General features: G+C 42.4%; 1 protein-coding gene across 1 annotated transcript; it reads left to right on the top strand.

The window, feature by feature from the left end:
• Positions 1-35,582: 35,582 nt before the first annotated feature.
• Positions 35,583-70,746, top strand: MAPK11 (mitogen-activated protein kinase 11). Its single transcript, XM_082013980.1, has 12 exons — positions 35,583-36,487; positions 50,325-50,454; positions 52,037-52,095; positions 53,213-53,324; positions 56,425-56,454; positions 56,581-56,628; positions 59,590-59,704; positions 59,828-59,899; positions 61,516-61,595; positions 64,963-65,041; positions 66,421-66,594; positions 69,874-70,746. Exons 1-12 carry the CDS (start codon positions 36,375-36,377, stop codon positions 69,945-69,947), a joined length of 1,086 nt encoding a protein of 361 aa, XP_081870106.1. The 5' UTR covers positions 35,583-36,374; the 3' UTR covers positions 69,948-70,746.
• Positions 70,747-72,089: the final 1,343 nt, after the last annotated feature.

Genomic DNA, 72,089 nt, shown 5'->3' with positions numbered 1-72,089 from the left:
CCTGACTTTGCCACAGCTCTGCCTGGGCTATCAGTCTTATCCCTGAAGCCCTCTTCTTTCAGTTTCTGAACAACTTTTTGAAACAGATTGGGCGGGAAGGAATACACTTCAAATGTCCAGCACAGCAGAGCTTGGGCTTTTATTAATAATGGAAAAGGATATGGGAAGCACTTGTCATAAGCTCAGCACACTGCCTTTCAGGTGTTTCTGCAGAGCGCTGATTTCAGACCAGCTCGCGCTGCTCACCTATACACCACCATCTAGATCCTTACATTTTGCCCAGGATTTTCTTAGGAGAGGAAAAAAGTAGCATGCACCTTGGAACATTGTTTAGATTCATCTGCCAAGGGAGGGATGATAGAGCAGATGCAGAGAGATTAATCACTATGTCCAGAGGGTATGTGTCAGGGCGACGTGCAAACCTCAGCCAGCTCTGCTTGCACTCCAGATGAACCCGGAGTCATGTACAGGCCAAACGTTGTGTCCCCAAACAACCTGTGACACTGCGTTGGTGGTTGGGCTTGCAGACCAGGTTGCGCTTTTAAATGCAAATCTTTTACTGAAGCAAAAAAGTAACTGCCAACAAGCTATTTTTTTCTCCCATTTTTCATGCTGTGAACACTGATTTGTGTGTGTTTGTTTTTAAAGACCATTGTGAGGACAAGTAGGACTGGAACTGGAAGACCTAGCATCTCCCATGCTGGCTAGTCACCAGAGATCATCCAGGCATGCTAGCAGAGAAACAGCTCCCTGTTAATGAGGTGAACTGCAATCAAACACGTGCATTTTGTGAAAACCTCCAGGCCTGAAAGAGGCCAGAAAGCAGCTGAGCGTTGCTGCTGAATTCTCCCAGGGCAGGAAGAGCCACGTGGAAGAGGTACTGGCCAGAGTGAGAGCTGTCTACCAATACGCATCTAATTAAGCCTAACAGAGGCCAACAACGCTGTCTCTAATTACACATACCTAAAAGGCTTGCACAGTCAAAATAGGCCACATGCCTTTTCTTTTTCTTGGCAATAGGTTAAAAGGTGTTTTTTCTTCTTTGTTTTAGGGGACCTCTGTGGTTCTGTTTCTAAAAGCCCGGAGGGAGGGGGCCCAGAGCAGTGAGAAGGATGGGGAGGGCTTGGCACTGAGGCCAGGTTTATCACAGAACCCTTGTGTTGCTTTGGCCAGAAGGTGCTGGACTCCACATCCAGCAGAAATTATATCTTTAGTTTTCAAGCTGAAGAGAGAGTCCCAAGCTGACAGGCTCTCTGCTGCCTAAGTGTTGTCTAAGAAACATCTGTCCTTTCTTTGATCAGTGAAAGCACCTTTGCTGGTAGGAGTGTGTGGGCAGCTGGGCTGAGCTCCAGCAATGCCTCCTTCTCAACTTCCAAAGAAATTTTTCCGAGTAGTCAAAGCAAGTCCAGTGCCATGACTGTTTTAGCACAGAGATAACGCTGTTCCTAAACAGCCGCTTCTAGCACTGCTCATGAGGATGCAGTACCAGCTCAGTAATTAGCAACTACACCCTCAGCAACTGCAGTTGTTTGATAAAACAGCCCTGAGTCATCAGGATTCTGAACTCTTGTGTCCTGGAGGACACCAACCCAAACTTATTCAAGGAATAAACCGATAGCTACTAAGGGCATTTGGTATTTGCTGTTAACAGCAAAGGCGTGCAGAGAAGAGCATGAGCAAGACACTATCTCCCTAACTGAGTGCTAAAGGCACGTGCCTGGGAAGTGAAATGGTTGGGGTTCAGTCCCTACTCCAGCAGCTAAAACAAGAGAGAATTTGTCCAAATCAGGCTATAGCTCAGGCACTAGTTCAGTTCCCTTCTCAAAGGTAGGCAGAAAGGATCTGAACTCAGATTTTTTTCCTTTCATAGACTTTCGCCATCATGTCATGCCATCATGACAACCGAGATGTGTATATAAGGGACATCGCTACCACTTCTCCTGCTTTGTGACTGAAAGCCTTTGATTTTATCAGACCTGCTCAGAAACAAATCAAAACAAGGTTATAATCTGCTCCCATGTTTTGACAAAAACCTGCCCATGCTGGTTTTTGTGTATGCATGCCTTTGCATGCAGTCTGGTCCTTTCACCTCAGCGAGGCGTGGGGCGGGGGGAGTTGAAAAGCAGAGATGATGAGGATGGTCCAAGGCAGCAAACTGCATAAGAGAATATTGAACAGATGAGTAGTCTTCAGGCTGGAAAAAGACAAATGAGGAAGGCTACAAACAGTAAGTGGTGCCGAAGAGGTGACGAGGTAATGATTACTCATTGTGTCGCATCACACAGAAACTGCAGGGCACCCACTGAAATTATCAGGTTGTCAAATTAGGAGCAGAGAGCAGGTATTTCTTTACATAGTGCACAATTATACTGTCACAGGCTGCTGTGGAGGCCAAAAGCGTAGATAAAGTCAAAAAGTCATTAGAGAAATCCAGGGAGGGCTGGTCCACTGGTAAAAATTAATAACAATTTAAAAAAACAGTAGTCTTAATACAACTTCTGACTCAGGAAAGCAGGGGAGGATAGATCACTGTTCACATACTCTCTCGTGCTTTCCCTGAGTGTTACTGCTGATGTGCCACAGTCACTGTGACAGGCAGGCTACTGGGCTAAGTTCTCTGTACAGTGATGTGAAGGTTCTTAAGTCTACTTTTCATTTTATTTTTTGGCTGCGAAAATCAGGTATTCACACAGCTTGCAGCACAGACACAGGATAGACAGAGACACTGGGGACACAGGAACCACCCCAACTCTCCAATGTCGTTGTTGGGTAAACGCTCTAATTCTGATGTTTTGAATACCCTAAAATTATACCTATAGATGCATGTGTTACATGAAAAATATTAATTAAATTCTATCTCTAAAGGTACCATGATACAAGTATTTATAGTTGAAAAATGAATACACCAAGACAATTACCATATCTCAAACAGAACAATAACACTCTATGCTTTCTCCCAGTAGGCTATATTTAACTTTCTACCATTGCGCTACTTTTTCGATGCCATTTCCTATATCATCCCCGACATGTCCTTGTTTGAGAGTTCAGACTCACAGAAAGGTAAAACAGCTGTTTCTGACACATTAAGGAGCAAATTAAAAAGCTTGTTTATTCAAGGATAAACACCGCCATTTCTTTTCATAACATCCTTGTCTATCTTGGGATGAAATTTGGGCCATCGCCTAGCACTATACAACACCTTACAACCCAGCCTGGGCTTCTGCCAGAAAGCTAATGTTTAAAATCACCTAAGGGAACATCTCAAACTTGTTTGACATTTCTACTAATGGAGAAATCATAAGCTGGGGTAGGTAATGTGGGGACCCAGACTAGTTCTTGTAGAAATTCTTGTTCCTCTTCATGAAAGACCATTCATTAGTTAATGCTCAAAATGGCCCATTTTACCGTCCTGGACATTATACTCTCTCAGGTTGTCTGATATTGAACTCTTTGTTGAATATCTAGGCCTGAATGTAGCAACCTCTGCTCCTCTGAGCCCCCAGTGATGCTGAGGCAGCACTGAAATTTTTACAGAAGGGAGACCCAGTACAGTGACCTATGCCAAAAGAAATCCTTTCCTGTTATAAGGAAGTTTGACATCTGATAGCACAAGTTAGGAGGAAACAATATACACTTCAGTTAACTTTGGAGTTTCTTGTACAGTTCTCCCTGACCTAATGAACTGTGAGAGGTTTTGTGCTCTGTCTAAATTAAGCCCAGGCTTCCTCCTGTGGAAAATGTGCTGAATTTTGCTTCCAAAACAAAGGCTTCTCAAAGGGGCCTGCCTTTTTTTCCTGAGGAATCAGGCATTTGGGCCTCTCAAAATCTGGCCTATTCAGCGTATCTCAATCAGACACCTAAAACAGACATAAAAAGACATGTTAGAAGAATTAAGCCAGCTGGAGTTTTAAAGAAAACCATTTCTGATAGATTAAAAAATCATAATAGACTGGCTGATGTACATCACATCCTTGTGATACCTCTGTCCAGCTATGTTGAGGAAAGAGAAGGAAAGGAATGAAAAACATTACACACACCAGTTTATTGGATTGACTAATTGTCTCAGTTTAAAATAAGCATTAAACATGAGGCAGCATATCCAATTTCCTTTAAAAATTACCGAGAAAAACAGATACTCACTTGTCATCACTGTCTGCTGGAAAAGAAGCTGGGAGAGTCATGGGAAATCTTGTTCACGATGCTCTTGTGAACATTAGATCTCATTAAAGTGCCTGTGGAAAGCTCAGATTTTCTACAGGTTCTTTCATTTTATCAGTTTTTGTTTTCAGTAAGCTGTTCACATGATATCTCTCAGTGGCCTAATATAAAAATGGTCTGAACTATGGGAGAATAAAAAAAAAAAAAGACGAGCGGGAAGCACGCACTCTCTGCAGGGGAAGTGCGGCAGGCGGCAGCGCCCACCTGGCTGCTTCCCCCAGGAGCGGCAGCGATTCCTGGCAGACTCCCTCGCCTGAAGAGCGCGGCGTGATCCACACGAGGAGTGAGGTGGTAACTTGTTGCCGAGTCCAGCTTCAAACTGCAATGCAAATTAAGATCTTGTGAGCATACGTGCCCCAGGGGGTATCAGTTTCCTACCTCCCAGAACTGAGTGGATGACCCTTCTCTGGGTGACCTTTCATCTGGCAGGAAGCTATTTCCCCGCCTGTCCCCAAAACACATCTGCTTATTTGGGGAATGTGACAGCACCTCTGTATTGGATTAATTCAGAGGACAGTACGAATTTATTCCCTTACCAGTCCTGACCAATGCTGGGTTTAAAGTCAGAAAATAAGGTTGGCTGCAACACAGCGTTACATTTCACATCTGGAATGTATGTTGCAGCTGCACTTCAGTTTCAAGACAATTATTTTGATCCCAAACCCGGTTGCCGTAAATAAATTTAATTAATTAGAATGTTTTTCCTTTGCCTTTACAGAAAGAACTCAGTATTTCAGCAGAACCATAACCACCAGAAGTAGGTCCTTGCTGCTGTTCTGCTCAGTTGTCCTAATTTATAAAAAATGCTCTTCAGTTAAACCTCCATCTATTTCCTTCCCACACAAACTCAGTTTTATCTCAGATTTCTGACACTAAATCACTTCTATCAGAAAGACTGAAGCCTTAGCCTAATGCTAAGAAAATTAAAACTACTACATTCTGGAACATTTCTACACTTTTCCTTCATTTTTTCCTTTTTGACCTTGGTCACAAAAGCAAGCTGGTGCTGTTTTCTCTCCTAGTGCATTCTTTCCAACTGCTTTGGGGTTCATTTTGGTTTTGCTGTTTTCTCTAATGAGTAGCACACAGCTTGCAAAAATATTACAAACACTAAAATAAACTGAGCACAATTCCCAAACTCCCTGGCTAGAATTCCCCCCTGGATGAGACAGCAAAAATGCTGCAAGTTGATAAATATTACCAGTGGACATCCTCATAAAACAGTAGACCGAATAGCTTCTTGCATTCCAAGGAAGTTCTTCTCTCTCTCCTGGCAAACTGAAAAATAGACACTACTAAGACTCTACTGCTGAAGTGGAAAAAAAAATCCCAAACTATTTAAAAATTTCTGTTAGTGTAAAACGTCACACAAATAAAATTTGTTTGAAGCAGTTTAAAGAATGCGTTTATAGTATTGCGACTGACCACCTTTTGCATTGTGATTGTATTAAAAAACACCAGTCGGTGCCCGAGACTTCAAGTCAATGGTATGGCGCGGTTTTCTTTCAGCTGCGCAATTACTTAAACACCTCTTGTCAGCGAATGTGGATGCCGGCAACCCCCCGGTGCAACAGGCAACACAGGCAACCAGGGCAGACGCAGGAGGCTGCGTTCGAAGCGGCGGCAGCAGAAACACCTTCCCGCCGCTTGCTCGCCGCCACCGGGGCCCTTCACCGAGGGGCTGAGACGGGAACATGCGCCAACGCCTTCTGCGACCCTCCCTGCCTGCAAACCTCCGGGCACTCACCCGCACTCGCCGACATCCGAAGCACGTGTTTACAAACCCATTACCGGAGACCCCTCGGGCGCGTCCGGCGGGGCGGTGGCGGGGCGCCCCGGCCGCGCTCCCCGCCCGACGCCCTCAGGGCGATGGCGGCGGCGGCGGCTCCCCCTACCGGCGGGCGCCATCTAGCGGCGGGCGGGCGCCGCCGGCAGCCGTCAGCCGGTCGGGGAGGGCTGCGGCTCCCCGAAACCCCCCAGAGAGGCCGTCGGGAAGCACCCAGGCGCCGTTCAGCCAGGCCGCGGCATTAGGTACGTACCTGCAGCGATGCTTCCCGCAGGCCCTCTCTCTGGAACCAGCCCGCCTGCCTCCCCGCACGGCTCTGCCGCCTGCCGGGCCCCAACACCGCCCAGCGAGTAGTGCCAGCCCTGGGATGGTAAAAAACGCTCCTGAAGACATCAATTCCTGTGGTTTTGCACTGTATTAAAATAAATAAATAAATAACCGGGAGATTTGTTCTGCAGTTATTTCATGAAACTGCGCATACAGCATCACCCCTGCTGCCAGTAACCTCCAGTCTGACCATGGCCATGGAGCTGAGGCCACGAGGCCACATTATCTGTTTCTCTGTGTGACAGGTTAATTCTACAATCCATTATTTTCATGGGGAATAAATTTCATGAGGAAGCTCGTTTCTTGGTAACACACTGAAATATTTCTACTCGCTTTCACCTTCACCTCAGTGATACGGCTGTTGTGCATCAAGTGCTGATAAACCCTCGTCCTCACCCAGGGCTGCACCAGGGTTTATACACATTTCTGGCAAAATTTTTGAAACACAATTGCAACCTCATTAATGTGGTGTATTTTTAGAAGGCAAGGCTTCCCGAGAAGCTATTTTACAACTCTGTTAAGAGCTATACTCTGAATAACAGACATAAGTAGCTGTGAAATGGCGTATACAGCACTGTAGGGCTGGGGAGCAATTAGGTTGTATGAACCTAGCGTGGCAAAGAAGTGAAAAAATTGAGATGGCATTAATGTCTTGGCAATCCCACTTTATACAGCAACCCATGTGTTAAGAGCATTTTGTCCATATGATTTTTAAGGTGAGAGCATGTGTCTGGCAAAACCATTTTTTCTTCAACTTATTCAGGTAGAACATCCATCATTTAGAGGTTGATTATGATCTTAAAGTTACTCTGTGTACAGGCATTTGATTCACCTTTTAAATTTCAATAGACTTACAAGACAGTTATTTAAATATTACGAGAGAAAGAAGAATTTACCTAGGTTAAAATTCACCTCGATGTGTTGAACACAAGAGCTGTCAAAACCTTACTTTTGAAGTTGTATCTTTGCCTTGTTTAGTAACCCCTTGCTTCCCAAGTCATTCATTAAAACAGACTGGCTTGGACGCTTTGTTGCTCTGCAGCTATGAGAAAGGTCAACAAACTTTGTATGAATGATGATGTACTAAAGATCTCCAGCCAGGTCTCCTTAACGTTCTTGAATGCAATCTAATGTGGCCAAGTACAGCCTGATGTCCTTTCTGGGGTATTTTTCAAGTGAAGGAAATGCCTATGGTAATCAGCTAAGCCATTTGCCCAAACCAACCAAACAAACAAACAAATAAGGTTCACATAGGGTGATTCAAAGTGATAAGTAGGTAACAGAAATACTAGTGTTGACATAATAACAGTACTGCTAAAACAAATACAATCATTCTGTCTCTTGCAGTATAAACTGAAAATCACAGAGTGGTGCAAACAGCAATCCAGGATGTGAATAACAGGAGGAAAGAGCATTTCTTACAGAAACATGCAAACTGGAGAATGAAGTGATTTGTCTAATTACTTTGTCTACCTCTGTAGTAGTACAGACTGATTCCTTTGTATTCTGCATATTTGATTTCTAATTCTATACCACGCACAGTGCTATTCCACTTCAAAACTGAGCACTTAAAGGGATTAGTGTTTGTTGATTGCTTTCATGAGATAATACAGCCTTGTTCTCCTCTATTCTGTTTCCCATAATCTTTAGTTCCAAGGAGAAAATTCTGATTAGCCTTATGCTTTGAATAGCAGAATTATTTCCTAGAGTGTGACAATTGTGCAATCATTCAAATAAGCCAGTAAACAAGCCAGGACAAATTTATCCCTAGCATAACAATTCTGATTCAATTGAAATAAAACAATCATAAATTCAATCCACAATATCAGAGTAAAATGCCCTTGGGGCTTCAACAAGTGAAACCTCTCAGGCTGGAAATACCTATTCTGGTTTCTTAACCAGATTAATGTATCAGCTTTGCAGAATATGCTGTGCGTTAAAATACAGTGACATGGACAGAGACCAATGAAACCAGTTCCCAAACAAGCTGAAATTGCTTTAGTGAATACAAAGCAGAATTAACATTGTACCCAATACAGGCATCTGGGCTTGGAAGTAAATTATGAAAGGTAGATTCTAATAACTCTTTGTTCAGAAATGAACTGAACCTTTAAGTCTTTTTAATTAAAATGGAAAAGATGCATGTGGCCCTTCAGAGAGACATGGGGAGGCTTGCAGAGCGCTGAAGTCTGAAGAAGCAGTGATGATACTGTTACTCGGTGGTTTATGCAACCACAAAGTCATGGCCAGCGTGGCTTTAATTTATTGCATGGTTAGAAGACCAAGAATGCACAACACGCCCCAGAGCACTCCCAGACCTCCATTGAGAAGAAGATTCTGTGGCATACCTGGAATACTGCCCAGCATTAACTGCTACTTTCTTTGAAGAACTCTGAAAAATATGAAAGGACTTCCAAAAGGACTTAGAAGAATGATTTGAATCATTCTTAGGGAACCTAATAACAGAAGAACCTCTAATTATTTAGTTTGTTGAAGAGAAAGCTCAGAGCCGATTTGATCGAAGTATCTGTTTAGGAGAAGACTTCTAATAGTCAAAGCTGAAGGAAAAGGAAGATTCTTCAGCTGGAACCTAAGCCAAATAAAACTAGAACAGAAATAAGGACCAAATTTTGCACAGTGAGCATAATTAACTCCTGGAATGATCTACTCTGGGAGCAGGTGTTTTCTCCATCATTCTAGGTCTATCTGGGGCAGGTATGAGCTTTGCACATTAATGTTTGGAAAGAGACATACTGAGACCTGCCAAAAAACATTACCGCAGCTTGTCCAAACATTGAAACTGCCAGCTTGCCCAGATGCAGCGAGAAAAGCTTGTGATTCGGTGGTAGCTGCCCACTGCTGCCTACCAACACTCATACCAGTAGGCTGTGTAGAAGCTATTACAAATCTTCCCATGGTTGACACACCATCAGGGAGCTGAAAGGAGGAAGAAGGCAATGTCTCTTAGACCTAATGGTCCCAGTGCTCTGCCACAGGACCAAGCAGGGTCCCAGGTGGTCTAACAGCCATTCTCAGCAGCCCCTTTTGACTCCCCTCCTCCCATTGCAGGGGTTCACCCTCCCAACCAGCACGTGACATGACCCTTCTTCAGGAGCTGCACTTCAGTTGCCTGCATGCTTTACCTGGCCCGGGAGTCAGTCTCTAGCCAGCCCTCTCAGTGTAAGCCTGAAGTGAAAGAAACCCCCTCCATGTTCCGCAGACAAGGAGAGGACACCCTGTGAACACCTGGTGGGACAAAGAGGAGTGGCAAGGATGCTCACCTGAGTGAGCAGCACATGAAACGTTGGCACTGGGGTGCAAAGGCACAAACCTGGAGAGGAAAGACCAGGAGGGCAGAAGACCTTCCGAAGGAACCTCTTGCCAGGTATGAGAGATATGAAAGGCTGCTTTAATATTTCCGCTGAGCTCAAAAAGCATAGATGGTGATTAAAATGCGCTGGCGAGGCTGTGAGTACTTCTTGGCATTACACAGATTCACACAGAGCTGAACAACACTGCAGGACTTGGCCAGACCGGCTCACAGCCCCAGGACGGTTCCAGGAAAAGAGGTGCAGCTCCACGGCAGAGCAAGGCGCAGCTGTAAGAAACAAGTCAGTTGTGTTGTATACAATTTTCTAATTAAAATTTCAGTGCAAAGCATATATTCAACAAGGAAACTTCAACAAAACCGTTAACCTTAATAAATATAATAAAAATATAATAAAAATATGATTAAATGTATGAGATCATATTAATAATAGAGCGTGCTGCTTGTATACTGTACATTAAAAAATCTCATTTATGTGGGGGGAGGGATGACAACTTGAATTGTTCTTAACAAGAGGTTACAGTGGAATCAAGTATTAGTCAGAAGCTTCCAAAAAAGAACACTGTGTTTACAATCATCCTGTGTAAATTCAGTGACTGTTCACCTCCCCTGCCCTGTATTTTTTATCTGATAGATGTAGTCTGTTACACAGCTTATTTCTGAAACTTCAACTTTTAAGATTTTCTTGTCTTTTAGATATTGATAATAATTCACTGTAGCTAAAATCCCAATGCCTGTGATAAAAAATTTTCTTCCATATTTCATAGTGCCAGAAGTGTCTATTAGCAAGCGACCTGAATCATATTGCCCATTTCATTTTCCTGAGGAAAAAAATGTTCTGAGTTCATTTCTTATTATAATTATTATCTTAACTGTTTTCTTAGGAAACTCTTCTTCCTCAGAATACAGACTGGATTAATTCCCCTTTCAGCATTCACAGGATGCACATACCAATGTCCCACAATGTCAAAATAATTATATCAGGCAGTGGTGGACTTTTCTAAAACCAGTCCATCTAATTATTACAGTGACAAGTGGTGTCCCTCAGGGGTCCATATTGGGACCAGCACTCTTTAATATCTTCATCAGTGACATAGACAGTGGGATCGAGTGCACCCTCAGCAAGTCTGCAGATGACACCAAGCTTGAGTGGTGCAGCTGACATGCCTGAGGGACAGGATGCCATCCAGAGGGACCTGGACAAGCTTGAGGCATGGGCCCATGTGAACCTCCTGAGGTTCAACAAGGCCAAGGGCAGGGTCCTGCACCTGGGCCAAGGCAACCTCTGGTATCAATACAGGCTGGGGCATGAAGGGATTGAGAGCAGCCCTGCTGAGAAGGACTTGGGGGTACTGGTAGATTAAAAGCTGGACATGAGCTGGCACTGTGCACTCACAGCCCAGAAGGCCAAACGTCTCCTGGGCTGCATCCAAAGCAGCGTGGCCAGCAGGTGGAGAGAGGTGATTCTGCCCCTCTGCTCTGCCCTGGTGAGACCCAACCTGGAGTCCTGCATCCAGCCCTGGAGCCCTCAGCACAGGAAAGACACAGACCTGTTGAAGCCGGTCCAGAGGAGGGCCACCAAAACGATCACAGGGATGGAACACCTCTCCTCTGAGGACAGACTGAGAGAGCTGGGGTTGTTCATCCTGGAGAAGAGAAGGCTCAGGGAGACCTTATTGCAGCCTTCCAGTACTTAAAGGGGGCTTATAAGAAAGATGGGGAGTGGCTTTTGAGCAGGGCCTGTAGCAATAGGACAAGGCAAAATGGTTTTAAACTGAAAGAGGATAGATTTAGACTAGACATAAGGAAGACATTTTTCACAATGAGGGTGGTGCAACACTGGCACAGGTTGCCCAGAGAGGTGGTAGATGCCCCATCCCTGGAAACATTCCAGGTCATATTGGACGAGGCTCTGCGCAACCTGATCTAGTGGAAGATGTCCCTGCTCATTGCAGGGGGGTTGGACTAGATGACCTTTGAAGGTCCCTTCCAACCCAAACTATTCTATGATTCTATCACTCTATGATATAGCTATTTATCCAACTTCAACAAAGACTTCCATATATTGTATTCTGTGTTCTGAGTCAAGCTTGCTCGGTGCTATCAAATCATTAGGAAGGAGGCTCTTGCCATGCAGAATGAACTGCCTGGTATGGGTGCATGGGAGACAGTCGAGAACAGACTGGGTGATCTTCAGATGGGTGCAGTGTCTGAAAAATAAAACAGCACAGAGTGCACCAGCCTAGAGGAGGTGCCATGGAGGCTGGTTTGACCAGAAGTCAGTCCCCAGCCACTGTGTGAAGTCTACATCCACCTGCAAGGTAAAGCAGCTTAACTATTTGGAAGTGCTCAAGGTCAGGTTGGATGGGGCTTTGAGAAAGCTTATCTAGTGAAAGATGTCCCTTCCCATGGCAGGGGGGTTGGACTAGATGATCTTCCAAGGTCTCTTCCAAACCAAAGCATTCTATGATTCTATGATACCATGGATTATCATGGGAAGAATAAGTTTTACTCAGCCTGTTTTCTGTATATATTGTCCTTTTCTAATTCTATGTGTATGTTTTTTTACATACAATATAATTTTACTTCTTTATGAAGATTCCCACTGTGATTTTAATTTTTAAATTAAAATATATCTTTATTTTATATATGTTCAGCTTGAAATCAAAGGCCTAATATTGCCAAGAGATGCCACTAAAGACGTTCAAAAGGGCTCTACAAATTCCAGTCTGACCAAGGTCAGTGGCAGTGGCCTTGATCTGCACCTGAGTGAGTCCAGCTGCTGACTGTGTGCTTTGAGCTCTGCCTCGGGCACACCGTGCTCTGGACAAGCTGCCTCTCCGTGCCCGTGCCCCCCACAGCCTCCCCGCCCCACGGGACCCTTTGTGATTAGAGCAGCCAGACATCTGTGGGTGGTCACCTGGAGTCCCCGACCGGGAGGGTTGTTAGGAGAGAGGGTCCCAGACAGACCTCTGGAGGGGTTTTGTGCACTTGGGAGGCAGGCTGGAGGCTCACTGCCATCATCTAGCCCAGATGCGCCTTTCCTCGTCCTGACTGAGCCAGCGGTGTGCCCCCCGATGTGAACAAGCAGGGTTTCACACCTCATTACAAAGGGAAGGTCTATTAAACAGCCGTTTTCATGTCTTACAGGATATCTAATAAGCTTGCTCAGACGATTTACTTAGACAATACAAACAAGGCAAAGATTTCCAAATTCAACAGCTAATCTGGCTGAGACAGGGACCAATCGCTAAAATGCTGAGGTCTGCGTAAATCACTTCTGTTTAATACAAACATTTGATATGTTGTCAATTTAAACTTTTAAATCTGCAAGTTATTTCATCCAGGTCATTGTGGAAATAAGTGCAAGTAAATTTCTTTGGAGGGCAGCTGCTTACTCTAATAAGGGAACACTTGCCTGGGTTTTATTTTTCAGAATGTGGAAGATTTCCCAGGCTGGGCAAATTGAGCCGAGAAGAGACAATCCAAGGACAGGCTAAGTCCATTAGGAACACTAGCAGAAAAAGATACTACCAAAATATATTCAGAGAAATCTCTTCTTACTGGAGAATATCAGTATTTCATAATGTGATTTTAGGACAACTTTTTAGTTTCTTGGAAACAAGCCCCATTTCATTCTGCTGAAAAGCACATAAACAAGTAAGTAAATAAATAAAAATTATTAGATAATTAAATCATCCTATCTTTGCAGTGCTGCATTATCCTGCTGTTATGAGATTAAGATTGTTTTTTCTCCTAACTAATCAGATGGAGGGATTAAAACCTGCATACACCAGTGAAACACAAAACAGCCGGAGGGAGAAAAGCCAATTTGATAGGACAGATGGGCTGGGAGACGGTGACATGCAGTGCCTTACCGTGGCAACTTTGTCATGAAAATCGGATCTGCAGAAATATATCAGCAGTGGCACTTTGACAGCCCACGGGATCTGCTCTTCTTGCCTCCAGCTTTCCAGGACACAGGTTTTGCAGGAACTTCTGTATGAGGGCACACACAGGTGACACAGACAATGAACTTCATGATGAACTGTCACAACTTGGAGTAGTTACAACATACTCTGTCTACGAGAGCGCTCCCAAGCATGGCTGTATGCGTTAGTGACTGCTGCACCGACTTAAAGAATGCCTTCCCCAGTTCCTAACAATTTAAAGCATTGCTGTGATAGGCAGCTATTTAGATGCACTTGCTAAAACCGTCGCCGCTATTCAGCTCCCCCAGCTTAGTGGTACCTTTTCTCTTCTGCATGGTTTGTGGTGCTCAGTGAAGTTCTGCGCCCCTGGAAAACCACAGCAGCTGTGCAAGGGTCATATGTATTCAAAGAAGCTGCTACAGGCAGTTTCTGAATCACAGAGGATCAATATTAATTACATTTCATTACTTTGACACTGTACTGGGGGAAAAATCTAACAATAGTGCTATTTCCCCTGTTTATGTTCTTCCTCCTTCTCAGTCTTTTCACTCCATTTCTCTTCTTTAAACTCCAGTTGTATACATGGGACTAGCTGGGAGGCGTCCCACACCACGTTAAAAGAAAAACTGGTTTTATGTGGCTTTCAGAAGTCTTTGATCCTCGACTAATCTGAGCAGGGTTCTGACCTCCCCACATCCCTGGAGGAGGGCAAAGACACCCAGGAACTGCCTCATTACCAGCTATATATCTGAACTGTCATTTTTTTCCATTATGCTCTTCAGTCCCTTTCCCCTCTGACAAGCTTCTTTTTCATGCATTCTCTTTCTTACATTAACTTGCAGAGCTGCTTTTTTTCCCTTTGTCCTTTCAATATTTTTTTTCCTTCTTTACTTCTTCAGTTTGACCTTCTTTCTCTCATTCAAGATGATTTTTATTATACGCACACGGTCATTCACTGCAAATTGCAGAAATCCAATGTTTAGCACTGGAAGTCTTTCACCAATTTCTCTGAGGTTTCTCATGCATTCAGTCTGAAGAACTGCTTCCATAATCATAAAGAAATGCTTTGGATGTTAACTTTTCATTTTTCTCATTTCTTCTGAACTTTTCTTCATACATAGTTCCTTCATTCTGTGCATCTACAATCTAATCTTTAAAAATAGCTTCTTTTTGAGCTCTCAGACTTTTTAATGAGGTGGGATACTTTTTAAGTTAGCACTTTTCACCTTCCAGTTTCCAAATCAGAATTTCACACAGTGATCACTACTTCCTTTCACAGTACAGTATTGTCAGAGGGATAGTCTGGCATTTTCATTACTCTTGTATGAGAAGTCATTTTCTTTAAAACCGTTACTCATACTCTGTTTTCTCAGTCTTCATATCCCTCCTCGCTGATCTGTTCCTTGTTCTTCCTTTGCATTGGCATTTAATCCTCATTTGCACTGTGTCCAGCTACTGGCTTCTTTTCCCCTGGCTATTTAATTTCTGCTGGAGGAAGCTATTTCTGCTGTAGCAATCCCTGAAAGTAGTCCTCCTCCAACGTTAAAAGTAGCAGTCTTAATGGCTTAATTAAACTGGAACATTTCTGCCAACAGCGTTTAAGGTTTCTGCAAGGGGACATCTTGAATCTCATGCAAGTGATAACTCGCTAGAAAAGCTTAATTAAAAGAAGAAAAACAAACCCTCAGATCTGACTGTCCTCCCTACTTCAGCAACGTGAATTTCAGTTGAATTGTTCTCAGTCTGCGTGAGGAAAAGAGAGGAGGCTATGGTCCTTCATATGCCAGTAGGGCCTGTAGATCACTTACACACACACCAGGACCCATTCCTTGAGTACCACAGTGGTAAGTAGTTTGAATTTCAAAAAAACTGAGAAAACTGTACATCCCTGTTCCTCTCCCTCCTCTTTCCTGTTAGCACTCACTAACAAATGCATCCAGTCGAGTGCAGGAGTGGCTGCCCAGCCCTTCCACTAACATGGCGGCTACGCTCAGCCATAAGAAAAGCTTCAGCAATCAGAAGTCACTGTTTGTGTCAGAAATATTTCCTTGATTTTACAGAGCAGTTATTTTGCCTGGGGTAAATTTTGGTCCTTCATCAGTTTTCATGTAATTTTTACATGAAAAAATCTGGAGAAAAATCAGGAAAAAATTAAAAAAAAAAAAATCAAAAAAATCTGGGAAAAATCTGTTGTGATAAAAGGTCACATCCTGGACAGTGCGGTACAGCTTGTCAGAAGCAAACCAGTTTGCAATCAGATTGGGACTGTGTAGCAGCAGGATTTTCCCCTGCTGCAAGCTGACTACGCTAAGTTCAATGATAGTCAGGATTAACTGTTTAACATTGGACGTTGGCTACAGCGTGAGGAAGCAAAGGAAGTCATGGGCTACAGCTCTAGAACCCATTAACAGACTGTCATTCCCCTCTCACCGTGACCTGGCCTGAGTGGCTGCCGCTGCCATCGCTATTTGCCTCCCACATACATGGGAGAGCAGTAGCTCTGATTCTGTGTCTCACAGCAAAATTGGTTTCTGGAACGTTACTTCATGTGCTTATGGTTCTTCACATAAGCATATCAGTATCTGCATGAATGCCATCACAACTTGAGATCCATTAAAGTCTAAAGCATGTACACGATTAAGAACTATAGCACTTGAAAAAACTAAAGATATCTTCTGAATTAGGGACAGAGGTCAGAAATACATTGTTTGTAACAACCTAGTAAGATGTAAGTTGAATGAGTAGATCTTTGGATATCACCCCTCTGAAATTGTATGAAAGTATCAGGCAAGCTGACACCTGAGGTATAGAAATACAAGGCCTTTAAAAATGTGTAGATCAGGGTTTTTTTCCAAATCATTCTACCTCTTCTTTTTCATACTATGTTTTAACTACGTAGTTGCTTATTCAATCTCACTGCTTTCACTATATAAAAACATGGTGTATTTTGAATTTGTATACGGAACAGCAGACATCTACAAGGGCTTTGTAAAATGCAAATCACAGTGTTTGATACCAATAGTTTAAGGAACAAACCTAAACTAAAATTACTTTTAAGGCTGCATCTTTAATTTTACATGTTTCTTAAAAGTGAGTTCATTCTTCTTCACTCTGCTAAAAATAACTGATGACATGGCAAGTCTTCATATTTTGTGATTTGTGTTTCAGAATGTTCTCCAGATAGCAAACTTGGCCTGGCCGTTGGCCAAACCAACCTCTTTGTGTTTCCTTTCTTTCATTCAGCCTTTTAAAAATGCTTTGCTTTTAAGTTTTTAGCCTAGAGCTGTAAAAAGGCAACCTGATACAATACAGATCTCAGAATGTGATGTGATTCATAGGAGATACACTGAACTTGAAAAGCACTGTTCAGTCTGTGCTTTAACAACTTCAATTAAAAACTGTGTTTGAGCCCAAATAAATGGATCATCCTCAAAGATGATTGAGCTTTAATGCTGGAAAAGCAACTTTCTTAAAAGCATATGCCAAGCTATATTTTCTTTCTCAGTTTAGAGGTTAAGAGCAGCTCTGGTAGAAACTCAGTGGGATCTGAGGGATGTTGCCTCATGGAGAGGCAAGATGATACCAATGAACCAATTGGCAGTACCTTACTTCTGAAGGGCAAGGACTGTCTGTGTCCTCTGAATTCAATGGATTCCACTGAATTGGATTCACCTCTATGCCTGGGAAGATCATGGAGCAGATCCTCCTAGAAGCTATGCTAAGGCACATGGAGGACAGGGAGGTGATTTGAGACAGCCAGCATGGCTTCACCAAGGGCAAGTCGTGCCTGACCAACCTAGTGGCCTTCTATGATGGAGTGACTAACTACATCAGCAGACAAGGGAAGAGCTACAGATGTCTGTCTGGACTTCTGTAAGGCCTTTGACATGGTCCCCCACAACATCCTTGTCTCTAAATTGGAGAGATACAGATTTGATGGGTGGACTGTTGGGTAGATGAAGAACTGGTTGGATTGTCTCATCCAGAGGGTAGTGGTCAACAGCTCAATGTGCAGATGGAGATTAGTGATGAGTGGTATCCCTCAGGGGTCCATATTGGGACCAGTACTGTTTAATATCTTCATCAATGACATAGTGGGATCAAGGGCACCCTCAGCAAGTTTGCAGACAGCAGCAAGCTGAGGGTTGTGGTTGACATCCCTGAGGGATGGGATGCCATCCAGAGGGACCTGGACAAGTTCAAGAAATGAGCCTGTGAGAAACTCATGAGGTTCAACAAGGCCAAGGGCAGGGTCCTGCACCTGGGTTGGGGCAACCCCCAGTATCAATACAGGCTGGGGGATGAAGGGATCGAGAGCGGCCCTGACAAGAAGGACCTGGGGGTGCTGGTGGATGAAAAGCTGGACATGAGCTGGCAATGTGCGCTCGTAGCCCAGAAGGCCAAACGTCTCCTGGGCTGCATCCAAAGCAGCGTGGCCAGCAGGTGGAGAGATGTGATTCTGCCCCTCTGCTCCGCTCTGGTGAGACCCCACCTGGAGTCCTGCATCCAGCTCTGGAGCCCTCAGCACAGGAAAGACATGGACCTGTTGGAGCAGGTCCAGAGGAGGGCCACCAAAATGATCCGAGGGATGGAACACCTCTCCTCTGAGGACAGGCTGAGAGAGCTGGGGTTGTTCATCCTGGAGAAGAGAAGGCTCCAGGGAGACCTTATTGCAGCCTTCTAGTACTTAAAGGGGGCTTATAAGAAAGATGGGGACAGAGGTTTTAGCAGGGCCTGTTGCGATAGGACAAGGGGTGATGGTTTTAAACTAAAAGAGAGCAGATTCAGACCAGATCTAAGGAAGAAATTTTTCACAATGAGGGTGGTGCAACACTGGCACAGGTTTCCCAGAGAGGTGGTAGATGCCCCATCCCTGGAAACATTCCAGGTTAGGTTGGACGAGGCTCTGAGCAACCTGATCTAGTTGAAGATGTCCCTTTAAGGTCCCTTCCAACCAAAACTATTCTGATTCTATCATTATATGAATCCAGAATTACTAGAAGAATCTAGGAAATTTTGCCTTCCACAGATGAATTTTCAAACTGCAGAATTTCCCAGCACTATCCCAAACTGCACTATGGGCCATTCAAAATATGCTCCTGTGTCACAAGTTGTTGACCATGGGCCTTTGATATTATCAAAAGTAAGTGAATTTACACTGCTTCAGTAAGAGGAATTTTTGTGTCCATAATAAATAAGAGAAAATTTAACATTAACTCTTCATTTCAAATGCCCAGCTCTGAAACTCAAGAAGAACTTCAGAAGCTGAAAGCATATCTCTTCTTTCAATTATATCAATGGACCTAATATAGGCTAATTCTTCTCTGCACAAACCTCAACTCTTACACCCTTAAAAGCTTCACAGCTGCTGCAGTACTATTGCTTCAGCCCCATGGAGAACAGGGAACATGGACAGAAGAAGCAATGGTGGAGAGATGAGTTACACAGGTGTATGTAACGTCCAAATACAGTGTAATATCAATGGTGAATTGTCTTTGCCTGGGGCTATGGTGATATCTAGCTATGATTGTAAACTGATTACTCCCACTCTTCAAATTCATGGGGTTTCTGTTGGATCACTGCTTTTGTTTCATTGATCTGAACTAGCTCTTAGGGAGGGAAAGAGCCACAGTAATGGAGGCTTTTTTGATTCTGCTGTATGTGCTACATGTCCCTTTCACCCCTAACAGCAGTGAAAACAAAGTCAAGCCAGTGCAGATCCCAATTCACCGCTGGCTGGGCAACAGGCTGAATTCTAGGTCCAGCCTCCCTCCATTCTCCAGCAGTAGGGACTTGTAACAACTGCTGATGAATCTTTACTGGGGAGTGGAGCAAGAAAGGGAAAGCAAGACAAGCTGCTGGAAGGATGCTCATCACCTGCTCTCCAGAGTTTCTTCTTGGGCATGGATTATCCTTTTCACAATGCTTGCACCATGCACTCTTCTCAGAAAGCTATGGCCAAGGTGCATCATAGTTGTGATGAACTTTGACAATGACACAGTGCAGCTGAGAAGGTGTGAGGCCTCAGCATGGGTTTTAGCTACACAAGGACCTGCAAGGTTGAAGTAGAAAATGCCTCCAGGTAAGTGCTGCAAGGGAATTCTCTTTCTTCTGGGATCTTTTACTCTATGTCTGAATAACTGCTCATATTGCCTATGCAAACTTCATAGGTTTCTCATGCTGAGTGAATGTCTGTTTCAAAAGGCAAGATTGCTCTTAAATACTTAATTTTTATGCGCTGCTTGAAGTCCCAAATTGTTATTCAAGGACAGCAAGTATATTGCCAGCAATAAAAATAACTCAGTGGGAAGTTTAACTATTTTATACTTGCCTGCGCTGTCTCACAAATGAGACAAGGTTTGTTCTTTTCAAGACACTGCTCTAATTCAACACACTTGCAATTTTTTTATAGACTGTCTGTCTTTTAAATGCTACACAGATCACAGTGCATCAGGAGTTTATATTGACAGAAGCATTCAAACACAAATCATAATGTGGCACTTTTTAAAGATGCAAAAGAAAGTTATTTTTTAACATCTTGGTAATAAAAGCACAAAGAAATAAATTGGGGCTACAGAAGACATTAGTTAAAATAAACCTTATCTTGGCTAAGATATGGCAGGAATCACTTGAAAGAATGCAGCACAAAGAGCAGAGGCTTGGCTCTCACTTGCAATTAACTGCCTTGTAGTCCTGGTGCATGTTTTTTCTTGAAACTACAGCACCCCAGCTGTACTACCGCTGGTGAACTGCAGTGTGCAGAATGTCACAAGTATCAGTTGTCTGGCAGCCACAACATGAGTGATTATACAAACATGGCAGTGGGCAGATGTTTTTACCAGTCCAGCCACACTAGAAGTTTCCTGCTTGCTTTGATTTTGCACTATCTGTCTTTCTCACAGTTTCATCAAGATGTACGGGTATAACATGTGACATAGTTTAAAGATGATTTATAAGCAAGTTCAACTCATACAATACTTCATCAATGTTTTATATACTTCAGGATGCAGATCTTAAAAAATTAAGAAAATTTAAAGCATCTGAAAAGTCAACATTGGTGACACAGTCTAATGAAAGTCTTGATCCTTACTTATGCTAATCAGGCTTCATACCTCTCCTGGGAAGCTGAACTCATCAGCAGTTATTTCATGGTAGAATTCCTGCGACAGCTGGTTTCTCAGCTGATGACCATGCTCATAGGATCACGCTCACTTCAGCCAGTCCTACACGGGGCATCCTATCAAGAAACACCTACTGACTTGCTACAAAATCCATCTCTTTGTGCAGTTCTGCACCTAAAAGTTGCAGCAGCTAGTTGCCCCGTTCCCCCAAATGGCCACTGCCTACTACAATTTGTCTACTAGATAGTTGTGTTGGGTGAGTGAGGGGAGTCGATTGTCTGGTCTGCTTCAGTGCGTATCAACCTCCCTCTAGATGAGGCTTGTGTGAAAAAGTCCAGTGATGTTCTGCCCCGTCCATGCCAGATCTTTGTTACTGCCTCCCTGTGCTCAGCCATCTCCTCCAGCGGTACCAGGACTGTCACTCCTGGCTCAGGGCTCACTGCTTACCCATGCTTATTCTGCTTCCTCCGGCTCACTCCAAACCTGCTTCCCACAGAACAGGCACTGAAGCCAGGCTAGTGAGCTTACCTGAACCTGGCTAATCCAGTTCAGAGCCTCTCAGTCATTTCAGTGCTCTCTCCCCATGCTCCAAGTACTGAAGGCACGCTGCAAAAACAGTCAAGTAACCCTCAAGCTCTCTGTTGAGGGACTACACTGTCCTTGCCCATCTCCAGTGAGGTCTTCTGTACTTGTTGGGAAGTAGTTTGCAGTTTCAGCAAGACAGTCTGGACATGTCATGTAGATTCAGGTGTCACAATGATGGCGTGAGCTGCTTCTTGCCAGAGAAACAAGGAAAAGAAAGGAGAAAAAAACGTGAACACTCAGCCTTGGAACAAATTAGTTTCCTGACTCAGACATGTAGTTTGACACAATTGCCTTATGCAAAAGCTTGTCAAATGTGAGCACCAAAACATTTTGTTTAATCAAGCATAACATACTGTACCATAATATTAGTCTTGGCTGTGCATGTGTCAGGGGAGTTCCTATCACCATAAATCACTTGTTACATTTGTTTAAAGACTTTTGGTGGGCGGCTTGGAGTGAGAGACGTGTTCTTGTTAACTGAGGAATGTTCTCATTTGGATGATTTAGGCTTCAGAAGAGAAAGTCCCTGAAACTGATACGGAAGTTGGATTCCATTCCTTGATGCACCCCCACCTCCCATGAGATCTTTGCTTGCCTGCAAATTTCCTGTATATCAAAAGTCAGTGTAAAGCTAGATGAATTGTTGCAGTAACAATGACCTACGCCTGGACGGGGGTTTATCTGCTAGCCCATTCATATGACGTATACCAAGGTTACTGAAAAATCAGACATTGCCAATGGAGAGGCATTTCTGTCTACCGATTCCTGTGGGCTCTTCTGCCCTGCAGCTTTCTTTTCTTACAAAAAAAAAAAAAAAAAAAGCAAACAAAACCAAGCGACCAAACCAGCAAGTCAAAGCAGCCAATTAATAAAGGAAAAAATACTCTAAGTCAAGGGAGATGAACTGACCTGCCTCCCCCAACAGACTGTTCAGCTGCCAGAATAACTGCTATCGCAAAGCTTATGCATGACCCAGTCACTTTTTGTTCTGAAAACATTTCCTGCTGCAATAGACTGTTTGGCCCTGGAGCCTCTGTTTTCCTGTGTTTTTCACAGTCAGAAAATGTGTGGATTTGCATTACTTGTATCAACACAGCAGCAGCCAGCAATGTTTTCAATATCATCAAGGTGCAGGGAGTCAATGGCATCCGTTCTGACTGACTAGAAAATTGATTATTTTTGTTAGCATCTTTTGCCAAGTGTATTTACTTGAAAAATATTACCTATTCCTGTACTCATGTCTGCTCAGCACAACTCTGTGTTACCTGTGAATACCTGGGCTTCTTCTAAATAAGCCACAGTAGCATGGATTTCCACATCTGATAGCTAGCCCCACCTTTTCTGTAATGCTGGCTCATCTGCCTTTACTCCATACACAGTGTGCAGCACAGATACACCCCTCAGGGTAAGTTCACACAGTAAACTGAAGGTCTGAGTGTGACATGTGTTGGTAACAACAGCTGTGATGCTTTAAGATCACAGTCTTCAGCACATGCTAACATCCAAAGCAGGCACAACTAGATATACCAAGGCAATAAAAACTTGCTTAGTTTTACACTCTTAATTGTTTGGTCCCTCCCTACAAGCCTATCTTTTTCTCCCCTTCCATGACAGCGAGAACTTGCACCTTCCCAGGCTGTGAGGAACTGAAGCCATCACTCTGCAGGAGCCAGGGAGTGACTCAACATCAGGAGGACATACATGGCACAGGGTGAAGGCTGTACCCCTTTACATAGTGTGAGGTGGGGAAGAATGCCCCCAGGCATGAGCTGATGCAGGAGTGGGGTTCTTTTCTCATCCTTACCTGCTCACATTAGTGGCATGCTTGTCTTACAGTCATATGTTCCCTCCACTGCATATGCAAACTTTAAGATATTCATATAGACCCTTGTTAACATGCAAGCTGACCACTTAGCATTTTTAAGGGGTTTACCCTCATAAAAAGCCTCAGGAAAATGTAAAAACTATTATTGTTGTATGAGAAGAGGAGGAAAAGAAATATGGAGGGTCAGATCCAGCAGGTCAGCGTTTGTGTCCACCTCAGTTTGCAGACAGCAATTAGATACAGAAGTCTAATACCATGAACTTCAAAACTCTGGCTTGTACTCCTAGCGCCTAAGTCCATAGTTATGCAGGTTTTAATAGTGAGGGTCCCTTGCCTACAGTTCTGCTTTTGTGAATAAATGGAACTGCCTCGATCCCTTCAGGCCTAGCAACTCATATCTCTCATACTTGAGCTGACTAGGATCTAAAAATTAGGCTTTCCTGAAGTATGTCCATTGAGCTCCTTCTCTGGAAGACATGCTTCAGGTGGTTATGGTACTTAGGAAATGAGTGGCTGGATTCTGTGCTTCCCTCTGCTTATACAGGATCAAAGTTCTTTCCTCTCTTTGCCCTGTCCTTCCCCCATCCACTAGGACCTGAAGGACTTGGGTTATGCAGACGTAGCAATGCTCTTACTTCATTTGCTTGAAGCAGATCCATTTTGTAAAGAAGAATCAAATATTCACTAAGAAAAAAAAGATAAAATTATTTTAAATTAAAAAAAAATTGTCCTTGATGACTTGATTAAAGCAACAGCTGGAATCCAGGTATGCTACACAACCAAGGAGTAGCTTACTTGCCCTGCAGCTTGTTTGGTCTTTAAATTCCGTCAGTACAAAACACCACACATGCTGTAGGTGGAACAGTTCCTCCTTTCCATCCCATCTTGATCCATTTGTGCTTCCCTTTCTCCTCCCCCATACCTTGGAACCTGGGGACTGGGACAGCCTTAAGCAGCAGGCAGAAATCTATGGTTCAAGACAGTAAGTTTGAAGGGGGAATTGAAATCATACTTCTCACTCCTAGATGAGTTCTCCAAACACTGAAGTCTTGCATAGAAAAGTGTCTGTTTCTCCTAGTGTTAGAAGAAAGGAGTGACTCTTTCTGCAATGCTTGCTAGATGCTTAATCCCTGTGCAACTTTGGTCCTAGCTCTTCATGGTGTATTCTTCTTCAGAGGGTGCGCACGTAAAGGTTTGAGGCATTAGAAAAAAAGTAAATCTTTTTAACTATCTAGACCAGACAAACGAAATGGTTTGTGTAAAATCCCATAGGACGTCTGTGAGAGCACAAGAACTGAGCCCACATTTCTTAAGGTCTGGGCAACTGCCAACGTTAGTGAACACCCTTCCTTTTTCTGGCTGATAATGGATGTGTCTGCTTGCCGTGTGAAATGCCCGGGGCAGTGTGTAGCTTCGGGTAAACAAGAGCAAAAGAGCCGGGATTCAAGTTGTGCTGAAGCCTGTCTGCTTACCTGTAGTCATGGCTGAGGCTGTAATAATTACCTTCTCCTTATGGTTGAGAGTGGGACAGCTGCTGTTGTAACAGATCACCAAGCACGTGCAGCAGTGTGGAGTATTTCACTGCCCGAAGCCACCTGTCCCACACTTGACCCAGTTACCTGCCAAAAAGAGGCTGGGAGGGGAGCAATAACCCATCATTTGGCTTCAGTCACTAGTTACCATTTCTGAGAATCTAGCAGCCCCTGCGAAAGGCTTTAAAATGATGGAAAGCTGTTCCCTGTGTGCCTTTGCGTTACGTCAGGGAATTCACCATAATGACTTCTGATCGTGGCATTTCCCGACTGCGGGATCGCAACTTAGGCCTGCACAAGGGAGTGCAAAAATACGGTGTTTATGGCTGGATTGACCAGGAAAGCTGCACCTGCAGGGAGAGGCGTGGGGCGTGTGATTGCTTTCCGGAACAGTAGAGCTATTAGCTTTGTGGCAAAGGCCTAGAGCTGGAAAGATTGTGTTGATTGTGTTGGGGGAATTGTCTGATTTACTGCTGAAGCTTGCCATATGTGTGAAACATTTGTCTGCTTTCCTCTCTACGATTACAGCTATTTCATTAAGTAAAGAGGGGAAGCTACAACATTTACAGCTTAAGCATCCTCATCTGTTCCCATTTCCTCTCAAAGCATCACCTGTCATATTCCTTACGCTGAAGGGTATCACCTTAACCAAAAGATCTAATGAAACTGATATTTATGTCTAAGCTAGACTGTTATCGGTTTGTACCTCAGAAAGCAAACAGGAACCTTGGTTACGCTCTTGTTATTGCTGTTCTTTTTGTTCGTTTGTCGAACAAATATTGCATAGCTATTATTAGTTCACGTTGAGTTATGCTTACTGCAGAACTCATGAATGGAAAGGAGAAGGTCACGGAGCCCAAACTCGGTAATTTTGTTCCTCTTAACAATGATCCTTCCAGGCTATTCACACATTCATAGTATCCACAGCTTGCACTACAGCAGGGAAATTCCCTGCTAGGCAGATTCCTCCAGCCATATAGACTGGATCTATCAGCAGAATGGTGAAAAGTAGGCATAAGGGAAGAAAGACAGCATGCAGAAACCCGTAGGTCAAACCTCCTCATTCTAGGTAAGCTAATGAGAAAGAATGCATGATCAACACAGCAGTGGGGGCTACTGTTAGCCAACCCAGCTGCCCTCAATTTCTTTTTGTGTTCTTCTCTGCCATGTGGGACTGTGGAAAACATCTTCAGGGCTTGTTTTGGTCTAAGACACATAGGAAAGGAAGGAAACAGTGAAAGAAAAAGTTCACACTACTAGTGTGAATATCAAGGAAAGGAAAGGAAAATCTTGGAATATTTAGGGCAAGTTCTTCTCCCTGTTAAAGCAGAACTGCTGATAACTATGCATGCATAGAAGGGAATAACTGAAAATAGGGTATTCTTGAAGGAGAATCCAGCTTTCTCATCGTACTTTAATATTAAACCAAAAAGATGTTTTCTGGTCTACACAACTTTTTATGTTGTTGTCAAGATCTGAGCTCTGTTGTAATTAAGTTTTGTAGTGCAGTGTGGGTTTGAGGTACAAGTCACTGGACAGTGGGGTTGAGGTAGGGGACTGTGCCTTCCCAGAGGACTACTCCTTGTGCAGTTTCTTATCTATATGTTGTGATTGGCTTTTCCCTCTCTTTGCCATTTGTTCTTTTGCTTGCATGATTTGTAAGGGGAATGTCACAGTATTGGAAAGGAATCTCGTAGGTCAAGTCCAGGCTCCCGTTGTCATCAAATATTGCTACAACGATCACAATTGATGCAAAACTGTGCAATATGAATGCCTTCATGGGGTCCAGTCTTAACAAGTGGCTGTTATTTGCAGAGTGATAGTCCTGCCAATTTGGAATGAGGCTGGAATCCTAAACTGGAAATGAGGAAAAGGGAGAAGCCAGCTGACTGAAACAAAAAAGACATCATCACCTTGCAGCTGTTGCAATGTGAGAAAACCACTTATCTAGGAGACAAAAAAGTTTCAAAAGGCTGGATGCTTGCAAAACAAGTTACTGCTCCACCTGCATGGGGAGTGTGGGAGTTTCTGATAGCTAATGACATAATTTATTGATTTTCTGAGAATAAAGGAGCCACTCTATAGCTAGGAATTTCTGTAAGTCAGCACACAAAATAGTGCTGAGATTGAATGACTTTGCAGGATCACCTGTTCACAAAGCCACAGCAAAGCTCTTCTGCTGCCATAGCAGAGTCAATCAGAAAGTACCATATTTTCCCAGTGTGAGGCTGGATTAAGAGTTTGGTGGAACATTAGGAATTTAGCAATTCATCACACCAAAGCAAGGGGCAGGAAACTGCAGGAGGAGTAACAAAGATGGTACATAGCCTCTTTTGAATGGCATGCAGCAAAAGGCCCTGAGCACCATGGCATATCTTGGGAAACGTATCAACGACATTCACAGGTACTTGGATCTCATTGGGTTCAAAACCCAGCAGTCTCTATTTGTATAAAGGCAAAAACATCACCACGCCACTGATTTCCTGGTAACGTGCTTGTTGTCTAACTTGGAGGAAAAAACACAGTCTAGCCCAGGGCCCTTGAAATGTTGCTAACCCTTGTTTCAGAAAATGTGTTAGTGTAAGATACACAAAGTGAGGCAACTCCAGACATTGATTTGGACCTCAAAAATACACTAATAATTGCTGCATCAGGGGAGAGAGATCTGGTAAAGCTGCTAGGTAGATCACACAGGAAAACAAGGTACAGACCAGGTGGAAGGAGTAAATGGACACTCTTCAAGGGCATCCATTAAGTCCGGAAGACAGTAAACTTGAATTTTACAATACATGACAAAAACCACTTACAGATGAAGCTTGATTCAAGGTTTGCTGTTTCTGTGGAAAAGGAAAAAGTTGTGAAAACCAGTAAAAGAAGAAAACTTAAGAAAACCTAGTGCTTCTAAAACACCTACTGGGGATAGCCTTCTATGGAGCTTTCCAAAAAGAGAATTAGCTAAAACTGGTACAATATTTGCTAATCTTCTGTGTTAAGATATAGAGGGATAAAAACTGGCAGAGATAATTCATTTCAGTGGCCATGCTTCCACAAAATCAATCCAAGATTTTAAAGAAAATATTGGGCTCTATCCCAAAGTGAAAATTGTTGAAACTGCTGGAGAAGGCAGTTGTCTGATGTCTTTCAGGAGAACACTGGAACAGATTGGAACAGATGAAACCACAAATTATAATTGAAGAAGAGGCTGCTTAAAAGAGCATCCACCATTTCACAGTACTGCAAAAGAGAGGCAGACTACCAGATTTATAAAGAAGGCTAACTGTGGTGAGATGGAGCGTGTAACTGTGGCAGTAATAAAAGATGGGCTCACGCCCGTCTCTGTGAAGATTTCAAGAACACCAGTAGCATGGCATAAAAATCACTATCTGTTATCTGCAATTAAGGACGTATTTGCCTTATTAGCTGGTGATAAGAACTCCCTTAAGGTGTACTCAGTCTAATCCTACATAAAGTGGAGATTGAAGATCTTAGGAAGTGGTGTTAAGAAACATTAGCTTACCATGGTATTTTGCCGTGAAATAGGTTGGTGTTTAGAACAAATGTACTGCCTTTGCCAGTAAAGCCATCTTGCATTGGTTCCCCTTAGCGTGACAGGAACGGTAACTTTGCATGCATTGAAAAATAGTATTGAAATGCCTCTTGCCTTTGCTTGCAGGACTCTTACCTCTGCCAAGCTTAATTATGCTCACATTGAGAGAGAAGCCCCCAAATGCACTCTGGGGATGTAAAAGGTTTTGCCACAGGTCACTATCCTGTCATTTAAATGTTCACACAAAGAAGGCAATGGGCATGACCACTACTTCTGAAAGCCCACTGCTATGCCATTCACGTCCAAGAGGCTCAGTCAGTAAGAAAATGCAGTTTGTTTGTTATTTTACCATTAGAAGCAGGAGATAACAGTAAGCAAGCAGCAAAAAGGACACTCTGTGTGTTTTGCTACAGGCTGAGTAAAACGTCAAGGAAATTGGGAATAATTAATTCTGGCTTAAACAATAGACTGTAGTACAAAAAAGAACTACTTCGTAACTCCCCGGTGGCTACTGAGAACTGTCACACAGTATTTTTCATAAAATAATCAACTCCACAGGAGGAGCTCTTACAGTTTTTGCCTGCCCTTCTCCTCAGAATCATACAGGGAAAGGTGAGCCTGTCAACGCAGGAGACATAAAGAGCTCAGCATATTTAATCTGAATGCTACCACAGACATACTTGATGTCTAGAAACACACCGCGGGAAACGGAAACACCAAGGAAAGGACATAGAGCAGCACTGGCACAAGCACATATATATATTGGTAGTTTACAAACTAATATAAATTTTCTGATAAGGCCAACGAGAATTAATTACTGTTAAATTGGCACATAGTAAGTTTGTGATGGTGAATGTAGCACCTGTAACTCAATGACCTATCTGGGAAGTCGCCTCCAGTCATATTCCTTACAGAATTAAATCAGAATTAGAGAGCCTTCCCTTGAAAGCTCTTTCCAACACAGTACTCTTCACCATTTTGTGTGGCTGTGTATGTGCTGTAGTCAGGATCTGTCTCACTTACTTCTTGTAACTGCTGATAACCCCATTCCTTTCCAGGGCCTCTGATCTTACAGTGATTCAGTATTCCCTTTGTTAAGTTCCAGTTTATAAAAGGGAAATTAAAGGGCTTAAATCCTGAGGTTCCGGGCCCTCAATTAATTGTTTCTCAAAAGAGACTTATCTCTGCCATTGCTTTTATTTATGGATTTAACTGTGTACAGTCAGGTACAATAATATAAAACAGGTAAACTGAGGTGCCACCTGGTATTTATTTCTGAAATATTGGTAGACATATATCATATGTCTACACAACTCTATGTACAAAGGTTTATGGCTTGCTTTGTTTTGACAGGGCAATACATATATAAGAAGGTTGCTTAATCTGTGGGTACAGCTTATGCAGCTAGGTTCATAAGAACTCCCATAAGTAATGAGGAGTAATAAATTACTCTTTCACAGCAGGTTCATATAGACTATGTAGGTTCATTAATAAAAATATAATTAGATTTCAGTAGAAACATGGTCTAAATAGCCTGAAAGATCCAACGCGTATCAAACACATCCTGTATTATGACAAAACTCTGAAAAACTGTCCCTCTTTATGGATGGCAGCTCTTGAACAGAATGTGGATCATGCAGATCATAGTTTTTATCCAAATGGCTGTTTGGAATGATTTGAAACACATCACATTATTGTCTTACCATCCTGCCATAATAATAATAACAGAAAGTTTGATCCAGATATTTAGCAAGCAACACAAGTACGTTGTGGGTCCAAATGCGCCCAGTAAATGAACAGCGTGCCAAGCCATGCAACAACTATTCCACCGAGTTTATCAAGCCCCTGTGAAGCCTCAGTAGAGGGCATGCCTCCATCAGGTCCATTATTGTGCACACTGCTCAACACCTGCTGTATAATTTGTCACGTTACAGTCACATTACAACCATCATTTAAAGCCTTGCTGACAGGCTTACTTTGAGGAACCAAAAGTTTGTTCAGCAGAGTCCAAAGACAGGATACTAAGTCAAAACCAAGAAGGTGACATTATAACATCAGTGAGGAGGAAATTGTTATTAAAGTCGAAATTCCACTTTTCACCTTTGTGGAATAGCCCACTGTACACTGGAGTCATGCTGGTGGAAAAAACCTGCAGATAGGTTGGAGAGGTTCATATACAATAGAAGAACTGAATTTGTATCATTTTTCTCAAATAGCCTGAGTTGCATCCTCACAATTTATTGAATAATGATTGAAAAACGCAGTGATGGAGAAGGATGCAGTATTTTCAGTATGATAAGGTTGAGTGTAACTGCTTTATGGGAAATGAAGAGCACCAGATTGAAGCACAAAATTCTGTAGATGAGTAGCAGATGGCAAATGAAGGCATGTGAATACATGCATCCCATACTAAGCCAGGCTGATAATTTACTAGAGACTTGTGTTCTGCTTTTACAATTTTTAGCATTGGTAACTGTTTCCTCTAGGTGTTCATAAAGCGTTAAAGCTGAATGAGAATTCACATCTTGTTCTCCCTTAACTGCAAATATTTGTATATTTTTAAAGCACTCCCTTAGTGCTTACCACGTTTTGAAGCTCACAGGCATCAGCCAGAGCAGCCCTACAGGTGTAGGTGCAAGTTGGTACACATCTACAACCATGGCTGTTTAGAAGCCTGGTAAGTAACACGTTCTCTTCCTATTGACGTAGTGTGTAGAATAAACACAGTTTTAGCCAAATTGACAACTCATTAATATAATTGATCTGATACATAAATATTTTTGGACTGTGATTAGAGGAATTCATGATCAGGAATGCACAGTCATTTTACAGACCCCATGGTGTTTTCTTTGGAGCCAGAAGAGACAACACAATAGTTGATTAAACAGCCTCCTTGGGCGTGATTTCTTATATGCACCAGAAAAGCATAGAGCTTGGTGTACGTCGGCTCTTAACAGCCACATCTGCTTTTATCTTTGGAGTGTCTTCAGAGTCAGCCAGGAGAAATTTACAGCTGGTGTTTTTTCAGGACATAAACCCAAATTAATGCATTTGGAACAATGTGTTCTTGCTCCCCTTCACATAATGAAATTTGCCTTTGACTTGAATGGGAGCAGTGCTGGGCTCTCCGCAGCTACTGATTATACATGTCAATATTAGGCTGTGTTTGAATGATGCTGTATTATGCATAAGAATAAAGCATCGTCGAGTTGTTATGAGACACCAGGCAACATAATTACATGGATTGCAAGAGAAATACAAAGCCAAATATAGTACTATATATTAATAGCCTATCTCAGCCTTCCCTTATTATATCTGGACTTTTGTTTACTTAATTAGGAATTATTTTAAAGTTAAATCTGTATTTATTTTTCTGACGATGGCCTTGTTCTGAATGTACATACACTGAGAAGCCCTTGTTGACATGACCAAGCAGGATATTTTATTTTATTAAATTTACTTTGGAGACTTCTGATGCCAGTTGCTACCATGTTTGCAGTACCAATCACATTGAAAATCTACTATCAACATGAGCTTAGAATAATACCCATAGGCTGTTCCTGGATGAAGAAAACACTGCCACCCTGTACTGGTAGACTACAGGAGGCCAAGATACACTTCACTATAACTTCAGGTAAAGGCAATTGATTTTTTTTTTCAGAACTACATTCATTTAAGCGGATATTTGAAAATATTTCCCGCCTTGTATCCACAGCAGTATGAAAGGAGTATTTGAAAAATCTTGTTATCAATGTCTGCAAACAATAATCTTACTACAAGTGCTATTACTATCTCAGGTAATATCAATCTTACATATTTATCCTTAAAATAGGGAAAAAATTTTAGGCTCAGTTCATAAATGTGGAAAGGTGGCGCAGAGGTACCTAAGTGACCATCTCAATTCCACATAGAAAGAATGGGGGACAGAAGGAAACAAAGCCCCAGCTCTGAACTCAAACCATATTAGAATCTGTCTTCTCAGAAAGAATAAAAACCTATTCTTGCTATGTAATTATTATGATATAAGCCAGGTTTTAAAAGTCCTCAGTCAATAGCAGGATTCCTCGGTGGATTTCATACCTAATCACAGGTATGAAATACCTTGGATTTTTCATGATCAAACTTGAAGTTCAAAATGAGTAGCTAAATTTTAAGAGTTTTCTGCAAAGCGAGATCTTTCATGTTCTCACAACATCAGAAAAAAGTTTCTGCAGTCTAAATATCTAAGCTGTAAGAGGACATAGTAGTCTCAGGCTGGAGCAAGTCATCTGAATCAACTTGTGTCCTGTACAAGGCTTCCAAATAGGTATGCAACAGCAAAGAGTATTAAGAGCAGAAATGTCATACTACCCTGCAGGCATATGCAACAAGTGTCTCATAACTCAGTAACAAAGATACAGAGTCTCTCACAAAGCAATCTCACGGAAACTGATGTATTAAGACTAGCTAATGATTGACTTGCTATTTACAGAAGGCTTCATTAAGCCCTTCCTGCTGCCTGTACTTCATCTTTTCTGTCGTTATAAACAGTGACAGCTTTCCTATGTTATAATTGCATATTCATAGACGTGGTTTCAGAAATTCGCAAGAACCTGCAAATAAAACCAGCTCTATGGCTAATTACCACAATGTTTTATTATTAGTAGTAATGTATATAACATTCCAATATAAATTTTTCTTTTATAACAATGTTATTTATTCCTCATAAGATTTTCAAAAGAAAGTGGCGCAGGAAGCGTCCTCGTGGCATCCTCAGGTTTATTTTGCTGTTGTGAACATGGTGAAATCCATTAACAGGCATTTCCAAGTTCAAAATTAAGCTTATAACAGATCTAGTGACAGAATCAAAGTGGTTCATCCTAAAACCTCACTGATACTTGGTAAATCTTTAGTTAAAGCTACCCTGCATTTACAGCAATTATATTGAGAACAGTCTGCACTCTGATCTGCTGACAGTCTGTCCTATGTTTTCCGAAGCCTGTTTTAAATCGGTGCTGGGTTTACAATAATATGATTTTGTTTCCAACCAGGAAATTATACATTTTCAGGACTAAGGTGGCATTTTCTTTCTTCGAGTTTCCATGTTTATTATTAGTATGAAAGCTGCAATCTTTAAACTGCTTTACATATTAAATTTGTGATTCCTAAACTGAAAATCAAAACACAGGTAGAGAGAATAAACGAGAATCAAAAGGAGCCAGAAGGAGGTTAGCAAAGACTTGTATCTAACAAAAAAGGAAGTAAAAGAGGAATGAGGAGTAACTGGAAATTAGTAACTCACAACTGGCTAAACTAATGAATTCCTTTCTTTGCACTGGCATTTGTTCTAGCGAGAACAACGTAGGATTTGACCCTGCGGTGCAAGAACAGCCACAATGGAAAAGCAGCGCCCTGTTACACCAGCAAGTTTTCTTCCTTCGGCACATGCTGGGACCGCTGTGCCTCGGCGGGGCTGCGCATCGCCTGCCTCCCGGGGCACGGCCTCCTGGCGCCTGCCGCCAGGGCTCACGGCCCGCCCGACACGCTGCTCGCCGGGCGCGCGGCTCCCGCCGCCGGATCCCGCGCCCCGGACGCTGCCTGGCCTCTCAGCCTACCCCGCTGCGCGCCGTGACGCCGTGTCTGAAATGCAGCGAGTCCTGCTGACCTGTCGCCCTCCGGCCACCGGCGCTCGGCGTGGGAGGAACTGTCGGAGAGTTACGCAGCCGTCGGGGCAGGAGGAGAAGGGGTGTCCAGCGCCCACAGCATTATGGCCTCCCATGGCCCATGGGCAGCCCCACCACAGTCTCAGGCATAGTTTAATGCAGCAATATTTCATGTATAGGAAATTAAAGTTCTTAAGAAGGCAACGTTACGCGCAGAGGAAGCCGTGGCCTCATCTCTTTCTTATGCCTTCACACCTCTTTAGAGTGCACTCACTCTCCTCTCTCTTGGTCACGCACAGACCTGGCCGGCCTGTAAAACAGGAACGAAAAGACACGAATGTGGCTAACAAGGGAGCTGCCTCTTCCTCTTCCTCGTGCGCCTCCGCAGAGCCGGCAAAGACGGATGAGCTGCTTCTGCCGTGGGAGGAGCAGCTGTCAGGGCTTGCTTTATGGGAGGCTTCCGGAGACCTGTAACCTACATAGCTCTGAGACAAGTCAAATGCGCTGTCCTCCAACCTCTATGTTTTCTAGTATCCCCCTCATTACATGGAGTAGAACATCACATATGTAGTATGCAATAAAGCAAGGTAATCAAGCACAATCTCAGAATCGTGATTGCAACACAAATACCTGACGGAAGCTCACAGAAGACAGAAAATTGAGAGCAACTGTACGTATAAGCAAGACAGAAAATCAAGTCCTGTGGAAATTGCATGATTAGAAGCTTGGGCAGATATGGATAGACTCAACTTCCAAAAATCATGGCTGCGGTTAGCGAGAAATAATCTAATACTTGGTGAGTGGGTGAGGGCCAGAGGCCAAGACAGCTCTAGAGACCAAGCAAAATAAAAGTCAGCAAGTAGGATTATTTGCTTCTTGTTGCCACTGTAAAACGTTTGGGGCTCCTTACTTGGCGGGGCGGGGGGGGGCCTTGGTGTAGAGTGACTGCACGATCATTCTGATTTTAAAACTCAAAAAGACGGCACTGAGAAAAATAAGATAAATGACTGTATTGTTGGTTTTTTCACACTTACCACTTCCTTCAAGTACTATGCCCTCAGCACAGAAGTTCACATGGGACCAAGGAGCAGTCTGGAGAGGACTGGAGATGTCTGTTGCACTAGAGCAGGGTAGGAGTAGAAACTAGGCTATGGCTTTAGGAGTACCAAGTATCCCTTGAGTGGATGGCTGTAGACAAATGGCTGTAGTAGCATCATTCATATATTTTTTTAATTAGAAATGCACTGAGCAAATGCCAAAGTTGCTGGCACTGTCTACTTGGGTAGTCCTAGTATGGAAGTCTTGTCATGCAACATGGGCTGGGGTTTCGGAGCTGGAACTTGAACCATCCAGTGTTTGGAGCATCCATAAAACTTGCCTTTTGGCTCATCACGCTCACAACTATCCAAGCGTACGTGTTCTGTACACTCACAGTGATGTCCTGTCATGAGCTGAGCATCCATTTGTCAACGTGAACACAGTGGACTTGTATGAGAGTTCTGAAAAGAGAGGATTTACATTCCACACTGATTCAAATGCAGGTGCAGAGCTATCTCCATACAGCAGGTCTATGCAAGCAGGCTACATACAAGTTATTTAGAGGTGCTCAAGGAAGCCTAAGAAGTTATGGAAGGAAATAATACGTAGGAACATAGGCTGGTAACATTGCAATAGTGCTGCAACAATTCCACAAGTCATTGAGATAGTGTATAAAGCACATTTTGGAGAAAAGAAAAAAAACCAGTAAACAAATCAGAAAAGCTTTTACTTTAATTGGTGCATGAGTTTTGGAGATTTAAAGTTTTCATGGTTTTTCCTCCGTTTTCTTGAGGGCTCAAGCCTTTCTGCACGAAACACGGAGGTGTTCAGGCTTGTGGGTGTCAACGCTTTAAGGGAAATTCTAGGCACCGGGCGATCCCCAGTAAGGCCGCGATCTGGCCGCGGCTCCGTCAGTGAGCGAGGGCCGCGACTGGCTCCCGGCTCCCCGGGCGATGCCCCGCTGCAGCCCGAGCGAGGGGGTCCGGCGGGCCGAGGGCGACCTTCGGGTGGCCGTGGCAAAAGCAGGAAGGTGCCATCAAGGCTTTAAAACGCCTGCAGGACGCTAGCCGGAGGGCTAGGGGACAGGACCCGCCCGTCCCGGCGCGGAGCGGCGGGCCGCGGCGCCGGCCCCTGCCCGCACGCTCCCGCAGCGGCGGCAGCCGCCGCTCCGCCCGGCCACCGCCCCGACAGCGGTGCCGGACGCTCCGGGGCGGGATCGGCGCTTCGCCACGCCCCATACCCGCCGGGTGGCCCCGCGGGAGGACACCGGGGCCGCCCCGGGGCCCCTGGGCCCATGCGCCGGGCTCCCCGCGCCCCCGCCCGGGCTCCCCCCGGCCCCGGACGCTGCCCCCACCCCCTCGGCCTCCCGCCTTCCCCTCCCCTTCCCCTCCCGGTCCCTCCTCCCCGCCGGCGCCGGCCGTGCCCGCCTCGCTCCCCGCCCCGGCTGAGGGGCGGCTGCCGCTGCTGCTGCCGGCGGTGGCGGCTGCGGGAAGATGTCCGAGCGCGGCGGCTTCTACCGGCAGGAGCTGAACAAGACGGTGTGGGAGGTGCCCCAGCGCTACCAGAACCTCACCCCCGTCGGCTCCGGCGCCTACGGCTCCGTCTGGTAGGCGCGGGGCGGGGGCCGGGAGCCGGCAGGTGCTGCCGGCCAACGGCGGGAGGGAGCAGCCCGGGCGCCGCAGACAATGCGGCCGTGCCCGCGCCGGGAAGCGCGGAGCGGGGCGGGAGGCGCGGGCGCGGCGGCAGCGGCGCCGGCCCCGAGCGCGGCGGGGCGGGGGCGTGTCCGCTGGACAGTCGGGGTGTGCGGCGCGGCCCCGGAGCTCTCTCCGGCGGCCCCGGGGCGTGCCGCGCCGTAACCCGGGCAACCGGCCCCTGCCGGCCTTCCCGCCGCTGCCGCCCTCGCGGGGGCCAGTTGCGAGGGTGCCGCCGGCCGCCCGCCGGGCCCGCTGCCCGCACCGCTGCCGGCGCCGCCGCTCCCCAGCGCCGGTTAAACCGGCCGGCGGCCGCTCGGAGTGAAAATTGCCCCGAAGCCGAGAATCTTGCACAGTCATGGCGTGTGCGAGCGGCGGGGAGGACGGGGGGGGGCAGCGGCTGGGCACGGGGCACGGTTGTGGGAGCTCTCCCTGCTGCCGGCCCGGGAGGGCCCACCGGCGGGCCGCGGCCCTGCCGGCCCCGCGCTGTGGTGTGGGTACAGCTTCCCCCGTGGCGATGAGCCGGTCTGCCCGAAGGGGCCCGGGACACGCAGCGGGGGTGAATTCCGCCCTCGGAAACAATGGCGGGAGCCCCTGGAGCGGGGCCGTGTCGGCAGGGCAGGGTTCGGGCAGGGCGGGCTGACGGGGCAGAGAGGGGGGCTTCGCCGGCCATTTCGGGGGGGAACGCAGATTAGGGCAGATTGCGCCCGAGGGCTTCGGCGCCTCGGGGTTTTGTAAGGGTTTATCGCATCTTATCATAAAACGTTTCCCTTTTTTTTGATAATTACTTTATCAGGTTTGCGCTTTCAGGAGCTCCCAGCGCAGGCTGGGCTGTCATTTTCATATTTGATGCACACTTAACTATGCTTATAAAAGCTTTGAATCAATTTTTGGAAACAATAGTGATGTTTAAGGGGGTTCTGAAAAAGAATCGTGTTTCTTTTGTAAGCTGGGTAAGCGGAATTGTGTGAAAACAACCCATAACGGGCCTGTGAATAAATGTACTACACAAAAAAAAGATTTCTTTAGAACTTAACTTTTTGCCATGGAATAAACTTGTACAACAGTCACTCGCTTTTTTTCTCTTCACAGTCAAGATACCAGAGAACACTTACGGACTTTCATAGTTGTTGCTTCCATCTCTAGCTCCGTGAAATGCCCCAATTACATGTCAACTAGGAATATGCATTTAAAATACCTCCAACAGTCATCAGAAACACTCAAGATTAGTGTGAAGTACCTCTGAATTCTTCTCCTTTTTATTATTTCAGGCTTATGCTTGCACCGGGGAAATGCAGGCAAATACTGTGTGACTGTTGGTACCTGCTATTGTAGTTAAGCATGTAGTCCTGTGACTATCTGATGTGAACAGCTTCACAAGGACATAGCTTATTCAGACTACGAAATCTGAGTTTACCTTCTCTTTTTATTTTAGAAACTAGGAGCCAGATATGCAGTAGGAGAGTAACTACTGTTGTGCTCCAATTGAACCTGTATTTCTGGTTGTTTTCCCTATTTAATGACGACATAGTTTTAAGGGGAAGACCTACTCTGCTGAATTTTGTAATGAGATGTCAAGACTTTTGAGAAATTGCAAAGGAAATGAAAACATGTGGTGGTTCACTTGCAGCACAGCTGGTGCTTTGGTTTTTTTTAAGCTGTTAGTGTTGTTAATTCATTGTACTTACTTCTTTTCTGTATGCAAAGCCAAGGAAATCCTAGTAGCTTTTCAATGGAGAAACCTAGGCACTGGGATATAAAACAGAAACTGGAAGATGCTATGGGAAAGGTTTACTCTAAAATATACATTTAAGAACAGAATGCAGCAATAAAATATTATTCTATATTAATAGCCTTGTTAACATCAATGACCTATAAACCCAAACAGAAGCTTGAATGTAAGGAAAAGGTTCGCATCTCTCCCAGAAAAGCCATCTATTTTTAGTGTCTATTGAAATTGATTTTTTTTCCCCTCTATGTGCATGTGCTTTACCCAGGAGACCCACGAGACACAATCATTCCCTTGAGTAATATGCTATATTGCTTTTGTGAATAATTGTACTCCTATTCAGTAAAATATCTAAAAGCATATTTAAGTCTTACAGAAACCACTGGAATTAAGCAAATTCTTAAGGGCTTTGCTGAATAGAAGAGAAGACAAAGTCCTGAACACTGGCTTTAAAAGAGGAACAAAGTTGTTGCAACAGATCTTTTTCTACCTCAGTGAAACTCTTCTCTAGTCCTACCCTTTTTTACAGTAACTTGTCAGTCACATCCGATAGATTTGTACAACTGAAGTGATAACTGGTAATAAGAAACATACTGTAAATATTTGCTTTGAAGCTAACTTCTGCTTGCCCTTTTTGTTGCTTGAGGCTCAAAATCAATCAGAGAGTTTGTGTCAGGAGGCTGTGTTCTGGCCCAATTTATTGACATAAGTCTAATAGAATTTGTGTTTGAGTTAGTTTTTATATGCAGATGCATCTAGTGTGCTATGGAGATGGGTATTATTGTTTTAAAACAGATTCGTTTTTAGAGAGGTATCTATATCAAGCACAGTGGTTTCCAGTATGCTTTTCTTATTTTTATTTAGATGTGGAACATATATAAAAGGCAAACCTTCCTTAGCATGAAGAGCTGTACTGCTTTTCTCACTTTTTTTAAACACACATCATAAGGAACAGTCCTTCTTGGAAATCCTCAGAAGAGCTCAGCCACACTGCCAAGCGGAGTTGCACTTCAGCATCTGTGTGCACCACAGAAAGAACTGTGAGGTCTTTCCCCCACGTACTTCACCCTTGCAGTGCATTTTGCATTACTCTTGTATTTTAACTCTGCGGAGAGCTTCCTTTTACCTGGCCTCTTTCCTATGGCTGTTCAAGCTGGTGGCTGTTCTGTTACTTGCTGCTGTCAGATCTGGGTTTTTTGTTACATTTAGGAAAAAAAATTAAAGCCTTCTGGGAGTGTAATTACATTTAAAATGATCAATGGAGTCTTCAACAGTACGTTTTGGTTAATTTTTCTTTTTTCAGGGGTTGTTTGTATATTAGAAAATATCAATTTTACATGCACAACTGTTTCTTTTGTTTATTTTTGTGCTATAGCTTTGCTTGTCAAGTTGAGTTTTTTTATATTAGACAATTATTTCAGCTCTTCCTCAAGCCAAAACTCAGTGAAACTTAAAGTTTTCTTGAAAAATGCATTTTCATCATCTACCCTTAGAGTTGGATTTCTCTCTCACAGAAGTCAAAGAGATGGTTGACTCTTACAGACCAAGCACTATCCCTGCTAACTGTGAGTTTTAAAAACGTTTCTGATTTTAGGTGCAGCATTTAAGCTGATAGTCCATTTAGATGTGAAACAAGCAAGCTTGCTTTCACAAGGTAATCTTCATCTACAACCCTTTCGTTTCAGTTCTAGAGAAAAGAGACCATTCATGTCTTTTATACCCATGCATTTTAAACCCTCGCCCCTCGTGACTCTGCCTTTTAAATAAGCATTCTGGCTGTGTTTGAGTCTTTCAGCTGTCCCAGTGATGCTGCTTATAAACTGGACCTCTGGCCTGCAGCATCTCTGCCTCCCTGCTGCGTCACCCTGGTAGGTCCACTGTGGTTTGGCACCTGCCCGCCTTTTCCTCTGGGAGCTGGCATTACCACGTGCTTGAGGAAGAGCTTCTTCATCTCTTTTTTTAAAGACTTTTTATTATACCACAAATTATGTAACATGGATAGATTTTTGGTTTACTGTTGTTTTGGGGTTTTTATACAGCCTGTATGCCTCTTTTTGTGCCAGCTTTTGTAAACTGTCTTCCAACCTACTTAGTTCTGTTTTTGCCTGGGAGGTATAGACGGCCTTTTGCAGAGTGCTGTCTCTGATCTCCCCAACAGGTTGTTTGCCATTAGCATACTGCAAGGTCTGTTCTGTCTCCTTTGGAAGGAACAGACCTTGCAAGATGAACCAAAGTGAGTCCAGAGCTTCTTCCCAACCAGAAGCTCCTGCACTGTTTCATCAGAGGCCATTGGCACCAATAGTACTTACATCATGCAGTCATCCTCTTTTAATTTTAAGAGTATGCAATGCCTAACACCAACTTGGGTGACATAACATGTTTTTTAAAAGAGGCCTGCTAAATCAGAGTGTAATGGCATAGGCCTCGGTTCAAGAAAAGTGGGAAAGCAAAGTCTGCCTTAATCATTTATGCAATGCAGCACTTCAGCAGGTCCCTCCATCCTGCTAACTTCAAGTGCATGTTTAAGATCCATGAAGTTTTTGTCCCGACTAATTTTGTGTAAAAGTAGGGGAAGGTGGGGTGGTGGTTTAGGCTTCTGCTTTGCTTTGAGGAAGTACAAGTGGAAAAATAGAAGCAGAAGGGTTTAATCCTGAAGTTTAACCCCTTCTTTCCCCCATCCACCCTGTCCTGTGCTTCTGGTTAGATCGTCATTCACAAGTGTTTTGAGGGTGGTAGCTTGGAAGACTGGAACATAACATGGCTGACACTGTCCTTTTCACGTCAAGGACCTCTAAGGAGATGCTAAGACAACTCAGTAGTGTGTGAGGTTTTTTTAAAAGCTGATATAAGTTGTCTTTGACTGACAAAGAGAAAAAATCCTTCATCCAAGACTGTACCTGATGACTTTTGGATTATAATGTGGTTTGGTTTTTTTTTGAGAGACCTTTTGCTTAGCTGTAGTGTTAGTAAGTATATGATTTCAACTACGAGATCAGGTTACGGGAGTTACGATATGTGTCACCATAACATTACGTGCTAGTTTAAGTAGTAAATGCTGAGATAAGCTTTTAAGTAGTAGTAACACACACCTGCTGTATGTAAACACAGCTGGAAACTGGAGGCTGTATAGATCTCGACAGGCCAAAGACAGAATCCCAAGCACGTGTAAAGCCAGTTGATTTCAGTGGAGTCCCTTTGGGCTGTTCCTCTTTCAGATTAGGTCTTTTGTTTCCAATGCAAGTACAGGGGCTGGACTTCATCCTACATATGTTTATGGTTATATTTTATTGGAAACATGTCAAACAATACTGTTAAAATACTGCTGTCCAAGATCCATTAGAAGGTGTCTGGTTTTGGTATGCATCATTCAGAAGGGAAGTTTTGAAGCCTTTCATTAGTTTTGCAGATATTTATGAGTCCTACTAAGCTTGCTTGAAAACTGAGTGAGAGATGGAGGCTGTTATGAGAGTCCAGTCACAGGCAGGACATCTCTTAAGAGTAACAATGATATGTAGAAACAAGGCCTTGAAAGTGAGGTTGCAATAGGGAGAACTAAGTAAAAGGAGTTGCATGGTCAATGTTACAGGTTGGGAGGAGGATCTTTGCAGGAGCATTGCTAGAATGAATGGATGAAAATAAGTGAAGCAACAAGAAAACGTTGCAGAGTGGGAAGGACCCTCAGAGGAACATGACGAAATACCTATTAGGAATGAAGAAACAATGGGATTTGCAGCTACAAAGCCGAGGGAGGTCAAGAATTCAAGAAATTATGTGAAAGGTACATGAATGAAGATGGAAGAATGTTTCTGAGCACTGGCCAGGGAGACATCACTACAGAGTTCGATGAGAGTGGTTTTGTTGGGCTGCTAGGATGGAATGCAGACTGCTTATCATTCCTTTGTCCAGTTTCATCCTGCATATCTTCCAGTTGTTGGAACAGCGTAGTTACTGACTTGGGAAAGGAAAGGAAAGTGGGATGGTAATTAGTGGAGTCAAGGTTCCTATTTAAAATTAAAGTGTCTAAGAATGCTTTTAATGAAGGAGATTGAATCAGGACTGAGGTGTTTGTGGAGATGCGTAAGAACGTCTGAAAAGGAGACCTTTAGGTACGATGCTGTCACAAAGCCCACCGAGTGGCTAGAGAGCAGATGAGAAACATCTGTATGCATGTGAGGAGGGTGGTGGAAGGAGCTGTAGGAAGGGCGAAGAAGAGTCAAGCTCAGGAAGTGAGGAAGACTGCTTCGTGTTGTGCAAGTTTTCTTTTAGATGGAATTAATGAGACCTTTAAGACACAAGATGGAAAAGCGATGAGAGGCATGAGATGAGCCAGTTGTGGCAGCAAAACAGCAAGAATCATGGAATTACAGCTTTCTGTGTGGCTGTAGGAATACATTAGCAGAATAAAAATTCTCTGTAGAGGGTCTCCTTCATGCCTATTTCAAGATAATTTGTTATAATACGCACCTTCCTGACCACATGATGCGGCAGTAGCGTAGCTGACTGCTTTCCTCTCCTGACGTCATTCGTGACTGTGATTGCAATTAGCTAGGGACACAGTCTCTGTTTCAGAGCCCGTAAGGTCTTAGGGCCTGGTTGCTTCAACACATCTTCGCAAGGAGCTGTTTGCAATTTCAGAACCTATTAGCTAGTAGGTACCAAAAATCCAGTATCTTGGTAGTGTGTATACAGTCAGGAAGGGAGAGGGCGTTTCAAAACCCCTACATGACCTGGGAACAAATTACTGTCATTTAATTTTTTGGCTGTTGTAGAGAGAGAAAACGGGAAATGTGAAGGAGAAGTGGGGGAGGAAGAGGAAAAAGAAGGACAAGAATGTAAGTGAGATTTTGTCTGTTTAGGTTTATGTAATGTATTTGAAAGCACTGGTATTCTTCATGTTAAACTTTATATCCAGATCAACCACCAGCATTTCTAGCTGTAGCTTCTAAGCCCACAATTTATAACTACGTGGCCGTCTTTTTTAATGAAATGCTGAATAGAAGACATTTGTCACTAACAGTGTACTGGCTTAGTGACACATGACAGATTTTCTTGTTTACATGCTGACATTGGGCTTATCGGCTATTTAAAATGCACAATTATTTTAGTATCCATGAGTTGGTTACATGTGCTGAGGAAGCTGACAGCTTATTACCGTCTGTATTTTTTTCTCACAAGCATGATTTTAAATGCATCACTCCCACTGATGTAAACTGTACTGTCTATAACTTCACCTAGAAAAGTGTGACTGCTCCTCTGTAAAGTTATTTAAATATTTAAGTCACTGTGGAGACATAAGAGTCAGATCAGAAAACAAAAAATAGCTCGTGGATTCAGAGGTTTATACAACGTTATTACGATCACGTTGTTACACTGAAATAAGGTTGGTGCTGTATTCCTGTAAACATATGGATAGCAATTATTTTTTAGTATTTTTTCAGTGTCTGCTTAAAACTATATATGTATTTCTACGTTGGTTATGGAACAATTATGTTGCATATGTAAGAGATATTTTGTACTTTTATATTTAGATTTAGTAGTAGATTAATCTGAGATAATTGACACTGATTGTACTAAAGCCAAAACAGTTGATGCTAGTGCTCAGCATGGTGTGTTGGAATAACATCCAAGTGATGGGATGTAATTTTACAATACAATAACCTGTCATCATAAAGCAAGGGTTTTTTTCTCTAATGAGGAGATTAACATGTCACTTCAGAGCTGCCCATTACTGATCCTTCCACCTTTTGTCTTGCTACCATCTGATTTTTCTTTGTGTTTTCCTTCTGATGCACATACATGTCGTGATTTGTGTGATTTAGTAAGTAAGTACACACTCTATACCCTAAATCTAAATCTAAATCTAGCTCTTAGAGGGTGGAAATTGCTAGCTTGAACTTGCATAAAGTAACAAAACATTTATAAAGAAGAAACAAGTGAACTATTTCCTGGGTTTAGTTTGGTGCTTAACTTAAGCTTACCGAGGGTGGCCTTTTTCTGTTGTTCTCTTGCTGCAATGTCAATAGCAGTTATGGTCTATTTGCTGGTATCGGGTAGATGCTGCGTGTCCTTTTTTCAAAACTATTCTATCCCTCAATAAAAAGTATCTCTATTTATTAAAAAAAAAAAAAGTTGTATTTTAAAAAAGAAGATTAAGATCCTGGAGAAGACCCAGAAGACAAAGCTCACAAACTAAATCTTGCAAACAAACCCCAAAATCCATGTCATTCATGCGATGACTTTCGTTCACTTTCATGACATTTATGAGAAACGTAAAAAAGGTTGACATTCACAGCAGTTATGAGTAACCCAGATTATATGATTGGGCACTAGAAAATAACCCAGGACAGGGTTCCTGTGTGTCCCCCTTTTTGGTCTTACTTGCAGTAAGGGCTGCCTACCTCAATGATGAGGTTCTCTGTGTGTTGACCCCTCTTCCATTCCTTCCCCTCAATGCTTGCTCAGATACACCCTTCTGCTGCTGTTACTTGTTTTTCTCAGGAATTCAGGATCTTATAAATTAAGGGGATGTTTGTCCACAAGGACGTTTATGTCTCCTGTAATGGAAGGAGTCAGTGGGTATACGAAAGGATGCTGAGGTCTGTGGATAAGAGCTCAAAGCTGTGGCTGTACTATATATGTGTCAGAAATTCTGCATACTTTCCATTTTGTTTTCTGGATGTTACCTTCTTTTTTACCAAAATCAGTAAATTTCCATTAATGTGAATCAGTGTTTTGAGCATGAATTACATTTTTTCTTTGTTTTTTTTCTCTTAACACATACATGTAATGGGAAGTCTTCTTGTTTTGTGGAGGAATGTGGCCCAGTGAAGGAAAGAAACTTGCATTGTGAAAATAAATAAAATTGCAGTGAAATAAATAAAAACAGAAGCTTAGAACAGTATGGGGAAAACCCAGACCCAATATCATTTTCACATGGAGCAAATTTAAGGATCTGCTTGAGTATAGCATTCCGTCCAAGTCTGGTATAATGTCAACCAGTTGTCAAACTTCTGATGATGTAGGGGTAACAGCCTCACAAGCTGGGACACTGAATTGTGTAAAATAAATTGGAAATATTAGTCTTCTCTGTGTGTTTTGCACTTAACACCAAATGAATCACTTGGAATAAACGTATCTGATTATTTGTACCGATATAATGCTTCCACAAGCATAAAATCACACTTTGCAGACAACCAAAACCTTGTGGGTTTCTGGGGTGATGGGGATGGACTATTGGCTGACACAGGTAACCTGCAGTAAATGGGAACACAAGACTGGCACCACATACATGGGTACTTCACCACAGCTTGGGTCATGCCTTCATTCTGCATCAGCCAGACCTGAGCTGGCTCCAGAAATTAAGAGAACTCACTAGACCAAACACTGCATTTGAGCTGAACTTTTTCTGGGCATTTTTGGGTAGTGCTGTGCCCAGCTGATAAGCCGTCTCTGAGCCCGCATTTGGAAGTTCAGGGACTGGCTGTAGTCCAACAGGACCAGCTGATCCTAGGAAGAGTCCTTCCTGCATTGGATACTGGAGTTTACTAAGCAGGACACGAGTTGGCCCCATGCGTGGCTTGTTCTATTGGGGCAAGCAACCCTCCAGTTGTTGAAGCAAATTTGATCCTGAAGGCTAAGTAGCCATAGGTGGATAGTGTGCTCCTAATCCCAAGAGCCCTGAAGGGTCTGAGCAGGCTGCGCACAGGAATGGCTTGTCTGACCAGGATTACTGCTCTGCAATCACAGAGGATAAACTGACCATGGAGACTAGGGAAATGACCCTATGTATGGCCATGTTTATAAACATCAGCGACTAAAAATCCACACCCCATCAGAAGTCCTGAAGTTAGCATGGAGCTGTTAAAATCCTGTGCTTTCTGCCTCCTGAGGTTTTTGGACTGCATTAGCTTCCTATGTTCAAACTTTTCTCTGAAACATTAAGAAATGGGAAAATGTGCATATAAATAGTTTGGTATTTCATCTAGCGGAACTTCAATAGAATTATTAAATATAGGAGCTGACAACACTGAAAAGGTAAGTCTAATTTAAGCAATGATTGAAAATCTTACTAAGCAGAAGTATCTAATCTGTGAAAATTATGCTATCCCTGCAAGCAGAATAATGGCTTTTTATCCTTGATCTTAGAAAGGACAGACAGCAAAAAATGTGTCATAACTGCAAAGGGTTCTGGGTCAAGAATGATCATATCTGAAAAAGCTATTTCTAAGATTGTTACAAAGTTGTTTCTTGTAAAATAAAAAGATATAAGAATTGTGTTTCTTTTTAAATTATGGTGGAAACTCTGTCTAAAGTGGTGTTCCCCATATACTATAGAGGCATCTGAGCATGTTGCTCTATGGTAATGTAAGAAATACTCACTGACAAGATGCAATTAAAAAGACACTTATTTTCACTGCCTCCATCAAATTAAATGGTAACAGTAAAGAATAGATTAGAGATGGGAGATGATATCCCTTTACAAGCATCAAAGTTTATTTCCGTCGTACTATTCTGTCCAGCTACATGACGTAACATAATAGTCAGAGGTAAGACACTTCAGAATAAGCAGTTCCAAAGAAAATCAGGAAGCAGTAGCTGAACCACTGGAAGGATGATTTGTTTCCAGGTGTGAGTATAAACCAGGTATAAACAGAAGTGGTTCACCAAAGCTGAGCCTATGCTCCAAAAGCACCCACAGCAGAAGAAAATAACCTTGCGAAAGAAAAGGGTGCTGTAAGTTGCTGGCAGTTGTTTGTGAAGCAGTGCAAACACCAAGAGACTGGCAGGGAAGCCCTCTCCAGTCTAGATGTGGAGGTGGGGATGGTCTAAGTTGAGCAGTATGCAGGGTAAGGAAAGGTGGGGGCCCCTAACCCTTTTCTTATCCATTAATAAAACTAGTTAACAACATGTTGTGGGGTTTGTTGGTTTTATTTTAAGAAGCTCTTTTGAGTCATTTTACTCAGGAGGTGGTCACAGGCCCCCAAGGAAGGGTTTGCAGGTGCCAGGCAGAGGTGGGCCCATACAGTCGCCATGACTGGGACTAGAGAGGTCCCGTCCAGGGACTAGTCTGAAAACGGAGTATTCTCGGGCAAAGCACGCAGGTGATTTCCCCGAGGTAAGCAGTTCATCCCGCCACCTAACAGTCTACTCGGGGGACGATGAGGGATTCAGGGGACACCCCAGATTGCAGCTATGATGATATAATAGTAAGAGGGGGAGACCGAGTCTAAGATAAGAGGCGTAAGTGTACACGGGGAGGAGTACAGGCAGTGGCCTGCCATTTGCGAAATGGGATCGTGGAGGCGGTAGCAGAGATCATAGATGCAAGTCATCTTTGAATCTGAGAAACAAGAGAATTGAACAATGCAAAATCTGTATTTTTGAATGCTTCGCTGTTAATAACTTGAGTTATGATGATGGTAAACCAGGCCAGGAAAGAGCCTTGAAGGCATTAGCTCTGATTATCATTTGGTACAGTTGTTTGACTGCAGCAGAACTCATTTAAACCAAGCCAGCTCCTGGCCTGTGCAGCTTCGATTCATGCTTTCCCACTGGGGGTCCCAGAACTCACACTGGCATTTGTTTCTCTTCCCCCCCCCCCCCCACCTCCTTATGTGCTTCCATCCCAGGTCCGAAAAGTTGCTGTCATAAGAATTACTGAAACTAAAAAAAATAGTGCTTTGTACCAGCTGAAAGCTATGCAGCCTTGAGTCATGTGGAGGGTAAAAAGCAATCTGTCTTAAAGATCAGTGTGTTTAAACCACTGAAACCCACATTTGACCTTAGAATTGGGAGGAGAGGGATGTTTATCATAATATCGGGATTTAAAACCTAATTCCCCCTAGCCTTGTATAATGTACACAGCATTTCACAAATCAGTACAAGCGTGGGGGGGAAGGCTTGTGAATTACCAGAAGAGCTGAGATGTTAAGCACAGATTGCTGCTTTGGGCAATTATATTTATTTATCTGGATAAACATTTCCCTTTTCACTGGAAAAAAGTTGGAAAGGATATAGAGCGAGCATGCCAGAATTACACACAGGGCAATTATATCTAATCTTTGTTACATTAACAGCTAAGCATTGGCTTCCTTTTTATTTCTTCAGATTTACGTGTGCGACTTTCATGTTGTCCCTGTGGCCAGTCATGTGGAATTTAAGATAGCTCTGTTGTCGGTTCTTCTCACACCATTCATTCCTTGAGCTGCTCCATGTATTTGGGGAACTCAACATCCTTGTATCCTGAATAACTGTGTCCCTACCCTACTGTCAGAACAAGTGTCTCTGTCATATCCCTTCCACCCACTCTTCAGAGTGATACCAGTCTTCTTCTTCCTATGCTTGCTTTCTTCTGCTCAAGGAATGCTCTTCCTGAGGTGCTCAGCAAAGCCACAACCCTGTACACCTTTAAAACTTCTATGAGGCTTGCAAGAAACTAGCTAAGTAATCTGCTTATCTGTTTCATTTTATCTCATGAGTGACTCACTTCTCCCATGGTGCCTGCAAGAAACTTGTTGATTATCTACTTCCTCTTACTCGGTTTTTATCAAAAAAAAACATTACTGGATTGTGCCCTGCATTAGCCTTCAGAGAGGTTGGGTGAATTCTAGGATAGCTGGATGATGATCTCCCTTCGGATGCCACTCCGTTCTTCCTGCCCATTTGTTGCTTGTATCCTTTGTTGCTTCTCATTAGAAACACCACCTTGTCATCCAGCTGCCTGCAAGTAAGGAGGCTTTGCTCTTCACTTGGCTCTTCATGACTTTAGCAGAGCACCAAATACATGTAGGAGTCCACCTACTTGGAGCTTATTATAAGCTCGGTGTAGTAGTTTGGGAGCTACTCCAGGGACGAGCAATGTTTTTTGTCTCTAGCAGGTGTCTCCTACCACGATTTGTGGGAGTGTCTAAAACGCAGTTCATAAGGAGCAAATAGCATTCGGTGTGACTCTTGACTGTTGTGATCATACTCTGTCCATTTTTCATGTTATTTAATTTTCAGTGTTTGTAACTCCAAAAAAAGTTCTCTAAGATAAATGTGTGAAGGTTCTCGGCTTGCTAATTCTCTCTAGCAAACGCAGATAGTGTTATCCACACTTTAAACAAAGAATTTAAAGATACTTAAATTGAACACAATTTTAACTTACTGGATAAGAGTAACAATTTAAAAAAATCTTTTATTCTTCATAAGAGAAAGTAGCAAACTGTATCTTTTTATAATTGTACTGTGTAGTGTCATGAAGTAATACATACAGGGATCATTTTTATTCCTGTGCTACATAACAGGCAGCATTTATTTGTGGCTTGTTGTGCTTGTCATGTCTTTGTAATGCACAAATACCAGTGGGTCTCCCTTTTGTGCAAATGGTGACGTGTATTTAGAGTGCTCTTCAGCGGGGCATCTCTGTCTCTATGAAGTTAAGCACGTGCTGTGTGTTAGCAGGATCTGTGGGTTGGAGTGTAAGACAGGTACCCGTTGTTCACTTGTTACCAGCATTTCCCAAGGAAACGATATGGCCTTGGCTGTGTCAACATCCTAATTTGATACCAGTTTTGCGGCATTATCGTCTAGCAAGCTAATGGTCACATAGGTAATTAATGTTGCTAGACACAATGGCAGCATTCCTCTAATTAGTACAGACTCCAGTTTGTTCAGTAAGACCCAGAGTTTGAATCCCCATATTCCCTATGGGCCTTGCCTTGGAGCTGGAGGCTGGAGCTGCACTATTGGAGCTAATTCTCTGGTTACTTTTGCTGCCATATGGGGAAGGGTTACCTGGGGATGGGTCCTGAACATTATCATCAGCATTAGTAATTTGCTAGATGGAAAACAAGGAAACTGTCTTTGAATACTCAGAGTTGCTACTGACTAGCTCCACCAGTTGCAGTCCCTGAGTAGAAGGTGAAGGAGGGCAAAGGGAGGAGTAAGAGCCCCCAAGAGAGTACAGGTTTCTCCAGTGAATGAGCTGAGAGCTTTGAAGTAGAACATGCCATCAATGTGGACTTTTTCTTTTCCTCTTCTAGTTCAGCTTATGATACCAAAACAAGACAGAAGGTGGCAGTAAAAAAGCTTTCAAGACCTTTTCAATCACTCATTCATGCGAGGAGGACCTACCGAGAGCTTAGGTTGCTTAAGCACATGAAGCATGAGAACGTAAGTGAAGAGTGAGTTCTTTCCCATTGGATTTTTAGGACACAAGTTTGCAATATAGACTTAACATCAGTTAGGTACAATCTTTTTCGAAAAGTATATGAAACTCTCTAACTGCCCAGGATACCTGAACATAGCCATCTTACATCTAGTGAAGTCACTGGACTTTAAAGTAGAGACTTTCAGTAAAAGGCTGCCTTTTTATTGAAAAATTATCTCATTTCATCTTGAAAACGCAGCTAATGAAATCCAAAACAACTGATCCTAGTCTTCTCTAACTAAAGTAGTAAGAGTGTTCTGCTCACTTTTGTTGGATGCTCTTGAAACATCAGTCCAGGAAGAAAAATACCTCAAACCTGCTATTGCTGCATTTGAATTCTGTTGGGGAACTAAGGGCAGATACTCTCATTGAAATTAACAACAGTGTAATATCTAGATAAAAGATAGTAGAACTTCAGATCCCAAATAATTGAGTACTATTCTAAGTTTATGTGGCAAACGGTTGATTTCAGTGGGAGTGTCCAGTGGGAGTAACTTGATGAATTGAAGCCTGAATAAAATATAGTGGATTGAAAAGTATCCTGGAGAAATATGCCATGTTATCCATGGGAGAGCAATGTGCCCTGGTGGCCAAGAGGGCCAATGGTATCCTGGCGTGCATCCTCTCTCGACCTGCTGGAGTATTGTGTCCAGTTCTGGGCTCCCCAGCTCAAGAGAGACAGGGAACTTTTGGAGCGAGTCCAGTGAAGGGCTACGAGGATGATGAAGGGACTGGAACATCTCTCGTATGAGGAAAGGCTGAGAGACCTGGGGCTCTTTAGTCTGGAGAAGAGAAGGCTGAGAGGGGACTTTATCAATGTCTATCAATATCTGAAGGGTGGCTGTCAGGAGGATGGAGCCAGTCTCTTTTCAGTAGTGCCCAGTGATAGGACGAGGGGCAATGGGCACAAAATGCAGCACAGGAAGTTCCACTTCAACATGAAGAAAAACTTCTTTACTGTGAGGGTGACGGAGCACTGGAAAAGGCTGCCCAGAGAGGTTGTGGAGTCTCCTTCTCTGGAGACCTTCAAAACCCGACTGGACGCGTTCCTGTGCAACCTGCCCTAGGTGATCCTGCCTTGGCAGGGGTGTTGGACCAGATGATCTTCAGAGGTCCCTTCCAACCCCTACCATTCTGTGATTCTGTGAAAGGATGCTAAAAAAGTTCAACAACAACAGAACAAGATAACCCATGAAATTGTGCATAATCTTAAGTATAGAAACTGTTTAAGCCATGTGTCAGATTTTCTGTAATGAGACGTTACTTTTCCTGCCTTTATTTCTGATTGTCTAAAGTCTTGTTGTAATTACTTTTTGTAATTAATATAAATTTCTGTTGGTCATGGGGATATCTGAGGCTGTACCTAGATAGACCACCTATTGTGCCAGTTGTGCTAAGTTTTTAGGACATAAAAATATGTCATATTTTTGACCATATGTCATATTTTTGGAAGTTTCATCCCAAAAATGCTAAGCGCTGTTAATACTAATTACATGTTGCTTTACAGATTTCTAAAAATAAAATGTCGATTCCCTCATCTTTCAGGTTATAGGACTGCTAGATGTTTTTACACCTGCAACATCAATAGAAAATTTTAATGAAGTGTAAGTAAAATTTTAAAATCATTCTGACTGGTTAGTAAGTAAATAAGTACCACTCTGGTTTTAAAAAGGGAACACGTACTTTTCTAATAGACTTGCAGCCACTGTTGGCTTTGTGTGAAGTACCCAAATAAATCTTTTTGTAGCTTTGCCAGAAAAGAGGTGGCAGGAGGATGGGCCTCAGTTTTCTACTTTTTTGAATGATATTTAATAAGATTATAGGTATGTGGTAAATGGTTTGATGCCACATAAATGCCAGTAAACTTAGAACTCTCTCAGTTCAGTTATGTGCTAGCTGTAGATTATTTTTTCACAGATAGATGGGATAGTTCAGGAATGCAGGAAAGTAGTCTGTGGGTTAACTGAGACAAGGTAGATTTAGGCTAGATTCCCAACTAACCTAGGACTAGGTGTATTTTGGTGTTACTCAAACGTACAATTTATGCTGAGTTCCTCTTCGTTTACATCGTGTATAAGCACTTAGGTAAACAATTTACCAGAAGAAATAGTAATTAATATATTTTTGTCTCCATGGAAATTAGTGACTCTGGGGCAAAATTACACAAATGAGAACTGGGTATGATAGATGCAAACTTCTGTCCCAGCACTGTTTTTGGAAAAGAATCAACGTTTCTGCAAAATTAGTCAAAAAATAAAACTTCATGTGGAGGCGGGGAGGGAAGTTACACAAAACACTCTTATTTCAACCAATCCAACGTTAATCTTCATCATCAGATATTCCAGGGTCTTGCGGGTACTGTAGTTTTGGTGCCTCAAGCTCCCATTTTCATGTTGGGTGATGCTTTCTCCACCTCAAAATATGATGCATTCTCCCCTCACTGAACTGCGGTAGTGTGTCATGGAGAAAACAGAGATAAAAGCTTTTAATGTACCGTAAGGATTTTTATTTTTCATGATATTAAGTCTCATAGCTGTGATTCTATTATTAAAGCTCATAGCTGATTTAAAGGGTATAAACTATGTGTTAGTAGAAAGTGAAAAAGGAACCTACATGCGAGTGTGTAGTTACTCTTTAGAAGTGCAGCTTTTAGAAGGATTTACATTTTACCATTCTTAAATGAGGTGTGTTTCTTTGTTTTCTTCTGTTTTATTTTCACAGGTATCTCGTGACAAATTTAATGGGTGCTGACCTGAATAACATAGTGAAGTGCCAGAAGTTGACAGATGACCATATACAGTTTCTTATCTACCAGTTACTTCGAGGTCTTAAGGTACTGACTGAATGCAGGAATTGTAGAGTCAGCAACCAAAATGTTGTAGTAATGACTGGTTCATTGCAGTGACAGTACTTAAACACTTTTTTTTTATGTCTTAAGAGTGTGCAGATAGCAGCAATCACTTTAGAAATTATCAGATCATTTTTATAACCAGAAATAAAACCCCAAGCCTGCCAATGTTTGCATGTGCAATACATGTGAATACTCCCCTTGAACATTAACTTTAGATCAGTGTCTATTATCAAAGGAGCATCACTTGCTATATAGTGTCTCAAGTGAACATGTTCTGTAGGGCACAGTGTGTCTTTTAGACACTTCACCTGTCCTGAGAAGGTAGTGAAAAAACTTCTGAAGAATGTGAAATTAATAAAGAATGATATGGCAAGCAACTCACATTTGTGCTTTGAAAGACATGAGCTGGTTTGAAAAACTACAGCCCTGATTTTTGTAGAGAGTGTCACATAGATGAAGAGATAACCAAGTTAGTTGGGTTCTCTGGGAAATGTCTGGACATAGAAGTTTATCCTAGGAACGTATGATGTTGCACACAATCACCTGGGATTCACTCTGCGATCACTCTTCTGTGATTCTGTGATTGTTTCCTTTAATCATATCAGTTAAAATTTATACAATTAGATAACACAGGTGATGCGCAATGAAATTGTAGCAAAATTTTCTTCTGAAGGAATTAAAATTCTAAAACAAGCACCTGGGGGTGCTAGCTGACAGCCGGCTGAACATGAGCCAGCAGTGTGCCCAGGTGGCCGAGGAGGCCAACAGCGTCCTGGCCTGTATCAGAAATAGTGTGGCCAGCAGGAGTAGGGAAGTGATCGTGTCCCTGTACTTGGCACTGGTGAGGCCGCACCTCGAATCCTGTGTTCAGTTTTGGGCCCCTCACTACAAGAAGGACGTTGAGGTGCTGGAGCATGTCCAGAGAAAGACAACGAAGCTGGTGAGGGGGCTGGAGCACATGTCTTATGAGGAGCGGCTGAGGGAACTGGGATTCTTTAGTCTGGAGAAGGGGAGGCTGAGGGGAGACCTTATCGCTCTCTACAACTACCTGAAAGGAGGTTGTGGTGAGGTGGGTGTTGGTCTCTTCTCCCAAGTAACCAGCAATAGGACAAGAGGAAATGGCCTCAAGTTGCGCCAGGGGAGGTTTAAACTGGATATAAAGAAAAATTTCTGTACTGAGAGGGTGGTCAGGCATTGGAACAGGCTGCCCAGGGAGGTGGTGGAGTCGCCATCTCTGGAAGTGTTCAAAAAACGTGTGTATGTGGCACTTCAGGACATGGTTTAGGGGACATGGTGATGTTGGGTTGATGGTTGGACTTTGTGATCTTAAAGGTCTTTTACAACCTTAATGATTCTGTGATTCTGTGATTCTGTAAAATATATATTGTTTTGCTGACATTAAACATATAAGTGTCTATAAACAGGAGAAGGTTTAGAAAATGCTTCCCGTTACTAGGTGATAAGCATTTTCCTTTCCCAGGTAAAAGCAAAGAGAGAGATCAACTGCTTTAGCAGCTAACTTAATAGTAATTGACATTTTAGACCTGGAAAATAACTGCATGTTTGAAAGCAAGCCATTGTAAATACTGGCTCTGAAATACACTTATTACATGATTTTCAGCAAGTCACCTGGTGCCTGAGACAGTAATTCTTATTCATGCATGCAGGTTCTGTCAATTTAAGTGCAGATTTTAGGGAATAAAAATTGCAGAACTGAGCCCTTAATTGCTTTGTCTCATTTACTTAAGTTAATAGCTTGATTAGGAAGATGGATTCTGGAGTTAATTATCCAGCTTGCGGTTTTGAATATAAGGCTATGTTGTGTCAGAGAGAAATAATAGTAAGAGTTGGGCTCTAAAGTGAATATTAATTTCAGAAATGCACTCAGGTGCATTTCTGGCTCTTTTTCGAAGGGGAGGGGTCTCTTCTGGACTTGAAGTTCTCATGTCTCATTAGTCGAAGCACATTTGATCGTACATAACTCCTCCCTTACCTCTACGCTGGGGTCATTACAGCGCGTGTTCGCGTACCTGAGTAAGCCTGGGGCTCGCCGGTAGGTGTGTTCGGCCGTACGGAGCGCAGGCTTCGCGCCTGACAGGGGCCGTCTGAGCAGAGGAAGCGCTAGCGTGGAGCTGCGGAGATCGGCCGGCTCCCGAGCTGGCAGGGAGCTGCTTGGTGGCACCACGAGGAGCCCGTGTCACAGAGAGCGGGGACGCGGCTCGCTCTGCCGCAAGCGGCGGTTGGGTTTCCTCCCCATTCAGCTGCTCGCAGCTGTTGTGAGGAACTGGAACAAGGTCTGGAACAAGAAGAATGTCCTGGCAGTTTCTTTGGGTTTTCCCAGTTGATATACAGGTTTTGCATGTAATCTCTGCTCTTACAAAAGAAGGTGAATTCACCTCTAGAGAATAGAAGAGAAGGTTTTGGAGGTCTTGCTGATCCTGGTCAGTAAGATCATAGATAAACTGGCTGTTAATCCTTACAAGTGAACGATAGGCAATTACAGAGTAAGATTTGCTCAGTCTTTGAGTTTCAATGTTTTATTGTAAAATAGCAGAGACACTAAATAGCCATTGAAATACTGCTTTGGGTCACTGCTTTGGAAGCAGACCTGAAGCACTGCTGCAGCTTAGCTCGGTATCTGGTCACTAACCTGTCCCAGGGTGTGAGTATCTGTCACCCACATTTAGTGTTCAGAGTGTGGGAAAGGGATTTACAACATCTAGGAGTCAACTGTACTGCTCCCTAGGCCGCTAGCTGATCAACATGGACGTCCAGGTAAGACTGGAATAAATTCCAAATTGGTAAGAAACTTTTGACAGAAGAATCACTGCAAGTGCTGTCTTTTGTGGTAGAACCTAGTCTTCATGGTTATCTTTCCTGAAACATTCAGCTCTGGATAAGACAAAACAAGGAGGTTTTGAAGTGCGTCATACCTCCGTTTGATCTGAAAATGTAGTGTGACATAAGTCTTTTCTGTGTATAAAACCATCAGCCTCAGAAGTGAAAAGATAAGACAAGTGACTTATACCTTCCTTCACCTCTAACTTCAGATCTTAATTTTTTTTTCCTTTTTGTTTCACAGTACATTCACTCAGCTGGAATCATACATCGGGTGAGTTCACTCATGGCGATAATAAAAATGAATGGTGCCTCCCTGTGCATCAAATGTGTTACTAAGACATAGTTGTAATATACTTTAAAAGGTTAAAATCGTATTTGACTAACTGTTCTGCCACAGGACCTGAAGCCCAGTAACCTGGCTGTAAATGAAGACTGTGAATTGAGGGTAGGTATCATGCTGTTGTAATGAAGAATGTTGTAAAAGCTCCCAAGATGACAGTTTTCTGAGAAAAACATTAGCTACCATTTTTATTTCTGATTCCATTAATTTCAGCTGTTTGCTACTGTTGCTCCCCTGGCATAGAAAACCCATTTTCTTGAATATCTGTTTTCTCCCCAGTGTTAATTTAGTATGAACACAAGTATCTTTGCAGAATGTTCATTCCTGGTTCCTTGCAGATGGTACATAGGCTAATGATTTGGCCCATGAGTGAGTACTTAACTGACTATATCTCGAAAGTTTGACCTGTGATATGTATCTGCATCTGCCATGTTGAGATTAAGCCTTGCAACAACTTTCATTTTTATATCTACAGAACATACAAGCTAAATCAAATAATGATATGAAAAAAGATAGCAGTATTACCAGTTAAGTTACCAGTTACAGGCAGTAAAAAAACCAAACCAAACCAAAACAACCAAACCTCACCAAAAAACCCACCTGTAATCCACATTTCTGAAATGCTATTTTAATGTACATGTCTATATAAATACATATCTTTGTGTATCTGTGTGATATGATATTACATAATAAGCGTGAGGCTCTGGAGAAGGAAAAGATGTCTTCTAGCTTTCTAAGCCTTTAAGCCTAAGAATGAGAAGTTTAGCATTTCTCCATGAGAGCCAGAAACATCTTTCTCCCTGTGACTGAGTCTGATGTAATCACTTTATTCCAGCTGTGGCGGATTTAAGAAAAGATTCCAAATACTACAAGATCAGCAAAAAATCACAATAGTCAATAAGAACAGTGCAGTTAGGTTCTCGCACTAATCCGGATCTGTGGTGAGAAACTGTAGTTCCTGTGTGGTTTAGTGACACTTGCAGAAGCTCAGCAAGTTTCATCATTATCCCTTTAATATCTTCATGCATGTATGTTCAGCATCTGTGAAATTTTATGGGTCGTCTGAGTCTGATCATGCACTCTAAAATGTGTCCTGTATTTTTGTACTGTAAGTAAAGGAGACTTTTAATTGTCTTTTTTCTATTATTATGGTGTCTGTGCACCTCCCTGCTTAGCATTTGTTACACTGCTCTTTGCTTCGTGTATATTTATAGCTTTATTTTGTCTGTTACCAAATTATTTTCTAATAGAACAAACCATTTCCAGGTACAAACAAAAAGGGAATAGCAGCAAAAAGAAGAAAAACGTGTGTGTGTGTACACATTTGATAGAAGAGATCAGCTATTGAAGTATTGCCAAAACCCTTATAAAAAAAAGAGCATTATTGTTCGAGTTTCAAGCCATTATTCATGCCTTGTTTACCGCCTGCTTTTATTTTTGCTTATTTAAGAAATAAATAGCGCTTTTAAAGTATATTGTAAGTAAAGATGTTAATGTGTTATTTATATATTAATATTTTTCTTTAGGTTTGTTATATCTTTAAATTGGATTATAACTGGGGAATTTTGAATGATACTCCTAAAATTTTCTTACTCCCAATGAAAATGATTAGCCATCAGCTTAATAAATAATCCTGGATATCGTCACGGAAGGTTGCCACTGATTTTAATTCACATTTTTGTTTGAAGATGTCGTGGTTTAGCCCCAGCCAGCAACTAAGCACCACGCAGCCGCTCGCTCACTCCCCCTCCCGCAGTGGGACGGGGGAGAGAATTGGGAAAAAAAAAACTCGTGGGTTGAGATAAACACGGTTTAATAGGACAGAAAGAAAGACGGGAACAACAATGATAATACCAACAAAGGAATGTACAAGAACAAGTGAGGCCCAATACAGCAATTGCTCACCACCCGGCGATCGACAGCCCGTCCCCGAGCAGCGATTTCCGCCCCCCGGCCAACTCCAGTTTATGTACTGGGCATGACGTCGGATGGTAGGGAATATCCCCCTGGGTCACTGTCCTGGCTGTGTCCCCTCCCAGCTCCCCGTGCACCCCCAGCCTGCTCGCTGGCAGCCCAGCACGAGAAGCTGGACTGTCCTTGACTGCTCAGCAGCAACCCAAAACATCAGCACATTATCAACAGTTCCTCATCCCAAATCCAAAACACAGCCTCACACTGGCTTCTGTGAAGAAAACCAGCTCTATCCTGGCTGAAACCAGGACAGAAGAGATGCTAACTAGCTCAGATGAGTTAACGAGCAGCGCTGAGGCTCAGATGGGACCCTTTCACAACAGTCTCTTTTAGAGTTAGGAATACCTTTTAGCTCCATAATTAGTGGGACATAGATCAAAAAATGGAAAGCAAAGAAATGAGCAGGAAAAATTTAATTGAAATAACTTCCCATCAATGTAAACTTAGCAAGGGAGAGCATATGGAGGAGAACATTATGCCATCGAGCCTATGAATAATATCTGTAGCTAAACAGAGCTCCTTTGTTGTCTCGGTGGGGGAGTTCTACCGAAAACAGATGGTTTAAACGTGATTTAAATCTACCTTGTTATGCACGATATATGCTTCTCTCCTAGTGGCATCGAAATGCTGCGTGATTTGGGTAAATGCTACCTGCGTGCAACAGCGGTTAGGTAGACGTGAGAGGGAAACAACAGGAATTCTGTGGATTTGTGATCAGCTCGTGGGGTCTTTAAATGTTTAAGTGGCCAGTGGCACTTGCTGTTGGCATTTTGCACAAACGTTCCCGCTGGGTGATGTTTCGTTTTTATAGCAGCAGTGCTCAATTTTAGCAAATGAACGCCAGAGGAAAATTTAACTTGAGGTAAAAATGTAAAGTTTGCCTTAGAGGACACAGGGCCGGGCTCATCGCCGTGGAAGTGTCTTTGTGCGGACCCGCAGGCTGCAGGGATGCAGCAGGGAGCTCGTCCGCAGAGCGTTGCCGCTTTTCTTCACCGATGGTGACTGCTGGATAAGCTCAGAAAGAAGTAATGGGGAAAATCACTACCTGCAACAAAAGTGAAAAGGCATTTTTATTAATTCTTTTTTCTTCTGTAGATTTTAGACTTTGGTTTAGCTCGACAAACTGATGATGAAATGACGGGATATGTTGCAACAAGATGGTACAGAGCTCCAGAAATTATGTTAAACTGGATGCACTACAATCAAACAGGTAAACTGGGAAGACTGGGATTTTGCTACAGCTGGATATAGCGATAGTTTTAAACCAAGGGGCAACTCTGTTTAAGGATCTCTTTGATTCATCGTACACATTTCCCTCCCCGTTTTTCGGCAGTTGACATCTGGTCGGTTGGATGCATCATGGCCGAGCTATTGAAGGGGAAGGCCCTATTTCCAGGAAATGACTGTATCCTTAACATAAAACATACAATGCAGCTATAGAAATACCCTCTAATTCTTCCTTTTTTCTAATGACTCAAGTGTTTCTGTGGACATGTTTTTGAGGTAACAAACTCCTAGAACGGTAAACAATTTTTGCTAATCTTTCGGTTTAGTGTATATGCCAGCAGAATATGAGACCCACTGGTAGGAAAAAACCAGTAACAGATGTTCCTAAAAAACAGTAAGTTACATTTACTCTTTGTTGTGTATCTGTATGTAAATAATAACGTAGTTACAACGGGGCAGATTTCTTCCATGTGTGTATCTTACTGAAATAACATACATTAAAACTGAAGCTGCGTAAAGGCCGTATTTTTTAATCGGCTAATATAATTTTAAAAAATAGAACTGCTTTTAGGCTGGAAGTTCCTAAAATGCAAATGAATTAACTTTTAAATAATAAATATATTAATAGACATATTGTGTCCCATCATAAAAAAAACCCAACAGTTCCAGAAATGCCATGGAAGCAACAAACCCCTCTTTTCTTCAGCGCTGTGATGTGGTCCCTGCCGGAGTATCAGGGATTCCCGTTGGCGTTTCCTGCGCTGGCAAGAGGAAAAAAAGCCATTGTTGAGGAGAGCGGTAAAATAATAAAAGAAAACTGAAGAAAAACAGATAATGAGGAATGAGGGAACAACTGCAGCAGAGGAGGGAAGCTTTTAATATGAGAAACAAAGGCACATTCTTCTGTACTGAATATTGACATTTCTCGCTACTCTGAAACCCTCAAAAAGCAAACAATTCTGCTAAAACTAAGCTGTTGCCAGGTGCAAAACAACAGGACATTAGAATTGCCTGCAAAACTGTTAAGAGAGCTGAGAGACCAAGTCTCCCCACTGACCTTTCTATTGTGCTCAGCATCATTAGGCTCTCTTATAACCACAGGCATTGTCCAGATGTTCATCATCTGGACGATGACTGTGCTTCAGGCTGTTTGATTACATGATATGTGGTATTTGGAAAATCAATACATCTAGTTTTCAAGAAATAAGATATTGCTGTTATTAAGTATTGGCTACAACTATATGATTACATCAATTTAAATAAAGCTGTAAAATAACCCTGAGTCTCTAGGGAAAATGTAATATACTTTACAGGTCATATATGACAATGAAAAACGAACATTTTAAAGTTTTTTATCTTGGGAGTGATATAAACCAGATTTTTAAAGCTACTAAATGAGAATTTTCCACTTACCAGCCCTCAGATTTGTAATCTAGCCCTATGTGCTCTATCTTATGAGCTGTTCTTCAGAAATCCTTCAGATTACTGAAACATAAATGTGCTATTAAAACTAAGTTTAAGAATATGTTAAACTGGGAGCTGGGACAGGGAGGCAATATTTTGCATGCACTTTTCTCACATGCAGGCACACCTGACAGAAATGCATATAGTACCATAGAGAATTTGGTACTCCAGCAACTAGGCTTAATCAGGTATGAATTGGTATCCTTCCATGGACTACGATGGAGTTGTCTTGCTGAATACTTTTAAACATCTTAACTATCTGCATGAAAGCTCATTAATTGTTTAAACCCAGAAGGACCGTGTGGTGTTTATTTCCCTGAAATAATGCAGATATCGATCAGCTAAAGAGAATAATGGAAGTTGTGGGCACACCCAGTTCTGAACTTCTGAAGAAGATATCATCAGAACATGTGAGTTCACAGCTTCATTTGGTTAACTGACTCTCTGTCATTCTAACTAGCATCGTATGTCACTGGTTGTGTTACACAGATACTCAGATTTGGAAATGGGCAAACACTTCAAAGTGATCTCTCTTTTTTGCTGCTAGAATGGCATGACTTAAAAAATATTCTTTTTAGAGGTGTCCAAATGCCTGGACTGTCAGCTGTATTAATTTTGATACTTGTTCTCATGTACTCAGTTTTTGAAAGGAGTTTTGCAGTTGGTCCTGATGATCTTTTATTTTACTGCTATACTTATAATAAAAAAAATTCAAACTGATGCTCAGCTTAGAGCATTATATTCTTGTTATTAAATCTGATGGCTCTTTAATTTTTATACTTTCCATTTTTGTAAGGGATCTAAACAGAGATATCAGAATCAAATAATGCATGTTCTGCCTGAGGGCTCTCATTTGGATCCCTAATTTGAAATTCATATTTATTCATCTCTCAGAATGCTTGTGTGAGGTCCACTTTCATGATAATATCTGTGGTTAACGGTGTGATTTTTAACTCTCCATATGACTTCTTTAAGATAGTAATCTAGTAAATGAACAATTTCCACTTTGTTTCTCTGCTAAAGCTATACTTAAAAGATTCGCTTTAAGCTATAACTGTGGATATCCAGCTGAGGAATGAGATGTGGCATTGATTGATAAAGGCAGGTGATGGGCACGGTGTAAAAATTCAGCTCAACAACAGCACACAGATACCTCCTGAGCTGAAGCTGTTTTCTTAAGCCTGTATGCTCCTCAGTCTAACACTAGTGGCTATTTTTCAGCTTGTGTGTGTATTGATGGGTTTTCTTTGAACTTACTAATGAATACAGTAGTGGGTTAATTAAGGAGGAGCAGTAGGAGAGCCAGAGCAACACGGTATTTCTGGAAGGTCCAAGCATAAGGAAACCTCATCGGCGCAGGCCAACGCCTGTTTGTGAGTTTTTCAATTATGAGATTAAACACCTTAAATAGTAACTGAAGATGATACCTGCTTTTGTCTTTAATTTACTGTGTTTCAGGGCGTACCTCAGTGAGCTACAGGAATCCCAAAACTGTTTTACTGAGACTAATTATACCTCTAGAGCATGGGGAGAACACAAAAACCAAGTTAATGAATGGGGGTGCTACTACGTCACCTCTGGGCTGCTGCTGCCTCGTTAGAGGAGCAACGTCAAAGGAGATATGTACCTTGCTTGGAGGTACTTGCCTCTTGCAAGGGAGTGTCTATTCCATTCCTTCATTCTAGTTCTTCTTTACCTTGTACTTTGGCCTTATTGTTTAGATATTTCACAATGCAGTTTACAGTCCCAGACAATTTTTTCCATTCCTCTAACAGCAAGGTCAGAGCTTTTCTGAAACGCCAAGCCAATTTTCAGTTGTAAGTAGAGAATTAAAGAATTGGAAGCTAAAAGATCAACCTCATGGGATGTTTCAGCAGAAGTTACTGAGCTGATCTGTCAGTCTTTCATGTTAATATAGGTTTAAATGGTGATTGCATTTCATTATTTTCAGAATAATTTAAATGTCTGGATTCTATTGTTTGGGTTTCTGTGGTGAATGTATAAGCAGAGGGGACAGGCTGGTAAGTATACTTTGACAGGTCTGTGTTGTTTTCAAAGGACTTCTGGGCAAGGTTGGAGATAATTTTGACCATATCTTGTTCAGTCATGATGGAATTAGGATTAGTGATGTTAATTAATGTTCATACAGCAACAAATAATCCACAAATCCACAGATGTTTGTCATAAGATATATTTACCTCTTGTTTCTGCCCTAGTCCATGGCTTCAGTGCAAGAATGTGTGACAGCTCTCCTTTGCTCTGCTCTTCATACATATGTATAAACTAATGCCCTGGAAGACTTAACTCTGACAGGAGCTGCAGGTGTTTGCTGCCTTTATGAACTTTAGGGGCATTAAATAGGCGGAGTGAAGTCTATTTTTGACTTTTAAACATCATTCTCTGCGTGACTGGTTACAGCTGCTAGAGAGAAACCATCCTTTTAGAAAGCCTTGCTGTCAGCTCCCATAATGAAAAGGGAAAATGCTAATATAGTTCTAGCAGGTTGGGGACATAACGCATGAAGGCTTGCTTCTTTTAGTAAGGCTCTGAAATGTGTCGCTAAGTCGTAGGTAGTCTAGAGTTTTGATAGAATATGCTTACATCTTACAAGAAGCAGAAAAAATAAATAGATCTGCCTCGTTGAATTAGAACACAGTTTGAATAGAGACTGGGCTACGTCATGATTTAAAATATCTTTATATCAGTTCATCATAGCTGCAGAAATTAAGATGATGGCAGAGAGAACAGCATAGGGAGCAGGATCTGTTTCCCAAGCGTGGTTGTAGGATTGCACAGATGATATGTCAGTATTTTATAGTTGCTTAACGGTAGTTCAGAAGTTCTCAATCTGATATCTCACTTGAAACCATGGAGCTGCATTGGTGTGAACAACTTTATTTCTTTTGCTGTCTTCAGCAGGCCAAGGATGCTTAGTTAGCCTCCTGCAGATAGTCTCCTTCTAACAGGACTGCTAAGCGTGCAGGGAGACGTCCCTGGTAACACAAACACGTTTGAAAAGGGTTAAGGTTTCTTCAAAGACCAGCTGGGTTTTTTACGGATTTGGGGATGGCCATTTCCCTCTTCTTTAACTGTTCCATTTCAGAATTCCCTGTTCTGTCTGATCCCTTAGGACCAGCATTCAACCTCTTTTCTTGCTGATTGCCCGCCTACCTACCTCAGCCCAGAAATTCATAGCTCAGGTAATGTCAGGCTCCGCACTGACATTTGTGGGTCTGGTAGGCGGGGAGGCTTGTCCTCACTGAGCCTGGATGGGCCTTTCACAGCCACGGTGACAAGGCAAGCTATAAAGTCTTTTAAATACCTGAAGATCTGCGCCCTGGGAGCATCAGGATTTGTTCTTTGGTTAGTGAAGCTACTGTTCAACGGAGGAGAGAGAGGGAAGGACGCGGATTGGATTATGCCACTTTGCTGAGGGTAACGGAAAGGTGATTTAGGTTGCAATTTCTGGTTGAATGTTACATGCATGGGTTCCCTGGGGCTATACTGCAATGAACCAGTAAGCACAGGTGAAAAAATAAGCGCTAACACATAACCTTTAGAGGAAAATATACCTCTTTAAACCTCTCTTGCTTATTGTGCAATACACAGGAGTGACTATTTAAAACAAAGTCATACATTATGGTTTTATGTAAAGAAGCTTTTCCCATGTATGAAAAACATTAAAAATACTACGTCTGCTTTTTTAGATTTGAAATGGTTACTCTTGGGCAAAATTTAACCTCTGTGCATGTGGTATGTGTATTGATTTATTCCTAGGCAAGAAAATACATTGAATCTCTTCCACATATGCCTCAACAGGATTTGAAAGCAGTATTTCGTGGTGCCAATCCATTAGGTAAGAAAGTCAGACTGATACAGATTAAATCTTTAACTAACATAGGAACTCAAGCCTTCCTTTGCTATATGATCCCATATAATAATGATCAGACCAGTGAGAAGAGCATTGCTTAACCATTCGTCCTGAGACTGGTTTCCCTTCATGAAGCCAGTGTCTTTTGTTTCTGGTGGAGATTATGGGAACCTCCTAAAGGAAAACGGTCTTTGGACGAAAAGCAAAAGCCAACTATATGTAGCAGGAATAAAAAAAAAAGTCATGGGGTCTAGACTAGAGACATCACTTCTGGCTCAGGAAGGCCATAAGCTGTAAATTGCTGGCCAGCAGAAGAATATAGCAGGAAGTATAGCTGTTTGAATGACCCTTTTGAGTATTATTTCCTAAGAATGTATCAGCCATTGTTGGACACAGGATACCAGGCCAGACAGACCTTCGGTCTGATCTTGCACAATTGTTTTTACGTCTAACCAATTGGTTCTGCCTATCCAAAAGAGATGTTTCTGTAAGCCATGCTTTGTGACACGGCAAAGGAGATGTTTGAGTCACTGGGGTCATCTTACTACAGCGCCCGGTCAGTTCCACCGACTGCACATCAAAACGTTGTCTATAGGGAAGTATTATGAGTCAAAATGTTTTGAATTCTTTCTGTGTATTAGAAGATGGTTTTATTTTTACAAATATAAGTAGCTGTGAACATTTTCTTACAAAAAAAGGGATTTATTTGCATGAGGTACATGAGAACATGCTACATATTCATATCATAAAGGGAAACTAATGACTGCTTATGTGAAAGCACTAAAAATCACTTTTATGTAATATTTTAAATACTTGTTATATACTTTCCATATAAAACCAATTTCAGCCTTGCAGATCTCTCTCATTTCTAACATTGTGCAACTGTCGACTCCAAACATATCTTCTTTATGCTGGGTCCTATAAAGTTGCTTTGGGGTTTTCATCTAATGATTTCATTGGTGCAGCTAATTAAAAGTCACAGTTTTAAGTCACTTAAGTTTGCACTGGTCACGACCAAGTTAAGCACATGATGCACAACACAGGATAGTTAACTTTTAAGCACACAGAGATCTTTTCAGAATGAAGGCCGTGGATGTCTGAAGAGGTGAATCAGATATCAGATAGAATGTAATGAACCTTTGTGCATACCGCAAGCAAACCAGAAGCTTCCTTCAGCTCTGAAAATTATACTCAGAGTATAAAATCTTCAGAACTTACTTGTTATATTGCCTAAATTTTGTGCGTTTGCCAATAATGTTAACTGTGTTTAAGGTGAGTGAGAACAGATTGTGTGTAAACAGTTCCCTTCTCTTTTTCTAGATGGTCTCTTCTGGCTTTGAACTGCATTTCTCCTTTTCCCTTAGCTGTAGATCTTCTTGAGAAGATGCTTATATTAGACAGCGATAAAAGAATCACTGCCTCGGAAGCACTTGCACATCCATACTTTGTACAGTATCATGATCCGGATGACGAACCTGAGGCCGAGCTGTACGACGAGTCAATAGAGAATAAGGAGCGAACCATAGATGAGTGGAAAGGTAACAGAGCTGCATGCGGTAGTTAATGCATGCAGCAGAACAGAACCTTCCTTAAGTAACAGGTTTCCTCCATTTCTAACCAGAGCAATTTGAACCCTTAAGCCTCAGGGAAAGAGGGTAAGTCCATGTGTGTGCTTGTGGGAGTGGAGATGTGGAAAGGGTGGTTTCCTCTCTGGATTTCGCTCCCTTCCCCCATTCTATCATCTCCTCGCTACATTCCCTATAGCAGGTTTTCTCTTAACTAAAAGGTGATGCGAGTTACCAGATAACCACACGTTCTGTCTTACTTTTAGTTTTTTAGGTCAGATCCTCAGCTGAAGTAACTGTCCTAGGGCAAGTGATGCTATTTGGGATTCTGATCTAGCTTTGTTCAGAACCAAAAATTAAAGTTTTCCACATAAAATGTGTATTTGGCTAATCATTTTTTATATAGCCAAATAATTGGGATTAATAGATAAACCATGCTGTTGACCTTGTTTGAGATGAAAGTTGACGATTTTACTGTGGAGTGACACCCCAAAACCCATTCTTGAGAAATACTGCAGCAACCGTTTTTTATGAGTTAATTCCATGCTTGCATCATGACCATATTGCACTACAGTATCACGAGAGTAACATGGCTAAACGTTTAGGTTGCAAGTATACTGAAAAGTACAGGCCAATTTCATCATTGTCTAATGAGGACATATTATGCTAAAAATTCCTTACTAGACATTTTAAATTGAGGGTAACGTTCTAGAAAACTAATTGTTCCTGTTTATCAATAAAGTCCTTTCCTTGGCCTAAGATGAGATGTGTATTCTATAAAATAAATGTTGTCCTGTTTCTATTTGTATATTCTGTAACTTTTACTTCAGAACGGTTTGATAAAAATATATTAGCATAGTGGATAGGTTTATAATGAAAAATAGTGACCTCCCATGTCTTACTCATGCCCTTCCACTTGTGTGATGTTTTATCCTGGGCATTGCAGGGGAGACAAGCAGACTGACTATAGCAAATACATCTTAAAGAAAGATAGGAGCGGGGTCATGGGTCTCTCTACAATAAAGCAATCTCCTAGAGCCCTGAAAAGGGTTTTCTAGTAGCCTACTGCATCTGTACAAACAAGGAGGATTGACTGGTATCGCTTATTCCTTACACATGCTCTCCTCTGCAAAACCTGGCAGCATGCCGCACGACTCATGCATCTTTTTTATCGAGAGGCATGTTCACTGCTGTACTTCCCAGTGGGTGATTTGTTTTCTGCTACTTTTTCAGTTGACCGAGTCTTTAACAGGAAAGTTTAACAATTTCCGAGTCATCAGGCTGATTTCTGTTTGTGATGAAACTCTGTTGAAATTATTTTAGGAACAGTCTTTACCTTAACTCTTTCTGAACTGAACTGAGGACATGGAGGTGAATTCTTTAGGAAGGACAGTATCAGATTTTTCTACCTCACTGTCCTTGCTGGAACTACAGGTCCAAATCCTTCTTTATACAGGGGAAAAAAAGGCCTGAGACAAAAATCTCAACACTGCCACAGGACGTGCAGCTCTTCCTTCTGGCCATATTTTTATCTTGGGGAATAAACTTTTTATTTTCAAGTACATTATGTGCCATATTGAAGTAAGATAACATGAAAGGTCACCATTTGCATAAAATGTTTGTTCTGTTGATGAAGTATTGACCCAGTTTCTCAAGATATCTGTGGCATATTTCCCCTCTTTTTCTGTTCAATTAATAATCAGTGGTGCTTGATCCCAAGAGACACTGAGCACCAAAGTAAAATGAGATTTCAGACACTTTGTCTTACACGTCATGCACTTAGGAGATTTCCTTGCCCTCCACTGTGCTCTGCTGAGGCTTGCAGCCCAAGCTCATAGATTTCTTTCTGACATGTTTAATCACTTAGAAAATATTTCAAAATTTTAGAGGCCAAAGAGTATGCTGTTCAGAGCTGAACGCTATGCACTGTCTCTCCTTAGCTGCTGCTCCCGTTGCGCGTATCTCAGCGTAACATCTGTACTCTCAGCTGAGTAGGTGGCACGAGAACCGGGTAAGCAGCTTCATAAACATGTAATGCCCAGCCAGCAGGAATAATTCCTAATTCGGTTCCAGGTGTCTGATTTGTGAGGGCGCTGGCTTCCTCCGAGTTCAGTCAGGACCGCTCGGGCTCCTCCCTGGCTGCTGGTGACCCGATGCTACTTAATAGCCGCAAGTCAATCACTGAAGGAGTCACCTAACGAATCCTTCCGCCTCAGGGGTTCTGCACACAGACTTTCTTTCAGAGAAGCCCTGAAAGCTGGCACGCTGGTCACTGTACAGCATGCTACAGCATAACTCAACCGGAGCGTAAGCAAGATTCAGCCCAAAGATGTTTACATGCTTTTTGGAGGAGCGCAAGGTCCACGTGCATGTGTAGCAGCTGTCTCCGGCAGATCTATTTAATAAACGATCTAACAGGCACGAGTTTGATATGATTTAAGCGTATCTGGAAAACAGGTCCTGAAGTAATGCATCGTTAGCCAGATAACGTGTGAACAGGATTTGCTCCTTAAAATACAGTATCTAACCTGAAAAAATACATAGAAGGTCGCTGCTGAGGGCGTATTCCATTCCTGTGCAAGGCACGGAACAGGACATGCCTGTCAGCGTGAAAAGATATAGGGCTATTCTTAAAGCGGGGTAAAATAGCAAGAAAACCGTGTTTCTAGTTAAGCCTTTCTTGATGAAAATAGAACTGTTTGTTACATGCTTCTAAGACGAACATTTTTTTCAGAGGACCTTAAAATTAAGTTACTTACAATGAAACATTTTTTAAAAACCAACAAAACCTAGATCCCAAGGCGTTAGCACGGAATTGCAGGTGATTTATGGTGAAGGCAATTGACTGAGAAATTATAAAGAAGATTCTCTGCAGTTAAAAGTATACGTTTTAGAACCTGTTCGGGTGCTTTTAAAGATTTCATTTTCCATTACATTTTGTCTTTTATGACATCATTTTGGCAGGTCATCTGACAGCATAATTGATGTTTCCATTTCAGGGCCTGTGTGTTTTAGTAATTAGCTGAAGGGGACAGACATGTTGTACAATAACAGTATTTGCGAGTCTAATTTGTAACCTGAGGTTAACAGAAGGATTCCTAGTGAATTCAGTCTGGTTTTGGATCTGGACTCTAAAAAGGCCAGAAATACAAACTGCAAGTCACATGCATCTATAGAACTGTTTCATCTGGAATATTTTTCTTTTGAAGAGAATGTCACCTAATTCCCCTCTCTCCCTTACCCCCTCTACAGAACTTACCTATGAAGAAGTGATTAGCTTTAAACCCCCCGACTTAAAAATGGATAGCCTGGAGATAGAACAGTGAAAACAGGCAGCCCTGTCTTGCCTTGCTGCACTATGAAGACTGTTAAAATCCAACCATACAATTTAACCTGTGGTCAGACGTAGATTTTACTACCCAAAGATGTTGGAGAAGATGTGGAAAAGCAGATGCATTATACAGACGCCATATGTTGTCTGTTTTGGGCGGGTTTTTTTTTTTTGCCTTGTAATATGAATGTATTCCCGGCTCACAAAGGGTGATAAAGAACTGCTTCGTTCTGACAAAATTATGCACTGAGTTCTGTCGAGCTGTGTGTTCTGCATGTTTCATTTTATCAGTTGTATTGCCAAAATAAAGGTGACTTTTAAAATTAATTTTAAAATTGTACATTTAAAGCATGAATGTATACAAACATAAACATAGAGGTCCATACAGGCAATCCCTTTTTTTTTTTCTGGCATTTTATCTGTCTGTTTTCATATTATTTATAGTTAGTGCCTTTATGAAGAGAGGGCGTGGTAGTGAGATAGACAGAATATGCATATGTAGTCATATCTGTGGTGGTCTTACAAATTTTCTGGATGTCTCTCAAGCGATCTTAACACCAGTTGAAAGTCAGTAAAAATAAATCTTTGTCTTCTGTTGCCATTCAAGTGTCTGTTCTCATTATTTCCCCATGTATATTTTTTCAATCTGCACAATACCCGTTTGTGAGACCATTTTACTTCCCGATGGTACTCCTAACCCTGCCATCACTGGAGTGCTGGGGAATTTGCCCGAATTTACAGGAAGGTGCCCTGAAGGCACCACGGCAGATCTCTGTAGTCTCCTGCAAGCTTCAGCAAAGGCTGTCACAAATGGCAGTTCAAGAGTCCCCCGTTCAGTTCGCAGCTTTGAATTCAGTATTCCTCATTGTCTTATTTTCCTTCACGTAATCCTTGGGAAAATAATCTAATAATTGCTATTGGAAGATGAGACAAAACAAGATTTGAGAATTTGTGAGAAACTAAATATCCATCTCATCAGAGTTTCTTTGTAAGCAGAATTGTAAAGGCTTTCCAGCTCTGAGAAGTTGGAAAAGTAAATAATAAATTGCAGGATACACCAGATACCAAAATGTCTTAAAGAATTAAATTTATCTCATTTCTCCACTGAAGGCATAATACTGAAACAGGAATATCCTTTGGCATGAGGCCTCGTGTGGTGTACTGGCTGTGTCTTTCTCCATACTTGTGATTCACGGTTGTTCAACATTGTTCATTTTTGTGTCTCGTTCTCGCGCTGTCAGAGTCTCGTTTTGGAGGTGGCTTTTTATATTATTTAGGTTTTCTGCAACTTTTGTCATTAAGATTCCGTTGTACAGCTATTACATGAGGTAATGGATTCTACTGCATTTATTTACCTTCCTCTGTATCTTTTCTATGTAAAAAAGAGAAGCTTTTTCTTAATAAACAGATTTTAAAAAAATTAAAAGTCCAACAACTTTGGGTTTTTTTCAGAAATACTTGATACAGTATTTTTTGTCGTCTTTGAGAAACAAATAAGCATTCCATCAACGTGCTCTTAATTTGTGGACGAAGTGGTGGACTGTTGTTGATAATGTTGGCCGATTATCTGATACATGCATCCAGTAGAATGCAGCCATTTGCATTCAACTTTCTATGGGGTGTATTAATCAGAAAGTAAATGCTTCCGTGGATTTCCTGCAAGTCCTTCCTGAAGTCATTACTTTGGCTTCCTATGAAGCTAGGTGAGGCCTGTAGTGGTCATGCAATGACTTAATTTCATGCTGACTAAAATAGGTGAAAAGGCTGTAAATCCTTAAACGATTTGTCAGACTACAGAATGAAAATAATCACTTAGTCATGTCTTAAATACATTTTTTTCATTTGTTTGTCTACCAGTTAACAGAAAAGTAGCTCAGTGCTTTATTTTCTCTGAACTCTGGTAATGAACTTGCTAGCCTGTTCTGCAGCTCTATTCCAGCTGGAAGGGCAAGGATTAAATAAAGATAATTAATTTAGTGTGGGATTTGTCCCATCGTTTGTTTAATCTGGTTTCCTGGCTATGAGGGTGGCCGTCGGCAAATGTTTCAAAGGATGTGTAAAACTCTGTGGTAGGCAAAGACCAGACGGTCTGCGCTTGCTGGAGCTCTGCTACTTGAGGTAGAAAGAAAGTTTTATA

This window comes from Phaethon aethereus (assembly GCF_964289735.1).
Source record: "Phaethon aethereus genome assembly, chromosome: 1".
Classification (NCBI taxonomy): Eukaryota; Metazoa; Chordata; class Aves; order Phaethontiformes; family Phaethontidae; genus Phaethon; species Phaethon aethereus.
This window is presented reverse-complemented; position numbering and strand designations above follow the sequence as displayed.

What these genes read in the sequence shown, in the direction of transcription:
- MAPK11 (XM_082013980.1), top strand. Translation starts at nt 36,375, where the DNA reads ATGTCCGAGCGCGGCGGCTTCTACCGGCAGGAGCTGAACAAGACGGTG. An exon ending in ATGAAGACTGTGAATTGAGG is followed by an intron (nt 56,629 to 59,589) that starts GTAGGTATCATG and finishes TTTCTTCTGTAG; the next exon opens with ATTTTAGACTTTGGTTTAGC. An exon ending in CCTATTTCCAGGAAATGACT is followed by an intron (nt 59,900 to 61,515) that starts GTATCCTTAACA and finishes GAAATAATGCAG; the next exon opens with ATATCGATCAGCTAAAGAGA.